This window comes from Nycticebus coucang, chromosome 13 (assembly GCF_027406575.1).
Source record: "Nycticebus coucang isolate mNycCou1 chromosome 13, mNycCou1.pri, whole genome shotgun sequence".
NCBI classification, from domain to species: Eukaryota; Metazoa; Chordata; class Mammalia; order Primates; family Lorisidae; genus Nycticebus; species Nycticebus coucang.
Window position 1 is genome coordinate 22,281,389 of NC_069792.1, and position 72,089 is coordinate 22,353,477.

A 72,089-nucleotide genomic window follows, 5' to 3' on the forward strand; every position below is an offset into this window, starting at 1 on the left:
TTCCCACCGGGCCGACGCCCAGGACCTCCCTAGGCATCTCCAGGCCCTCGCCGGGGTCCTCTGCGCGGCGCCCCTACCAGGTTCACCGGGTGCACGTAGCCGTTCTCGTAGCGGTCCTCCTGCAACAGCTGCCGCAGGTGCGCGATGTAACTGGAAGCCAGTCGGAGAGTATCCAGCTTGGAGAGTTTGGTGTCGGGGGGCACCCAGGGCAGGCTGGTCTTGAGCCTGGAGAAAGCTTTGCTCAGCACGCGCATCCTGGCGCGCTCGCGGGCGTTGGCCGCGTTCCGCTGGGACTGCTTGCACTCCGCCGCCGAGCCCTTGGGCGGGAGGAGCTTCTTGCCTCCACTGCCCGCGCCGCCACCTGCGCCCACGCCCCCAGCGGCGCGGGGCCGTTTCCTCTTGCAGCCTCCCGCACTGCCGGCTGCGCCCAGAGCGCACCGCTCGTCTTCGCCGTCGGGGTCCTCCTCCTCCGCAGAGGAGTTGTCACTGGGCGAGACATAGCTGCGCTCCGTGCCGCGGAGGGGCGGCCTCTTGGAGGCGGGGACCGGGTACTCCCGCTGCAGCCCCCGCAGCTCCATCTCCTCCGGGTCGCTCACCGAACCCGTGGACATCTGGTGGTTCTCCGCGCCCACGCGTGTCCACTTTCCTCCGCCCTAGCCAGCCTCGCCGTCTCCGCTTTCCGCTCCTTGGCGGAGGCGGAGGGAACCGGGACCTCCGAGGAGGACCGCAGACCTGAGCCGAGAGGCGCGGAGACCGGAATTCGAGGTGGGCGGTGAGAGCGAGCACGCCCCGCCGCCGACCCCGCAGAGCGCGGCCCAGAAGTTGATGCCCCAGCCCCAGCTCTGCGCGCACAACCCTGAGCTGCGCCTTCTGACCAGACTATTTATCTGTAGTCCTTGGAACAAACCACCCTGGGCAAAGAAGAGGGGGTTAGAAAGGGGGACAGAGGTGGGGCGGGGGCGTGGAAAGGGTGGGGACCGCTTTTCTGCCTGCAGAGGAGTGGTTGGTGGGGGCAGGGGCCCGGGACGCCTACGCAAAGCTGAGAATTGGGCACTGAGGCCCAACCGACCTTCAGGATGTTAGTTAGGGCATAAGTGTGGATCTGAGAGGGAGGGGGAAGAGCTCTTTCTCACCCACCCTGCTTTCACCCTCCACCCCATTCCCTAAGTCCCCCAACCCTACTCATCTTAGAGGTGGTGAAGATTGCCAGACTCCTAGAGACACCAGGATCCCGACTTCTGCTTCTCTCCCAGTCTTCTTCGAAGAACTCAGTTCATCACTCATGATGTGTGATTGGCTATCCAGGGCTTGCCCAAGGAAAGAGAAAAAGTCAAACAAGCAAACGCTCCAGAATGCACAACAGACGCCTCTCATTTTCCTTCTTCCTTCCTTTAAGGTAGTGTTATGATTTACAAACCACTTCTGTCTGCAGTACTTTGTTTCACCGTCAAATACAATCTGTAATTTAAACGTTATTATTTATACCTTGTAGAACTTGAAGCTGAGTTTGTAGATAGACCCAAACTCACCAGACTGGTAAGTAGAAAGAAGATTCAAAATCCATGTTTAGAAATCCTGACCCATCAGTATTCTAGTCTGCTGGACGCCTCCTGGCCACACCGCAGGATGATGTATCTGGTGTTTTCCACTGTGTCGACAGTTCATGGTTTTGTTTTTAATAACACAATTGGATCTTGCCCTAATGCTTTGAGTATAAGATAGAGAATTCAGTGCTATTGTGGGTTGTGTACTGAAGGGGAAAATCCTGGCTGTAGAATGCTAGTTAGTCCAAGTAAAAAAAAAAACAAACAAACAAACAAAAACAAAAAAACAGCACCAGAATTAGCAGGTCCCATTCCAACCCAAACTAAAATATGCTGCTCCTACTCCAAAGGAAACTAGAAGGCCCTTGGAACTCCTGGTCAGAGGATACCATACTTCCTCACGTAAATTGACCTCAATGGCCAGGTACTGAGTGCCCACTGTGTGGCAGTCTCTGTACTTGGGAATAGCCCATTGAGAAATAGACCCCCTATGATACTGAAATATGGTTGCTCTGTTTTACAGAGAGGAAACTGAGTCTTCCCACCCAGTTTAGGTGTTAACTTGACCTTTCCACAAAAATCCACAGGCTCCTTAGCTGAGCAAGGTGCAAGGGGACCAGTGTGCAGTCAGCCCAGGGCAGAGCTGGCAGAAGCTGCTGGGTCCGCCCTGCTGTGACGGTTCCTAGGGCAGAACAAATGCCCCTGCTCAGTGCCTGAAGTGCTGCGACAGGTGGCTGGCCGGGCTGACTTCATCACTCAGGCATCATTCCACCTTCATCTCCCAGGACAAGCCTCCCTCATGGGGGATGTTTCACACAGCCCCTCCTGCGCTCACTCCCATACACAAAGATTTTCTTGTACATTTTTGTCTTTGGGGTGGGGGTGGGGTGGGGATGGGCTTATTCTGGGACAAGTTGAGTAAAAAAGATCTTTTGCTCTCCATTCCCTCTGGGCAGAGAAAATGCAGGGAGCATTATTTAACAGAGCATGGAAATCTTTCTTGAACTTGAATTTGACTGTAGGAGTGCTTTGCCAGGCCAAGGAGGAGACAAGGGGGAGCTAAAGGATGTGGGGGGCGGGGGTGGGATCCAGGTTAGCTTTTTGCATCGCCTATCGCCTATTGATGACTTGAAGCTATCAGTATAAGCACATAGTCTCACACATTAGGCGCAGGCATATAGGTTTTTAAAATCTGAATTGTTTATACAGGTGCAGAACAAAGTCTTTAGAAAAGATTAATGGTGGGAAGGGCGCTAGATTTCTCTAAACACTCGCAAAAACTGTACCCAGCCTTAGCTCTAAGGGGGTCATGGCCAGTTTCTTTATTTCTTGAAGGAACTGCCTGATCTCAACAATTGGGATTTTTTTTTCATAGCACTTGCCCCTCTCCTTTTCTGCTTTCTCTTTCTTCCTCCTTTCTCCTTCCCTCTCTCTCCTTCCCTCTCTCTCCTTCCCCCATCCTTCTCTCTCTCCCTGTTCTCTTTGAGAACGTCAGCTATTTTCTGTGGTTTTTTTTTTTTTGCTTCATTATTTTTCTTTCTTTCATTCTCATTTTCTCTCCATTTCTTTGTAGTTACATATTTTTTACTCATTTTTTTCAAATTTCAGACTTATAATGAAGATTAGGAAATTTATCTTGTATAGAGTTCATTTTAGCATATAACTGTAGCTTGCTTCAGCATGTTTGTAATACCTGACCTTTGTCACCTCTTTACACTTTCAAAGCATCTTTTCCTTCTCCTGGGATAGTTACAACCTCCCCTGGAGATGAACAGGGTAAATGTAACTATCTCTTTTGAAAACCCAGGTTTCTCCCCATTGTTTTGAGAAGTAGCTACACACTGCAAGTGAATAAGAAATATTTTATTTTTGTATTTAAAGAAGCACATTGAAATTAGCACCTATTTGCACGTGTTTCAGAAACATAGATTTGTAACAGGTATTTACCGTTTATTGTGTACGTTGATGACCTTCAAATTCTTTAGCAAGTTTTTTTTGTAAATATGCAGTGTGGATGGGTGTAGTTAAGGTAATATTATAAAAGAAACATTAATCCTTTTAATAATATCATTCTGGCTTTCCTGCTTACAGGATGTATGACTTTTGTCTATTTACTTTTTTTTTTTTTTTGAGCCTTCATTTCCTAATCTATAAAGTGGATTTATCTTTTTGTGAGGAGGAGAAAATATATGAAGAATTGGTGGGGTCGGAGCCTGGTACAGGGGAGAAGATTAGTAAATCCAGTTATTATTATCAGTGGTAATTGCCCTGCCCCACATTACCCAGCTAGTAAGTGTCACAGCCAGGGGCTGGCCTGGTTTTTGAACTCCAGGGCTTGCTGTGGGTTTTAGGTGCCACCAGAATGTTTCATTTGCTTTTACTTCCGGCATCTAGGGTTTGAAGCCCCCATTACACAACAGTTTTCATGGTTCCCATAAGGGACCTCACTGAGGGAAAAATGGATGGGACTTCAATAGAAACAGACTTTTCTTCCCCCCAGTTCTCTCCCCAGAGAGTCGCAGCCCTTCTCTAATCCTTACTTTGTGGTTTGGAGCCAAGGGAATAAAACACCTATGCCAGAGTTACTGGAAGTATTAAAGGAGATTGTGGTGCATGTGAAAGCAGCATTTTCAAGTGGAACACAGAAAGGTGTTTCATAGATGAAAATATTTAAAAATGCAGTTTTTTTCTTTAAAGGGACAGTGCTGTGGGATGATAATTACAGACCATAGGAAAAGGCTGTTCATTGCCACTTTTCTCCTCCAGCTGTGTAATAAGTGCTGGGTGAGAGAATCTAGTGTTGGACAGCTCAGGTGGGCTCGGGATTTAGGAGAGCAAGGGCTTCCTCTGTCCTTTGGCAAGGCCGTGACAAAGCCCTGTCGTGAGCAGGCACTTAAGAAACAGTGGTGGAAATGTTTTTATTTGGCTAGAGCCCTCCCCACAGCACCTTCTTGGTGGTGTCCCTTACCTAAACTATCCTGTTGCCTGGAGTGCTGCCTATCCCTGTGAGCGATTGCCTGTACCTTTGATTTAGAGAAACAAAGAACCCAGATCAGCATAGGCCAATAAGAAAACCATTGGCCACATAAGGCCTCTCCAGCATGTGAGCCTTGAAATGCAGTGAGCTGTGTGTTGTAATGTAAAATGCACTCCGGGGTAGTGCAGATTTAATATGAATAAAATAATGTAAAACATCTCATTAATATTTTAAAATATTAATTATATGTCGAGCAATAAAAACACTTTGGATATATTAGGTTGAATGAAATGTTATGAAAAATAATGTTACTTTTTCAAATTATTGTCATATGCTTACTAAAAACTTAGAATTACATATGTAGGTCCTATTACATTTCTGTGGGACAATTAAAGGCCTGATCTCATGGGCTAATTATGCAATTGTGCATTGAACATCTATCCTTTGTTGTGGTGAGGTGTTGGGGAGACCAACTCCTGCCCACTTGGGGAGCACATTCTTGGAAACAAGCTGGACAGAGTGGAAGGCACAAATTCCATCGCATTTGGTCTCCCCTCTCCTTGTCATTGGGCCTACATCTCACCATGTGTACCCAACCTTGTAAAACCCTCCACACCCCAGGTCATGCTGAGAAATGTTTCCCTTTGGGATTTCCAGAGCCCTTTGCCACAGAGACCTTCTAACCAGGAGGCATTTGGCTTGATTCTCCACGGCTGGATGGGGCACCCTGAAGCCAGGCATCCAGTGGCCAATTTGGGGGCCTTTTTAGGCAACTGTAGGGTGAGAGTATGACATCCAGTTCAGGAAGATGAAGGCTCTTGGGTCAGTCATATCATGTGGTATGCAAATCTTGTTATTTGCTGGTCATGTGGGGTCACAAGTAGGCCATAAGGTTAGGTCTAGATAGTTCAAGGTCAGTGATCTCTTATCTACATAACGGATGTGTGAGCCCTGCTCCAGGTCCAGAGTAGCCTCTGTCCTGGTGTCACCCAGGATGTCCCCACTCTCTAGATGGTGGAAAAAAGGGAACTCCGTTCACCTGGGCTCCCCTGGGAACTAGGTTGGGCACCTGTAGGAACAGTTGGAATCCACAAAGGGAGTCTTTTGTCATCCGTGATACAACTGCCTCTCTGATGCTGGTTTATTTATCCAAGAACAGCAGCAAGATTGCAGATATGGAGGGTTAACTGCCCCGTGAACTCCAATTTCCAGCTGTAATTCTCTGCGTCTTCTGCAAAATGACTACTTAGCTTAATAGAGAAGCCTAGCAGCTTTCAGAAAGAAAAGGCCTTGTAGTAAAGGCTTCTGTAGGAGGCCTACTCACAAAATCCCAGACCTCAACAATATTGGAGAATTCTAACCGAGCTCTAATCTGGGTTAGAGCTGTGGCTCTGGGTCTGAGAATAATTTTACTTCTTTTTTTTTTTTTTTTTTTTTTTAACACCCTGGAGGCAGCCTTTCACTCTTAGGCAGAAGCTAAGAAAGTTCTGTATCATGGGATTTCCCCCTTTTAAGTACTTTTGATTTTATTGGCACTACTTGGAAGTGTGAAAATAACTCTGTTACAGAAACAGCCCTTAAAATTGTAGCATACAGCTCTTGTTTCCAGCATGTGGTTCCAAGCCTTATTTATTGTGGAGTTAATCTAGGAGAGAAGTGTCACTCTACCACATGGCATGTATTAGACAGAACCCCTTTGCTGTGTGCATTAAGAGACTTTTGCATTTTATCAGGTAAGAGGCCTCAGGCCACTTGCTTACCCTCTTGAAGCTTGTATCTCTGTGTACAGCCCTTGGATGTTGCCAGAGTTGAACTTAAGGATGCCTGCGTACAGACCCCCGTGGGAAATGTAGAGCATTGCATCAGGTCAGTTATTACATTACTGCAATTTCTCTCTCTTCCTGTCCCCTCTCCCAGTAGTAGCTTTGCTCGGAGTATTCTCCTTTTAGCAGTTTCCCACCCCCCCACCCCAGGGCACATCCCCTATACTAACTAAATGCCTCTTGGCGCCAGAAGGAAGTTCTCATGTAATAGATACTCTGTTGTGTCAGAGAACAAGGATTCTGTACTCTTTGTCAACCAGTTCGTCTGTGAAAGAGAAGTCTAGCTTATTTACATATGGCCTTTGTTTCCCAAGTCCCCAACCCATCTGACCTCCAATTCTAAAATAAGGTCTAAGATGATCAGAACAGAACAGGGAGGGACTTTGGGAAATGAGCTTAGTTTTTCTTCCTCCCCCCCTTGGTTTATTTGTGCTGCTCTTCTGAAATAGCAGAAATAAACAAACAAGAAAATAAACCAAGAACACCCTGCAACATTCTTTGTCAGGTTTCAGTCTCAAAGGAGAACTCCTAGAGAATGCTGGAAACATAACTCCTTAAGGTACTCTCATACCGGTTTCATCATTCACCCCCATTCCTTCTTAGATTGCCACCTTTAGTCAACTTCCTTTAGGAAAGATAGGGCAAACTTAAAATAGATAAGAAAAAGCAAGACTAAACTGTAAGCTCAATGAAGGCCTCTGTGTCTTGTTCATGTGAATGGGTATCCCTAGTGTCTAGCTAGCAGCACATGAAAGCAACTACCTATGTGTTTAATGATTTGAAATTATTCACTAGTACATGAACACCAACTAATCTTCGCCCATAATTAATGGGGAACAGGCACTCAACTAATTCATTGCCCTTCATTTAAGAAACTTGGTTTATTCCTCTGTATGCTCCCCCACTATCAGCACTTACAGGGATCCTATTACATTTCTTATTAACTGATGGACTTCTAAAGAATATTTCTGTTTTCAAACGTAGCTTCTATATCTCTCTACTTGTCATACACTGTGCTTGCCACAACCCCCACAGTTATTCTGAATAACTTAAGAATTACATTTATTATAAATATCCCAGAAGCACTGTTTTCTCCTTATGACTGTGAAATAGTGCTTTAAATACCATTCGTCGCTTTTTTTTTTTCCTGATTGAAAATATTCGGAATTTTGGTAAAAGTTCCAGGGATCATTGACCTACAGAGCAGAAATTAAAAAGAGAAAATGGCCAAGGGTAGAGGCCTCTAAAAGCCCACACATTTAATAGGTGAACAGAGAAGGGGAATTCAGAGAAAGGCAGTAATCAGAGAGGAAAACCAAGAGACTAGTATTATTGAAAGCAAAGGAGTAGTTTCAGGAAATAATGGGTGGGGACTTTCAGTTGAGATGGTCTGGTGAGACCATGTCTTGATGCTTTCCCATGTGCTCCAAGCACATATCAATGAGAGCTAAAATGTAAACAAGAATGGAAAGGATATAGCTATGATCAAAAGCAAGGAAATTGTTTCTGTGGTCCAGGAGTGGAACAGAAAGTGAATGTTGAGTGGGGCTGAAACTCCTGCCTAATCCCATGAGCTTGCTCGCACGGGAGCATCTAGGAGTTGAGTTCCTTTGCAGATAAAGGAACAAAGTGATCACATGGGCAGAAGGAGCCTCACCTGGGTAGCTACTTAAATTAGGATTCTGGAGTAGGTAAGGAAGCGAAGGAAGCAAGCCCATCCAGGCAAAGATTTGGGGTTTGTGATGGGGTCGGTTTCCATTAATTTTTTTCTCTTCATTGTGGGTCACATGTTCCTGCCTGATAACTTTCGGTTGGATGCTAGACATTGTGAATTTTGCCTGTTGGATGCTGGATATTTTTGTATTTCTATAGTTATTATTGATCTCTCTTCCTGGGATATAGTTAAGTTACTTGGAAATAATGATCCTTTTGGGTCTTCAATTTAAGATGTGTAGAAGGAATCAGAGCAGGGCTCATTTTAGGGGTAATTTTCCTCTCATTACTGAGGCAAGACTCTTCTGAGCACTTAATCCAATGCCCTGTGAACAGGAAATTTTCCAGTCTGGCTGGAGCAGGTATTATTCCTGGCTCTGTGTAAGGACCTCACTGTGTTCCCTTTCATCTTTTTTAGTGGTTCTTCCTTCAGCATCTGATAGTTGCCTCACATACTTATGCTGCTTGGCTGAATACTCCGCGGGGACCCTCTGCAGATCTCCAGATTCTCCCTCTGTTCACCTCTCTTCTCTGGCACCTTATCCTGGACTCTCTAGCTGCTTTGGTAGCCCCAGTCTCTCAGTGTCTGTTTTCTCAACTCAGGGAGTTTAGTTTGTTTGGCTGTTCCTGGACTGCCCTTTTCTGCTCTCCAGCCTGGAAACAGTCATGGCAGTAGCTGGGACAATTGTAGGGTTTACCTGATTTGTTTCACATTTATCACTGTCTTCTGTCCTTTGTTGTTTTATGTCAAATATTTTAAGAGCAATTGCTTTATGTATTTCGTCTACTTCATGTTTTTTTTCAGGTGGAGGGGTAAGTCTCCCCTGTTACTCATTCTTGACCATAAGTGGAATTCTTTGGAATGGCACCTTAATAGGAAACTTTTTGTTTCTTTGTTTTGTTTTTTTTCTTAACAGTGAGAGTTGCTTAAACATGCTTTTATTTTGAGAAAATTACACTGCAGAAGAAGAAGAGATTAAATATATTTAAAATATAGGGAAGAAACTAAAGATATCAAAATATGGGGACAATATTAAAGATAAGGAAGTAGTGATAGACCCAAATCCCATAGGAGGTGGAAGGAAATGAGTTCAGTTTGTTCTGAAATGAGAAGAAAATACATAGTGTGGGATGTCACTGTAGGTCAGTAGAGATTTATAATGGCAAATTAAAGAAGTTAGCTCCTGATGGTCCTTGTTTTCTCGGTGGAATATAAATTAAGGTTATCTACTTACAATGGATGGGTGGGCCAGAGCTATCAGGATCAACAGCAATGGGAAATTTGGGGAATAATTATTTAAGAGGTTATTAGAAGGCTCTGAATAGGGGTAATTCTAAACTTCAGTATCCCCTACATTTTACATACAAAGGTATTGAGTGTGCTATAGGTGAAGTCCCTTGCTGAAAGTTAAAAAGGTAGTTGAAGGGGATCTGGGATGTCCAGAATGAGAGGCTAGCACTCCGGCTACCATATCCTGCCAGTGGGTGGTTAATTTTATGTCAGCTTGACTAGATAGTTGTGCAGACATTATTCCAGATATTTCTGTGGAAGGCTTTTTAATATGAGATTAACGTTTTAGTCACCAAACTTCGAGTAAAACACATTGTTCTCTGTTCTATTGGTGGGCCTCATCCCATCAGTTGAAGTTCAGTCAGAAAAAGACTGAGCTTCGAGGAAGAGATAGAATTCTGCCAGCAGACTGCCCTCAGACAGAACTGCAGCTCTTCTCTGCATCTCCAGCTTGCCAGTGTACTCTGCAGAATTTAGACTTGCCTCCATAATCCTGTAAGCCACTTCCTTAAAAAAAATCTCCTTCTCCCTCCCTTACCCCTTCTCTCTCATTCTCTCTCTCAAACACACATGCACACATTTTTACATCCTATTCATTGTGTTTCTCTAGAGCCCCTGACTAATGCAATGCTCTGGACAGAGAATGTTAAATCCTAGAGAATTTAGTAAGCAGGAGAAAGTGCAATGCCAGGCACTCTGTGCTTAAGTCAAGAGTACTCAAATTACATAAAGGGTGGGGAACTCCTAATTCTTAAAATTTAGTACTCAGTTTTTTATTATTTTAAAGAACTGTTTTTGAGATAGTCTTTCTTTGTCCCTCAGGTTAAAGTGCAATGACCTTAGCCTACCTCACAGCAATCTCAAACTCCTAGGTTCAAGCAATCCTCCCGCCTCAGCCTCCTGAGTACCTGGGTCTACAGGCACCCACTGCAGTGCCTGGCTCATTTTTCTATCTTTTTTGTTATTATCATTATTTTGAGATAGAGTCTCACCCTCCATCCCCTAGATAGAGTGCTGTGGTATCACTATAACTCACAGCAACCTCAATCCCTTAGGCTTAAGCCATCCTCTTGCCTCAACCTCCCAAGTAGCTGGGACTACAGGCACCTGCCATGACGCCAGGCTGGTTTTTCTATTTTGTTATTTTATTTTATTTTTTTAACATTATTCAAATTAATATGAGGGTACAATATTTAGGTTACATTGTTCTTACTTACATTGTTCTTACATTGTTCTAACTTACATTGTTCTGACATTGTTCTTACTTCCAGGGTAAAGTTCCTCATTTGTAGAATATAACACACAGGGGTTGTGTTATAAAATTTATCTATCTTTATTAGAGAACAGGTGTTACTTTGCTCAGGCTGGTCTTGAACTCATGACCTCAAGTGGTCCTCCCACTCCACCATCCCTAGAGTGCCAGGATTATAGGTGTGAGCCACCATACCCAGCCCAAAATTTAGTACTCACTTTAGAAGTCAAGGAAAATGAGTCTGGCCAGGAAGGAAAATGCCACAAGTAACTATAAGAGATGAAAACATTGACTTTTGATGTTTACTTTTAATATTATGTTATGTGGTTAAAAATACTAATTTTAAGAAACATTTTTCTACATACTGCTTGAATGTATATAACCACTGCATCTTTTTTTAGTTCAAATATAATTCCCATACAATAAAATTTATGTTTTAAAATGTTCAATTAAAAAAATTTTTTAAAATTCAATGAAGTGGTTTCTAAGTATATTCAAAAGTTGCACAATGATTACCACTATGTATTCCCAGACATTTGTATCACCCCCAAACCAAATCCCATCACTATTAGCAGTGACTCCCTATTTCCTCTTCTGCAACCCATTGGAAAGCACTAATTTTTCTGTCTCTGTAGATTTGTCCAGTCTGGGAATACTACACAATATGAAATCATATAATTCCACTTAAACGCCTTCCATATACTCAGCCATGAACCTTTCATGCCTAGTTTTTTCTATAGGCATAATGTTTTTTCTGGGTTCATCCATGTTTTAACATACGTTAGTACATTATTTGTATATGACTGAATGATATCCCATTGTATGCATATATCAAATTTTATTTATCCATTCATCAATTTATGGACATTTGGAATGTTTTAAATCTTTGGTTATTATGAATAATACTGCTGTGAATATTTGTGTACAAGTCATTGTGTAAACATAAGTTTTCAAGTATCTTGGGTATATACCTAGGATTGGAAATGTTAGATCATATAGTAACTCTATGGTTAACTTTTTGAGACTCCATCACATTGTTTCCCAAAGTGGCCATACCATAACATTCTTAGCAGCAATGTAGGAAGATTTCAATTTCTCTGCAACCTTACCAACACTGTTATTACCTTTTGTTTTGATTATAATTATCAGACTGGTGTGAAGTGATATTTCATTATGTTTTTCATTTGCATTTCCCTAATGACTAATAATATTCAACATCTTTTTATGTACTTGTTTTGGACATTTCTTTGTATATTTAAGTTCTGTTGTAGATCAGCCTGGGTGACGTAGCAAGACCCTGTCTCTAAAAAATAAATTTAGCTGGGCATTATGGCATGTACTTGCGTTCTCAGCTACTTGAAAGGCTGAGTTGGGGGGGATCACTTTAGCCCAGGAGTTTAAGATTCAAGGTTACAGGAGCTATGATCATACCATTGCAGTCCAGCCTGGGAAACATAAGATTCTGTCTCTAAAAATTTTAAAAATTTAAAAACAAACAACAACAACAACAACAACAACAGCCACAAAAAACTCCTTGGAATTCCTTTGTCTATTTTTCAATGAGATTTTTTTGTCTTTTTGTTGTTGAGTTGTGAATGTCTTTCATTATCCTGAATGCTAGACCCTTATTAGACAGGTGATTTGCAAATATTTCACCCCCATTCTATGGGTTGTCTTTCTGGTTATTTGATAGTGTCTTTGAAGCAAAAAAGTTTTAATTTTGATGAAGTAAAATTTATTTATTTTTTCATAGGTTGCTTAGGCTTTGGGTCTCATGTCTGTGAAACCATTGTCTAATTCATTATTGAAATATTTACCCCTCAGTAAGAAAATAGTGACTAATTCTCACATAAATTGGATTCGATTTTGACTAAAGTACATTATTTAAACATTAATTTTTACTTCAACTTGTTAGTATGGTGTTTAGGATACAGGATATTGCATCCTCATTTATAAGTGAATTATGTTTGTAATTTCCCCTTTAGAGTAATATATTTTTTCCAATTTTAATATTAGGTGTATCCAGATTAAATAGAATGATTTTGAAGTATTTCTTCTTTTTCTATTGTCTATAAGATTTGACATGATCTGTTTTTTTGAAATTATCTTTTATTTTTATTTATAAATATTAGTTGTCTATTCTTTGATACTTTGGGAAAAAATAATAAGAAGAAGTTAATTGATGACTCCCTACTGAACCTCAGAGTCAAGCATCCTGTAATAGACATACTCTTATTTGACAATGTGAACGTTACTTTCTTTGCATTACTGTTATTATTATTGGTTAATACTTTGTTGTAGCAATCGTCTGATTTCTTTTCTGAATGTCTTTGTCTTCCTTCATTCTTTGCGAGGTTTTTGTTTCTGGTCCCTATCTTAAACATTGTTATTGTTAAATTTTAAGCCTTTTTAATTTTGCGAAGGCAAAAAGTGGAAGCCTAATGAACACATGTATATGTGAAAAGAAAAAAAAGAAAAAAGAAATATTTACCCCTATGCTTTCTTCTAGAAAAGTTTTATAATTTTAGCTTTTATATCTAGGTCTGTGTCAATTCGGGGTATATTTATGTGTATGGTGTGAGGTAGGAACCCAGCTTCATGCTTTTGCATGTGAATGTCCACTTTTTGCAGGACCATTTGTTGAATAGACTGTCCTTCTCTATTGGATTGTTTTGGTTCTCTCACAAATATATGGACTGTCAATGTTATTCCATTGATCTGTGTGTCTATTCTTGTGCCCTGCATCCTTGATTACTGTACCTTTGTAGAAAATTTTGAAATTGGGAATCTTTTCCAAGGTTGTTTTAGCTATTCTGTGTCCCTTGAATTTCTATGTGAATTTTATGATTAGTTGTCAATTTTTCAAAAATTAGTTGTCAATTTCTCAAAAACCCCATCTGGGATTTTGATAGGAATTGTATTGAATCTGTAGGTAAGCTTGGGAGGATATTGTCATTTTAATAATAATAAGTTTTCTGATCCATGAACATGGAATGTCTTTCCTCTCATTTAGTTATTCTCTAATATCTTTCAAAACTGCTTTGTATATTTTAGAGTATAACTTTTGCACTTCATTTGTTACATTTATTCCTAAATATTTTATTTTTATGAATGCTATGGTATGGAATGCTATGGAATTATTTTCTTAATTTCCTTTTTGCATTGTTCATCACTAGTATATGGAAATACAATTGATTTTTTTGCATACTAATCTTGTACAGTGTAACCTTTCTGAACTAATGTGTTAGTTCCAATAGGTTTTTAATGAATTCCTTAGGATTGTCTCTGAAAGTAATATCTTTAAATAGAAATAGTTTTACTTCTTCCTCGAATTGGGATGACTTTTAGACTTTTATATCCTTTTCCTGCCTGATTTCTGCAGCTAGAACTCTAGTACAATGTTGAATAGAAAGAGCATAAGTGTTTTTCCTTCTTTACTTCCTGATCTTAGGGGGAAAAGATTTTTTCACCAGTAAGTTTCATGTTAGCTGTGGGTTTTTGTAGATATCTTTTGTCAGATTGAGAAAGTTTCATTCAATTCCTAGTTTGCTTAAGGTTTTCATCATGAAGGAGTCTTGAATTTTGCGACTTTTTTTCTGCATCTATTGATACAATCATGTTGTTTTAATCCTTTATGCTATTGAAATAGTATATTACATTAATTGCCCTTTGGATGTTAAACTAATCTTGCATTCCTGGAATAAATCTCTCAAATGGTCATGATACACAGTCCTTTTTATATTTTGCTAAATTTACTTTATTAGTATTTTATGAAGGGTATTTATATTTACAAGAGGTACTGGCTTTCTTTTCTTGTGATATCTCGGTCTTGTTTTGGTATTAAGGTTATATTGGAGTTGTAGAATGAGTTGGAGAGTGTTCCCTCTACTTGTGTTTTTTGAAAAAGTTTGTGAAGGATTGTGTTAATTGCTCTTTGAATTTTTAACAGAATTCTCCACTGCATTCATGGACTTTTCTCTGTGAGAAATTTTTTGATTATGAATTCAGAAATTTTATTTCTTCCTGAGTCAGTTTTAGTAGTTTGTGTCTTTGTCTAATTTGTCCATTTTATCTACGTTACCTTATTTATTGTAATACTATTATTACATGGTATCCCCCATATCCTTTTTATTTCTGCAAACTTAGTAGTAATGTTCCCTCTCTAATTTCTGATTTTAGTAATTTAGTAAAAGAGCCCTATGTCTTTTCATTTTGGTTAGTCTAGCTAAAGGTTTGTTAAATTTGTTTATTTTTTCAAAGAACCAACTTTTATTATATTTGAAAATTTTTCTTTGTTTTTAATTTTTGTGTTCTCTATTTAAATTTTTTTTCCATTGTAATCATTATTTTCTTCCTCAGCTTACATTTGGTGTATTTTACTCTTATTTTTCTAGTTTTTTAAGGTGAAAGGCTGGTTACAAATGTGAAGTCTATTTCTTTTATAGTTCTTCCCTTTTAAAATAATTTATCTCACACTTATTATCCACACATCATGTTATTTCAAACATTGACATATAAGTCCCTAATGAGATAAAGCAAGAACAAAAGCATTTATTTATCTTTTAAAAACAGATACACCATCATTTACACTCTTCAAATGTTATTGCTCTTTAACTTTCTTTAACTTTCATAATTTGATAATGCATTTATAAAATAATCTGCAGACTAGTTTTAACAGATTAAAACTTTTACTCAGACATGATGATCATAAATTGTTTATGAGCTATGATTTTTAAAAAAAATTATTATAAAATACTCACAAAATCTATAATCTTAACCTTTTTTAAGTGTACAATTTAATGGCATTAAATACATGCATAATGTTGTACAACCATCACCACCATCTACCTCCATAATTCTTTTCATCTTATAAAACTGATATTCTATAATCAATAAACGATAATTACCTCTTCCTCCCTTCCCCAACCCTTAGCAAACACCATGATATGTCTCTATGATTTGTCTCAGAGAATCATACAGTATTTGTTTCTTTGTGACTGGTTTTTTCACTTAGCATAATGTCTTCATGTTCATGCACATTGCAGCATGTATCAGAATATCCTTTATTTTTTAAGACTGAACAACATTCCATTGCTTGGATATTTCACATTTTCCTTGTCCATTCATCTGTTGAGGGACACTTGGATTGCGTCCACATTTTAGCTATTGTGAATAGTACTGTTTTGAACATGGATGTACAATTAGCCCTTTAAGACCCCTTTTTCACTTCTTTGGGTAAACACTTAGGAATAGAATTGCTACAATCATATGATAATAATATTTTTAATTTTTTGAAGAACTGCTATACCATTTTCCACAGTACTGCATCATTTCACATTCTCACCAATAGTGTATAAGAGTTCTAATTCCTGGGTGGCACCTGTGGCTCAGTGAGTAGGGCACCAGCCCCATATACTGAGGGTGGTGGGTTCAAACCCAGCCCCAGCTGAACGGCAACCAAAAAATAGCTGGGCATTGTGGTGGGCACCTGTAGTCCCAGCTGCTCGGGAGGCTGAGGCAGGAGAATTGCAGAAGCCCAAGAGCTAGAGGTTGCTGTGAGTCCTGTGACATCGTGGCACTCTACTGAAGGTGGTAAAGTGAGACTCTGTCTCTACAAAAAAAAAAAAAAAAAAAAGAGTTCTATTTCCTCCACAACCTTGCCAATGTTATTTTCTTTCTTTCTTTCTTCTTCTTCTTCTTCTTCTTTTTTTTTTTAAATATACTGGCCATCTTAATTGGTAAGAGATGGTATCTCATCATAGTCTTTATTTGAACTTATGAATGATTGGTGATATTGAATATATTTTCATGTCCTTACTGGCTGTTTGAATATCCTCTTCTATTCAAGTTCTATGCCCATTTTTGATTTGGTTGGCTGTTTTATTCTTATATAGGAGTTCTATATATATCCTGAATATCAATCCTTTATTAGATGGATGATTCAAAAATATTTTCTCTCTGTGTACGGGTTTTATTTTTACCCTGTCAATAGTGTCTTGTAATGCATATAATTTTTAAACTTTCATGAAGTCAAATTAGTCTATTTTTTTTCTCTTCTTGCCGTTGCCTTTGTTGTCATAACCTAGAAATCACTCCCAGATCTAATGTTGCAAAGCTTTTGTCCTATGATTTCTTCTAAGAGTTTTATATTTTTAGGTCTTACATTTAAGCCTTGGATCCATTTTGAGTTAATGTTTGTATATGGTGTTTATTAAGTGTAGTAATGCAACATCATTATTTTGCAGGTAGCTATCCAATTGATATCCTTGTTTAAAATATGGTCCTTCCTCCATAGAATTGTCTTGACACCCTTGTCAAAATTATTTGATCATACATGTGCAGGTTTATTTCTCGGCTCTCTATTGTATTTCATTGGCGTATGTGTTTTTTTTTATACCAGTGCCATGCTGTTTTGATTACTGTAGGCTTTGTAATAAGTTCTGAAGTCAGAGAGTAGGCTCCATCCACCTTTGTTCTTTTTCAATGTTATTTTGGCTATTCAAGGTCCCTTGAGATTCCATATGAATTTTAGAATAGGCTTTTCTATTTTTGCAAGAAAAATCATTGGGATTTTGATAGTAATTAATTGCATTGAGTCTTTAGATTGCTTTGGGAAATATTGCCATCATAACAATACAGTAGAACATCTATAGTCCCTTGACCACCCAAGGGTCTATAACAAACCAGTCAACATATGTAAGTGGTAACATAAGGAACTAGGCCTATTCTTCTGATATATACATGCAATACATATCTAGTCTATGAAACTTAGGTCAACTTAAGGAAGCAGGAAGGTGGTCAACTACAGAGATTCTACTGTATTAAATTTTCTAATCTATCAATAGGAGCTATATTTCAATTTTTTATGTCTTCCTTAATTTCTTCCAACAATATTTTATAATTTTCATTGTATGAGTCTATCTCCCCCTTGGTTAAGTTAATTTCCAGTTATTTTATTATTCTGGATAATACTGTAAATGGATATGGTCATTTTTAGCTCTTTTAGTGACTGTATGCAAGGTACATGATTTTCTATCCTTTTCTTTCAAACTATTTGTGTCTTTGAATTTGAAGTATTCTTTGTAAGATAGAATATGTTAGATTATGTTTTTTAATCCACTTTGCCAATCTGTCTTAAATAGAGAGTTTAATCTGTTTACATATAATGTAATTACCAGTGAATTAGAATTTATGCCTGTCATTTTACGATTCATTTTCTGTATATCATGTCTTTTATTTTTCTATTATGTTCATATTTTGTATTAAATTATTATTTCAAGTGTACCATTCTAATTCTCTTGTCATTTTCTTTTATTAAGTATTTTTCAGTATTTTTTATTATTGGTTACCCTAGGAATAACAGTTAATATCTTAATTATATAACTGTATTTCAGATTAATTCCAACTTAGTTTCAATATTATACAAAAATTTTGGTGCCATAGAACTCTTCCTTTCCTCTTCTTTGTTCTGTTATTATCACACAAGTTACATCTTTATACATTGTAACTCATCAGCACAGACTTAAATTTATTGCTTTATATAGCTGTCTTTTATATCCAATATGAGGAAATAGAGTTAGTAAAAAATCAAAACCAAAAACACTTACCATCTTTTATATTTATGTATGTTGATTTTCTTTACTAGTTCTCTTTTACTTTTAATCTGGACTTAGGTTGAGAGTTACTGTAAAGTGTTTTTTTCTTTTTTAGACTGAAATATTCCCTTTACGTTATCTTGTAGGGCAGGTTTACTGTTTACAAATTCTCCTAACTTTTTTAAGTTTTAATATGAAAATGTTTTAATTTTCTTTAATGTTTGAAGGATATGTTTGCTGGGTATATAATACTTCCTTTCAACAATTTGAATGTTATCCCACTGTCTCATGACTTCCATGCTTTGATTAAAAATCAGTTGTTAATCTTATTGAGGATTTCTTTTAGGGAGGAATTATTTCTCCCTTGTTACCTTGAAGACTCCTTCTTTGTCTTCTTCTTTGATTTCCATGTGTCTCAGTGTAGACATCTGAGTTTATCCTACCATAATTTGTTGAGCTTCTGGAATGTATGGATTTATGTTCTTCATAAAATTTGGGCAAGTTTCAACTATTATTTCCTTATACATTCTACCCCTTTCTCTGTCTCCTTTTCTTTTGGGATTCCCATAATGCCTATGATATTCTTGATTGTATCCTACAAGTTTCTGAGTCTCTTCATAATCCTTCATTCATTTTTATTTAAGTTCTTAAGATTGAATACTTTCAATTCCTCTATCTTCATGTTTGCTGATTCTTCTGCATGTTGAAATCTGCTACTGAAAATTCTTTAGTGTAATTTTCAGCTAAGTCATTGTATTTTTGAACTTTCGAATTTCTGTTAGGTTCTTTATTATAATTTATGATTTATATCTCTTTATTAACATTCCTATTCATACTTTCCCTTCATTCTTTCTCTAAATGTTGTCTGAACATATTTAAACCAGGTAATTTAAACTATTTTTCTAGCAATTTCAATGTTTGGCCTTCCCTAGGGATAGTTTCCTATTAGTTGACCCATACTCCCTAACCCATATATGGGCCATGCTTTCTGGTGTTTTGCATGTTTTTTGTAGAATTATTGTATTATATTAAAATAATGTACTGTGTCAACTCTGAAAATCAGATTCTCTTTCTTCTCTAAGATTTGCTGTTGCTTGTTTTTGTTTGCTAAACTAATTCTGTAAGGTCTATATTCTATTACAGTTGTGGACACCTGAGTTTCTACTTAGTTATCTTGGTAGTCAGCTGATAATTGGAGAGAGATTTCCTTAAGTGCCTGGAACAAGTAAGTCTCCCAGTGTTCAATAAGGGTGTGTCTGTGTATTTTAAGGCACAGCTTTAATATTTAGCCAGTTTACAATTCTGCCTTAGCCTTCACTTTGTCCTTGCATACAACCTTGACATAAGCCAGAGTTGAGAGTTTAGGGCCTTCAGCTCTTTCCTAAGCATGTGCACAGCCTGGTGCTGTGTGAAGCCCTACACATGCTTGTGGCTTTCTTAATTCCTAGGAGGATATTACAGCTTTTCAGAGACCCCATGGAAATATCATTTCCCAGGTTTGACCTTTAAAATTTTAGGAATTCTAGGAAGATGGCCTACTGGGAGCAACCCTTGGAAGAGGCTCCTGAGCAGAGGAAGAAAACTGGATGGAATCGGATTCTATGAAACTAAAGACAGTGAGCTGAGCCGAGAAAGAAGTTCCGCAAGCTGTAACTCCAAGGAAGAACATTCAAGAAAACAAATTACAGGTACAAAGCCTATCGACTAGAGGATGGGAGACCCCTGCCCCAAGCAGGGGGCCTGCTGAAGGCTGTCTGTGAATGAGCAGGGAACAAAAGACCTCTCATTTTACCTTGCTCCAGAGAGCTGCTAAACTCCAGGTCTCTTTCTCCAAGGAGGTCCCACTTAAGAACCTAGACACCACCCCTCTAGGCATAAAATTGAACAACATATTTTCCCCCACAACTCCAAATGCCCAGTCCATCCATTCCCCTCACATGGTGGTCTGAAGTTCTGCCCCCAGCAGAGCACAGAGTGTTTGATCTTGTCCTGAGAGATCTGGGCATAGTGTGGATCGCCAACCATCAGCACAGAATCTGTGACTAACGGGGAAGGAAGAGGGTGTGGGAAGAAAGGGACACTCAGTAGGAGGAGGAGCAGTCTCCTGGTTATGACTATGCCTGGCCAGTGGTAGTGTTGACCCTTGGTTCAGGCTGTATTTGGCGGGACAGGGTGCAGAACCCCTGACTCTGATAGCACCCATAGCGGGAGAGCGGTTGCCCCATGTGGACTGAGTTTGGCAGACAGGGCTGGTCCCTAACCCTTGCTGGGCCTGCGAGCAGAGGCTTGATGGGCATGGATTGCAACCTGACAGCAAGGGCTTGGGCCCCTGATTCCAACAGAACCCTTGAGCAGTGGCTTACTGGGTATGAACCAAGACCTGAGGGCTAGGGTGTGGTCCACTATCTCCAGTGGGGCTGGTGAGCAGAGGCTTACCAGGTGAGGACAGACCTGCGGGAGGAGTGTAGTGCCTTGACTCTAACAGAGCCAGCAAACAGGCTTGCCAGGCAATGGACTAAGACTGGCAGGTGGGGGCGTGGTCCCCTGACTCCAACTGGTCTGGCAAGCAGAGGCTAGCTGTGTGTAGACTGAGACTGGTGGGTGGCCTGTGAGCAGAGAAGTAGACAACAGTGTGGACTGAGTCTGGTGGGTGGGAGTGTGGATCCCCGGCTCCAATTGTGCTGTTGTTGGAAAACCTTGAATCCTTCTCTGTTGGACAGGATTTGCACTGCCTGAGACAATTTGGTTGGAACCTGTGTCTGTGGCTGTCCACTCAGGGACATTCTGAGATTGACATTTGAAGTTCTGTAGCAGAAGAGAAGTGAAGGGTTGGGGCTGGGCACAGCAGCTGTTTGTATCTCTTCACAGTTGAGATTTAAACCTAATACTGTGGTTTCTTAGGATAGGGTAGAGGTTGGCTGATATCAAAACAAAGCTAGCTTGCACTATCTCACCAAGTAGGTCCTCAGAGTCTCTGGCTAAAACTCTGAAAGGGGTCTTTGTAAGGTTGTAGGAGATAAGCCACAATGACAAAGTCTAGCGCTTTGGTAAGGGGCTGTCTCTACCTCTTGGGAACCCCAATTCAATCTCAGTGTACCAGTTCTAATAACCAAACGTTGGTCTGGACCCAACAGAAGAACTCTGGCAACATGAATAACCAGAGTAGATCAACCCCCTCAAGAAATGACAAAGGAGATACAACTGAAGATGCCATTCATGGACAAATGGCAGCAATGTCAGAAATTGAATTCAGAATATGGATTGCAAATAAGATAGAATGAAAGAAAAGATAGAAATTGAATTCCAAAGAGTAGTTCTAAAGTTGCTCAAGAAATTAATTCAAAGCCCAAGTCACCAAAGATATGTACATAATGAGAAAAGAGATAGCAGAGCTCAAGGAAATGAAAAAGTCAGTCGAGGAGCTCCAAAATACAGTAGAATCCCTCAGTAACAGAGTTGACCGGGCAGAAGAAAGGATCTATGAAATTGAAGACAAAGCTTTTGAACATTCCCAAACAGTCAAAGAGGCAGACAAATGAAGAACAAAAACTGATCATTCCCTGAGAGAGTTGTAGGATCACTCTAAAAGATCAACCAATCATCTTATAGGAATTCCCAAAGGAGAAGCAGATGGCCCTAAAGGTACAGATGCTCTACTCAAAGATATTTTGGAGGAGAATTTCCCAAGCATTGCAAGAGATACATTACTTAAGATAGCAGACATTTTCAGAGCCCCAGCAAGACTCAATCCAAATAAAGCATCTTCTAGACACATTGTGATTAACTTTGCCAAAGTTAAGATGAAGAAGAAAATTCTGTAAGCAGCCAGACATAAAAGCATCACCCACAAAGAGAGAAACATCAGAATGACTGCAGATCTCTCAGTCAAAATGTTTCAAACCAGAAGAAGATGGTCATTGACCTTCAGTCTCCTAAAACAAAACAACTTCCAGCCTAGGATCCTGTATCCAGCTAAGTGAGTTTCATTTGTGATGGAGAAACCAAATACTTTAATGACATAGACCTGGTGAAGAAATTCGCCATAACTAAACCAGCTATCCAGGATATTCTCAGCCCCGTCCTCACAACGACCAGAGCAATGCTCTACCTCCAAAGTAAATGCACCCAGAAATTCTTGAACAAAACCCAACTTCTACAAGTTGGTGAAAGGATTAAAAATGTCCACTGGACATCTGAAAATCATGACACCCAAAACACAACCAGGCTTATCAATTCTCTCAATTAATGTGAATGGTTTAAATTGTCCTCTTAAGAGGCACAGGCTGGCTGACCAGATACATAAACTCAGACTGGATATCTGCTGTATATAAAGAATCTCACCTTACCTTAAAGGATAAAAATAGACTCAGGATGAAGGGACGGACTTGTATAGTACAGGCAAATGGAAACCAGAAAAAAAAGCAGGGGTTGCAATTTTAGTAGCAGATACAATTGGCTTCACACCAACAAAGATAAAGAAAGATAAGGAAGGTCACTACATGTTTGTCGAGGGAGTCACTACATGTTTGTCAATGGAAACACCCAACATGAAGAGATTTTGAGAATTAACACTTATGCACCCTACCAGAATGCTCCTCAATTCATAAAGCAGACCCTAATGGATATGAACAACTTGATATCTTCCTACACTATAATAGTTGGAGATTTTAACACCCCTTTGACAGTTTTGGATAGATCCTCCAGGAAGAAACTAAACAAAGAAATATTAGACTTAAACCTGACCCTAGAACAAATGGACTTTATTGATGTCTACAGAACATTTCACCCTAATAAAACTGAATATACATTCTTCTCATCAGCCTATGGGTCATCCTCCAAAATAGATCATATCCTAGGATACAGATCTAACCTGAGCAAATTTAAAAGTATAGAAATTATTCCTTGTATGCTCACGGACCACCATGCAATAAAAGTTGAACTCAACAGCAATGGGAATCTTCATAGTCAAACAAAGTCATGGAAGCTAAATAATCTTAGGCTGAATGATAGCTGGGTCAAAGATGAGATTAAGGAGGAAATCACCAAATTTTCAAACAAAATGATAATGACACATTATTAAAACCTGTGGGATACTGCAAAGGCAGTCGTAAGAGAGAAATTTATAGCATTGGAAGCCTTCATCAAGAAAACAGAAAGGGAAGAAGCCGACAACTTAATGGATCATCTCAAGCAACTGGAAAAGGAAGAACAGTGCAACTCCAAAGAAAAGAAATAACCAAAATTAGGGCAGAATTAAATGAAATTGTAAACAAAAGAATCATTCAGAAGATCAATGAAACAAAAAGTTGATTTTTTGAAAAGATTAACAAAATTGATAAACCTTTGGCCAACCTAACCAGAAATAGAAAAGTAAAATCTCTGATATCCTCTATCAGAAGTGATAAAGGAGAAATAACAACAGACACTTCAGAAATTCAAAAAATCCTCAATAATTACTACAAAAATCTCTATTCCCAGAAATATGAAAATCCAAAGGAAATCAACCAATACCTGGAAGCACGCCACCTTCCTAGACTCAACCAGAAAGAATTAGAAATCTTGGGTAGACCTATATCAACCACTGAAATAGCATCAACAATACCAAATCTCCCAAAAAGGAAAAGTCCAGGACCAGATGGCTCGGCTTCACATCCAAATTCTATCAAACCTTTCATGAGGAGCTAGTACCTATATTTACAACATTTTCCAAAGCATAGAAAAAGAAGGAATACTTCCCAACACTTTCTACGAAGCAAATATCACCCTGATACCCAAACCAGGAAAGGATCCAACAAAGAAAGAAAATTATAGACCCATATCATTAATGAATATTGATGCAAAAATATTCAATAAGATCTTAGCAAACAGAATTTAACACATCCAAAAAAAATTATACACCATGATCAAGTTGGTTTTATTCTGGGTTACAGGGTTGGTTCAACATTTGCAAATCTATAAATAGAATACATCACATTGATAAAATAGAAAAACAAAGACCATATGATTCTCTGAATTGATGCAGAAAAAGCCTTTGATAATATCCAGCATCCTTTCGTGATCAGAATTCTTAAGAAAATAGGCATAGAAGGGACATTTCTTAAACTAGTAGAGGCCATCTGTAGCAAACCCACAGCCAATATCATATTGAACGGTATAAAATTGAAAACATTTTCACTCAGATTAGGAATGAGGCAAGGATGCCCACTGTCTCCATTGCTATTCAACATAGTAATGGAAGTCTTAGCCATCACAGGCAAGGGAAGGTGATCAAGGGTATCCAAATAAGGTCAGAAGAGATCAAACTCTCACTCTTCACTAATGATATGATCTTATACCTGGAAAATCCCAGGGACTCAACTTCAAAACTCTTAGAAGTGATCGAGGAATACAGCAGCATCTCTCAGGATACAAAATCAATACATACAAATCAGTAGCTTTTATATATGCCAACAATAGTCAAGCTGAAAATATAGTCAAAGATTCTATTCCTTTTACAGTAGTGCCAAAGAAGATGAAATATCTGGGAATTTACCTAACAAAGGATGTGAAAGATCTCTAGAAGGAGAACTATGAAACTCTGAGAAAAGAAATAGATGAAGATGTTAACAAATGGAAAAACATACCATGCTTATGGCTGGGAAGAATCAACATTGTTAAAATGTTCTTCCTACCCAAAGCAATCTACAAATTTAATGCAATCCCTATTAAAGCATCATTGTCATACTTTAGAGAACTTGAAAAAAATAGTACTTCATTTTATATGGAATCAGAAAAAACCTTGAATAGCAAATATATTACTCAGAAATAAGAACAAATCAGGAGGTATCACATTACCAGACTTCAGGCTATACTATAAATCTGTAGTGATCAAAACAGCATGATACTGGCACAAAAACAGAGTGGTAGATTTATGGAACAGAATAGAGAACCAAGAGATGAATCCAGCTACTAATTGTCATTTGATCTTTGACAAGCCTATCAAAAATATTCAGTGGGGGAAAGACTCCCTATTTAACAAATGGTGCTGGGTGAACTGGCTGGCAACCTGTAGAAGACTGAAACTGGACCCCCACTTTTCACCATTAACAACAATTGATTCTCACTAGATAAAAGATTTAAACTTAAGACATGAAACTATAAAAATACTAGAAGAAAGTTCAGGGAAGACACTTGAAGAAGTTGGCCTGGGAGAATATTTTATGAGGGGAACCTCTGGGCAATTGAAGCAACACCAAAAATGCATTACTGGGTTCTGATCAAACTAAAAAGCTTTTGTACAGCCAAGAGCACAGTAAGTAAAGCAAACAGACAACCTTCAGAATGGGAGAAGATTTTTGCAGGTTATGCTTCTGACAAAGGTCTGATAACTAGAATCTATAGAGAACTCAAACTAATCAATAAGAAAAGAATAAATAACTCCATTTCTATGTGAGCAAGAGACTTGAACAGAAATTTCTCTGATGAAGACAGGCACATGGCCTACAAACACATGAAAAAATGCTCATCATCCTAAATCATCAGAGAAATGCAAATCAAAACCACTTTGAGATATAATCTAACTCCAGTAAGATTAGCGCACATCACAAAATCCCAAAACTACAGATGTTGGCGTGGATGTGGAGAGAAGGGAATGCTTTTACACTGCTAGTGGGAATGCAAGCTAATACGACCTTTTTGGAAAGAAGTTTGGAGAACACTCAAGGAACTAAAAGTAAACTTACTGTTTGATCCTTCAATTCCTCTACTAGGTATATACCCAGATGATCAAAAATCATTTTACAACAAAGACATTTGCACCAGAATGTTTATTGCAGCCCAATTCATAATAGCCAAGTCATGGAAAAAGCCCAGGTGCCCATCAACCTATGAATGGATTAACAAATTGTGGTCTATGCAGCCATAAAAAAAGATGGAGACTTCACATCTTTTATGTTTACCTAGATTGAGCTGGAACATATTCTTCCTAGTAAAGTATCTCAAGAATGGGGAAAAAAAGTATCCAATGTACACAATACTACTATGAAATCAATATATAACCACCTACACACTCATATGAATGCCAAAACATAACCATAGTCCAGAAAGTAGAAGGGAACAGAAGAGAGAGGAGAGGGGAGGGGGGATAAGGGACCTCACCTAATGTGCATGATGCAATGGTACGTTTCAAAACTATGATGAAATGAGTGTAATTGTGATGGATGTGTTACTTAGTTCAATGTAAGCATTTCACATTGTATATCGAAGCAGTACCCTGAACCTCATAAATGCATAAGTGTACAACGTTATGATTTAATAAAAAAAACAAAAAAAATAAAGTTTCATTTATCCCATTGCTTTACCCAACCTTAGGCAGATGCGAAGTTAAACCATTGCTTGCAATTGTTTTTGACAGATATCTCCAGGGAAAAAACTTCTTGCTCTGAGGGAGCTCTGAGGTTAAATAGACACAGCTTTATGGTATATCTTCAGGAAATTAATACACTAGTCACATAATGATGACTGTCTTGAAATGAAGGATCTTCATCCCATTAGCTGCCTCCAGTAGCTACTGGGCTGCTGGTTTTCATTGTGATTATGAGCTGTCAGTTTTCTTTTCTTTTTTTTTTTAATTTAATTTAATTTAATTTTTTTATTAAATCATAGCTGTGTACATTAATGCGATCATGGGGCACCATACACGGGTTTTATAGACCGTTTGACACATTTTCATCACACTGGTTAACATAGCTTTCCTGGCATTTTCTTAGTTATTGTGTTAAGACATTTGCATTCTACATTTACTAAGTTTCACATATACCCTTGTAAGATGGTAATCCCACCAATCGCCCTCCCTCTGCCCACCTTCCCCCTCCCTCCCCTCCCTTTCTCCCTTCCGCCTATTCTTAGGTTACATCTGGGTTATAGCTTTCATGTGAAAGCCATAAATTAGTTTCATAGTAGGGCTGAGTACATTGGATACTTTTTCTTCCATTCTTGAGATACTTTACTAAGAAGAATATGTTCCAGCTCCATCCATGTAAACATGAAAGAGGTAAAGTCTCCATCTTTCTTTAAGGCTGCATAATATTCCATGGTGTACATATACCATAGTTTATTAATCCATTCATGGATTGATGGGCACTTGGGCTTTTTCCAGAGTTGTCAGTTTTCAAGGCTACTGTGGAGCTGGAAAGGAGGAAAGTTAACCACAGAGGTCACTGTTCTTACTGAGATTCAGCTGTTTTTCTTGAAAAATATTATTCATATTGCAGAGAGGTCTTTGGTTAATTTCTAGAATTTTGAAAATATTGATTCTGACAATTATTGTGAGTTTTCTCATTGCTTTTATGGAGACAGGAATTTTTGGAAGTTCTATGCCATTTTTGCTGTTGTCATCCTCTCGCACTAAATCTTGATATATCTTTTATGAAATGTGAGGTCTGAGTAGAAAGGCAATAAATTAAGTGCTGATTCTCTTATTCATGTGTAGGAAGGATGTTAAGAGGTTCCACGTATGTCAAGGAGTTTCATATTCCATCTTTTCTGAAGTTTCCAAGTTCCATTGGTGGAAACATCAGGGCAGAGGGAAGGAACAAGTGAGCAGCTAAACTACTGAAATTCAGCAAGATAATATTCACATTGTTTATCTACTACATCTTCCTAGGTAAACCACATTCCCATGCAGATATATTCTTTTTTTTTTTTTTATTGTTGGGGATTCATTGAGGGTACAATAAGCCAGTTACACTGATTGCAATTGTTAGGTAAAGTCCCTCTTGCAATCATGTCTTGCCCCCATAAAGTGTGACACACACACTATCTCTCCATCTTCCTCATTAGCTTCTTTGTGGCTAATCTTTCCATGGCAGAGGCTGAATCATTACCTTGAGAGAATCTGGCTTAGGGAAGGCCCTGTCTGAAAGGCTTTTTTTCCCATACGCAAAAAGGAACTCTGCTTAGAGGGAAGGGTGAGTTTAACTATTTGTATCCAAGATGATGACATGTTGTTATTCTGTAATCCTTCTGTAAAACTGTTTCTAGCTGAATAAAAATAAATAGAATATATTTCATTTCATTCCTTTATTCTTATTTCTTTTTTAATTGTTAAGTATTTATTTATTTACTTTTATTTTTTATTAAATCATAGCTGTGTACATTAATGTGATCATGGGGCACCATACCCTAGTTTCATAGACCGTTTAACACATTTTCATCACACAATTTCTTTAGTGGTTTCAACATACAAGCACAAGTCTCCCACTGTGACCAAGTAGGAATAGTCATTTTAGCACATATTTATCAGTTGATAAATTCTGTGATGGATCTAGTTAATTTAATTCTTTAAGCGATGACATTATAAGCACTCACTATGGACTGGGCATGTGATTAAATTTTTGCTGCTATTCTCCCAGAATTCCAGAACTCTCTCATTCCTTCTATATCCTGGTTGTGAACCAGGAACTAAGAAATTATTAATAGCTTTATTTTTATTGGCACTTCATTTGTCTATAAACACAGAACAAAGTGATCATTGTTCCTCTCTCTCTCTGACTTTTTCTTTTTTGATTTCTCTCTCACACACAGTGAAGGGGAAAAACTATCTATAGAACCAAGGAATGTTAGGTGAAATTCTTTTTCTTTTCTTTATTTCTATTTTTATTATTTTTGTAGCCCTCACCACTTCCTAGTATGAGATATAGGGCACACACAAAATAGGCATCAGTTATTTCTTCCTCCTCTTCACTATCTTTACTCCTTTTGAAGAAATATGTTCGTATACTAATTTAAAATACTGAGATTGTGAATGAAAGTTTTCTTTTGAAATATTTGACCTCTACCTAAAATACGTTAAGCTATCATTTTCAAAAATATTTAATCAATTTACTTCACAGAGTTTAGAATTTTTTGGTTTAGTATTGGAGGTATAGATTGCCAAGGTTTGCCTATTTACTGTGTCACCTTGTTTGCACATGAGCAGACGTGTATTCTCCATGTGATGTGAAGCTCCCAGTTAATGTGGGGGAGGGTGGGAACCCTGACAGCTGCCCAGAACGGCTGCTTGGGTGGACGGCTGGATGCAGGTGCACAGCCTCTCTCAATTTGGCAGGCTTTAAGGCATGCATTATCTCTAGTGATATCTGATATCCTGTCCAGTGAGGTCCTTAAAAACAACAGAAGCAGCACAGTTATACATATTCACCAAGGCATATAGCACCACAGTCTTCACTCAGATCTACTTGTATAAAGCATCACACATCAAGACCACCCTGAGCAAAAGCAAGAACCTGTCTCTACTAAAAAATAAAAAAAAACTAGCTGGGATGTGTTTGTGATCTTTATGATCGTAATGCTACAGCAGCTTAGAAATTAAATCGTGCACCTGACATTATAGTAATTTGCTAGTTGCATGGTTTTCTTTGTGCCTATACTCTGTATGTTACCTAGGGATTAAAGATTAAAGCTCTTAAGTTTTCAGAAAAAATTTTTTTTTTTTTTTTGCCAGAAGAGTACAAAGGATAGCTGGTAACTGCTGGATGAATCTTCCTTTCCCTTTTTGTGTTTTTTTTTTTTTTTTTTTGAGACAGACTTTTACTCTATTACTCTGTGTTTAAGTGCTGTGGCATTGGAGCTCCCGGCAACCTCAAACTCTTGGGCTCAATCAATCCTACTCAATTCTGAGTAGCTGGGACTAAAGGCGACTGCCACAACATCCAGCTAGGTTTTTTTTTTTTTGGTAGAGACAGGGTCTTGCTTTTGCTCAGGGTGGTCTTGAACTGGTGATCCACTTGCCTCGGCCTTCTGGAGTGTTAGGATTACAGGTGTGAGCCACCGTGCCTGGAAGGGATGAATTTTCCTTCTGGTTACATTTTGAAGCTGGAGAATGTCAGTGTACCTCTGATTTTGAGATTCTGTCCCCAGTGTTCATTGATTTGAGGCTCATCTCATTCTGCCACTAACTAGACCATGAATAAGTCACTTGACTTTTCTGAATCCCCACTTCTTTGGCTTTAATTGAATTATAGTCTCTTCCTTGGAAGTTATCACAAGATGATTTAGAGAAAGAAATGATAAAATTGCATGTTAAAGTACTTTGGAAATGACTGGTAAAGATATCCAAGAGCTAAAACTTAACCTCTCCTCCCTGCCACATTCTAACCTATAAAGCAGCATTACCAGTTAAGTGGGGGCTAAGAGTATCAACTTTCTGGCAAAGATGTAGCCAATAGAAGAATTTAGGCATCCGAGAAACATAGATAGAAGAATGTGGTTTAGATTTGAGGCCAAAAATGGGTCCCTCCCTCCTAGACCAAATAAAACCTCTGTATCTGCAAAGTCAGTTGACTGTGCCATGTAACCTTCCTGTCCATCTACTGCAAATTCAAGGACAATTTCTGGGAGGCAGGAGGAACTGGAACATAGAATAGTAAGCCTCTCCACTGAGTGGAGCAGGCCCTTGCAAGGTGGATCAGTGCTCAGAGGTAGGCAGTGCAAAGGCTGCACCAGGGTAGGAGAGAGGTCTTGGTGCAAGGGCACCAGAACATCAAAAAGACCGAGAGGTCACAACGAAGTAAGCAGCACCCTGTGATCCTATCAAGTAGTGAGGCTGTCACCAGATTATCACCTGCCCCTCAAACCAGAGAGGGGACAGCAGAGTGGATGTAGAGGAGATGATCATAATTTTGTAAATATAAAATTATATTGTAAAATTCTGTATATATTAAATTATACCTATGATTTAGATAAGGTAAAATCAAGTCACAAGCATGATTTAAATTGAGTAAAGAAGAAGTCCATGTTTCTTTCTCACCGTGCTTTGAAGCCTCATTTACTTCTGTGTAGTATTTACCCTCCAGTTATTATGATGGAAACAGTACCTGAGGGTCTATCGGGAACTGTCACTGTCAGTAAAGGTGGAGCTGACCTACTTCCAAGGATAGTGGGTGGGCACCCTTTTATTAGTCCTCCTGGAAATGAAAACTCCCTTTACTGGAGAGTTTGTAGCTGAGATGGTATGAGATAGACTGAGGGCCGTGGTTGGCCATGTTGTCATCGTGAGGAATGAGTTGGCTAGGGAACAGAGCCAGCCCAGAGTAAAGTGATGCTAAACCACACCAGTCTGTTATCAGCTTTGGACAGTGGCCCACCTTGTTTCTGTTTGAAGTGGAATTTGTGAATAGTTCCACAGTTTGACAGTATTTTTTAATGTTGGCTTAACAGCCCATCATGTCAAAGAAGACCAAGAGAACACTGAAGGAAGAAAACAGATTTTTTTTTTTAATGAGCATTGTGAGTTGCAATATTACCTTGTTTCTGCTAAAGATAAGATGATTTGCTTGCTTCATTATACGGTAATATCAACATTAAAGAAATTACATGCTCATCAGCATTATAACACTTACAAGAACCAAAAATATTTTAAATTAGAGGGAGAGATATGAAAGGTTGTATTATAGAGATCAAAAGATGAAAAGAAAATGCAAAGATAATTCTTTCAGGAAACAATAATACCTGGAAACAATGCCACACAAACAAATTAGAAAGTAGCTTATATACTCAGGAAAAAGGCAAAGCCATTCAGTGATGTAGAAATTGTCGAAGTTGTAAGATGCTTAGACCCCTATAACATTCCAAAGTACAAACAGTTGCCTCCTTCAAGGGGAACCATAACTGAATGGCAGCTTGAATTCGCCTTCTGCTTAACAGAACAACTTGATGCAATACTTCACACAAAAAGAAATTTGGATGAATAACTTTGGATGAATGACTTTGGATGAATCAACTGAAACTACCAACTCAGCACAGGTTTTATACTTCATACAGGTCATAATAGATTTTCTTTGCTAGGAAGAGTTATTCCTTTTGGGCACTCTTGTGAACAGAACATGGGGAATAGATATCTTCAACAACTTTCAAGACAAATGTCATGAAGTTGGACTGAATTTGGTAAATTTAGTGAATGTATGTACAGATGATCCACCTTCCATGACAGGAAAGTATAAAATGTTTATTGTATGGATTAAAAAAAGTACTAACAAATCCAGATACTCTCATTTTTTCTTCATTGTATCTTCCATCAGTAAAATCTCTGTGCTAGTGATACTATTTTAAGTGACGCTTTGCAACGAGTTGTAAGTATAATTAACTATATGTGAGCAACTAACTATATGTGAGCAACGTAACAGAATCATCAATTTTGTAACATGTTGAAGTTGAAGGATGAGGTATTTGGTGTGGATTTACCGTATTATTCTAAAGTGTAGTGGCTATTGGGGGAGACAGGTGTTAGCCAAAATTTTATCTCTATGAGAACAAGTAAGTTAAATTTTATGAAGAACAGAATCAATGATGTAGATTATTGAAAGAGGATTTCTATACTAATGCAATATTTTTGTGTGATATCATGTCAAATCAAAATGACTTGAATATTTCTTTGTAGGGTAAAACTAAGTCTGTATATTACATGTAGCAAAAAAAAATCCAAGCATTTTGAAAAATTATATCTTTTTTCAGAACATTTCTTCTTTAAAAGACAATTTCTTTTTTTTTTTTTTTATTGTTGGGGATTCATTGAGGGTACAATAAGCCAGGTTACACTGATTGCAATTGTTAGGTAAAGTCCCTCTTGCAATCATGTCTTGCCCCCATAAAGTGTGACACACACCAAGGCCCCACCCCCCACCCTCTGTCCCTCTTTCTGCTTTTCCTCCCCCCCATAACCTTAATTGTCATTAATTGTCCTCATATCAAAATTGAGTACATAGGATTCATGCTTCTCCATTCTTGTGATGCGTTACTAAGAATAATGTCTTCTGCTTCCATCCAGGTTAATACGAAGGATGTAAAGTCTCCATTTTTTTAATGGACATTTTCTCAGGTTAGCAAAGGTCATTGATAAGCAGGATTTATTTGGTTCATTTGAAGAATAGGCAGCTGCTATAGACCTATTGGAGAATACAAGGAAAGTTTCACTGACTTTAGGAATCAGACATCACACTGCAAATTAGCATTAGCATTTCTAGTTGATGTCACCAAGGCACCTAAAGAACTACAGATGGAGTTGATTGAGCTCTCAGTAAATGATATTTTAAAGTCATTGTTTGATGTTAAAAAAGATCCAATTGAAATATGGAAAAATGAAAAAAAGGTAGATTATTTGAAAGAGGAAAAAAAAAGAAATATGGAAAAATGTAGTAGAGTACCTATGCTTTTGGCCACATGCCCCCCAAATGCTATCTTGCTTTTCATTCACTTATTGCTGGAAACCTAACCCAAATTAAGACACCTATAAGGTCACAGATAATTGATACCCATCTAGAGGATCAGTTGAAACCGTGTACCTCCATTCTCAACCAAACACAGTGGAACCTCCGTAGTTGGCCACCTTCCTACACTGACCACCTTCTCACATTGACCTAATTTTCATAGACCAGTCTTGCAACACATGTTCGTATGAGCATAGTAGGCCTATATCCTAATGCTGACCCCCTCCATATGTTGACTAGTTTGTTACAGTCTCTTGGGTGGTCAACATATAGAGGTTCTACTGTATTCAAATACTTTCCAACAAAAAGCAGAAACAACACTCATTAAAAGGTTTTTTTTTTTAAATTTTTGGGACTCATTGGGAATACAAAGAATTATGTTACACTGATTGCATTTGTTAAAGTCCCTCTTGTAATTGTGTCTGGCACCCAACACGTGGGCTGTACACCGTGATCCCCCATTCCCCTCCTGATCCCTTCTCCCTGCTCCTTCATTCCCCTATCCCACCCCATTGTATTAGCTCATCTACTGACTTCATACTACAGCACATCGGATTCTTGCTTCTCCATTCTTTTTTTAATCATTATTATTTTTTATTAAACCATAGCTGTGGACATTAATGCAATCATGGGGTACCATGCGCTGGTTTTGTATACAATTAGGGTAATTGGTTGGACCACACCTACAGTGCATCTCACAAGGGTACACATGAAACTTACTAAATGTAGGATATAAATGTCTTAAAACAATAACTAAGAAAAAGCCAGAAAGGCTATGTTAACCAGTGTGATGAAAAAAAAAAAATATATATATATATATATTTTCTTCTCCATTCTTGTGATGCTTTACTAAAAAGAGTGTGTTCCACCTCCATCCAGGTTAATACAAAATATATAAAGTTTCCATCTTTTTTAATGGCTGAGTAGAGGCATTAACATTTGGAACCGAATACAAAACCATGAGATGAAACTAACATCTTACAGCCACCTGATATCTGATAAACCAAACAAGAATGTACAGTGGGGAAAAGAATCTCTATTCAATAAATGGTGTTGGGAGAACTGGATAACCACATGTAAAAAAACTGAACCTGGACCCACCTCTCACCACTTACAAAACCCAACTCAAGATGGATAAAAAATTTAAATTTAAGGAATGAAACAATAAAAATCCTCAAAAAAAGTGTGGAAAAATCACTTGAAGATACAGGCCTGGGCAAAGATTTTTATGAAGAAGATTTCCGTGGCAATTGCAACAACAAAAAAATAAACAAATGAGACTTAATTAAAAGGTTATTTTTTAAATTAACAAATAGTTTTAATTTTTTTCAAATTATTAAGTACACAGTAGTTAGATGTTTTTTACAAAGTAGCATAAATTTTTAAGTATATCTAATTGAAGTTTCTAGACTGTGTCCTTATTTGATTCCAGCTAAATTACTGTGGCCTTCCAACATGAAAAGATTCTCCACCCCTGGATTAGACAAACCTGTCTAGGAAGGGCTTCGTTGTTCCTTTGCTGGGATTACTTAGCCCAGTTTAGGAAAGGGGGGGATAATAAAAGCTTTCTCTTAGAGTTTTGAGAATCACGTGGAATAATCTGTATGACGCACCCTAGACATATTATGTAAGTTTCCTTTGTTCAAGAGTAGAGTCCCTCTCAATTGTAATGAATTACTAAATGTGCTGAGATTTTGTCTCCATTTGTTAACCGTCACCGTATGGAGGCATTTTGGGTGGTCAGAAGGAAATTCATGAACTCTAGCTGCCTCTTCCCTGTTCCAGAGATAACATTTTTGCTGTGAATAATTTTCAGATTGTTCCAAATGCTATCAATCTGCCTGGGGTCAGAATCATTTACTTGTAGAGGAATATTGTCATCAAAAAGTAATATAGCCAACATCTTTCTGTAAGACTGCAGTTCTCTTTCAGAATGGGGTTTCTCAGTTCACTATTGCCCTTGCCGCGGACTAAACACAGATAAATCCAGTTGAGAGTTCCACAATCCATCTGTGTTGAAATCTCAGCAATTACGTTTGTGAAGTCTCTTCCTCTTGAGCCATAAGCCCTCCTCCATGTCCTTGTACTCATAATAAATTGGCAGTACATGCTAGCTGCTTGGAATGAAAATAAATTGTATGGTCCTAACATAATGGGAAAAACAAGAGACGTGCACAATACTCAGAATTACTAGACTCTGGAAACCATTATTGTTACATCCACAGCCAAGTCTGACAGTTTGCACTTGGCATATGAATTCCTACATGCTACTGCTGAAAATTATATGCAAGTGGTGTTGTTAATAAATTATCAGTTTTCTGTAGTATAAAGCTTGATATTCTGTTCAGTGTTTTGGATAAACTTGGTAAAAATTGTCCCGAATAGTGGTACATGGATCTTGTCATCATTTTTTCAGTTGTTTGAGAAAATTAGTATCTTTTATATGTTTCTGAAAGTTTTGTAAAATTGTCATCCTTTTATTTTCTTTGATTGTCTCTTAAGGTATTTATGTTTTTACTTCTTTAAGTTATCTCATGTTGCAATACTGAGGCAATCTGGAATGTGGGTTGCAAATTCTGCCTTGAGCAGCTGGCCAGCTGGGAGCCCTGCTCAGATACCAGGCTCTGCTATGGGAAAATACAATCCATCTCCCCAGTGACGACCGCTATAGATTCGATATGTTTAAAGGAAAAACCTGTATATTTTAATGGTAGCTATTGAGATCCCATCTGGTAAAGATGTTTCAACTCAAATATTTGCATGAAACAAGAGAAAGAAAGACAATAAATTATTAATTTAAAAATTTATGGTAATACCGATTTGATCCACAATAGATTAATCAAGGTATTACAAATCTCATTGTCTTCAGATTTTACGATTAATTTAGGTGAAATTAAGAAGGCATGTATTAGGCAGAACATAACACTAATTTACTCACTGATATGTTAATATTTTATTTTTGTGATAATTCAGGCATTAAACTATTATAAATTTCTAGAAAGGAAAAAAATTAGATTTTGTTTTATCTCATTAAGTGATCATTATCAAGCCATTTAGACCAGGCGTCCTCAAACTGCGGCCCGCGGGCCACATGAAGCAGTGTGAATTGTATTTGTTCCCATTTTGTTTTTTACTTCAAAATAAGATATGTGCAGTGTGCATAGGAATTTGTTTATAGTGTTTTTTTTAAACTATAGTCTGGCCCTCCAACGGTCTGAGGGACAGTGAATTGGTCCCCTGTTTAAAAAGTTTGAGGACGCCTGATTTAGACTGTGTTTACTCCAGTGGTGTATGGATACGGTAAGGCCTCCACTTATTCTCTTAACAGAAATATTCCTTGGGTAATATTTGTACTGTGCCATGAATTCCTCCAAAATACACAAATTGCTTCCCCAAATTCAAGTAAATGTGCTAAATCAATTTCATGTAATACACACAATAAAACGGTTTCCCTTCATAATTACCTTAAAGTAACACAATTATTAAATGTCGTGTAATGAGTCCTCTGAACTAAAATAGCTCCCTCTAATTCGACTTTGTCAACTTTCCATGTATTTTCTTTGTGTGAGTACATTTTATCAGAGAGACATAATAAATATTTATACACTAATGGAAAAATAGTCATACTGAACCAAATAAAGCAAGGAAAGGAAAGAATTAACAGAGAAATTCCATGGATTTTGTGGATGAGACAGCATATATAATATTATACCTCACATTATCATAACTCACATAGCCTTCTTACTTTTTTAACGAGTGACAATAGTAAATCTGGAAAACATCTGCCTTGAAAAAGAACACTAACTGCTTACAACTTAAAAAATCTTGCTTGGCTATCACTGAGTAGCAGCCATGCATATCACATTGTGGTATGAGTTGTCTTGGTTGCAAGAAACGAATATTCTCATGTTTGATTTGAAATTGTCTAGGACAGGATCCCAGCATAAGTCAAATCATTGTGAAGCCACAGTTGGAATAAAGACATGATTTACTATTAGCAGATCTTCAACAGTGCTACTCAATTCCCGCAATTCATTTTGACCTGATGAAGGAAGTTTAGTAAATTATTTCATGATATTGTGCCACTTAAAAAAAAAAATCTGCAATATAAAAAAAAAAAAAGAAAATAACCACTCATTTGTACAGCTGACCTTTTAAATCGGCAATAATGTTTTGGCTACAAAATTAAAATATATTTCTTAAATCTCCTTATCACCATATGGGCAGCTATGGTCAGAATTCACTTATCAACACTTCCGCCTTTGTTTCTATCAGGAATAAGTACAATTTCCTTTTCCTCTCATTAGCAATTGATAGGCATTTAAAAGATGAACAAATGACCCTTTAGAGGAAAGGAACAAGAAACAATTCCTGTATCAATTTTTGTCTAACTTCAATCTCCCTAATTTATCCAAGTAGGTCTGAAAGTTAAAAATAGCTGTTCATTCATATTTGTTTCTCTTTAAAGTGGAAGGTCAGATCATTGTAGATAAACTGCTCTTGCAGTTGCATTACGTGGTCTCATCATATGAACACTATATTTTTAATTTCTAAACTGTTACAAAAGCATGGAGTTTGGAAAAATGTTAATAATTTCTTTCCCAGCTTGGAAAATAAATTTGGTCATGGAAAAGAATTTGTTTCTGGACTATCTCAGATATTTGTCATCATTTTAGATTTTTTTATTTTTTCGTTTGGGTAGTGATGCATTATGATTCCAAAGTGCGAAATTTTTCATTCAAGAGTGACTTTATCCAAGACATTATCTAATAGAACAGCTGGTACCCTTGTTCAGATCGACCCTGAACCATAAAAAAGTTTGCAGTCCCTGCAGACTTTTGACTTGTCTTTGTTATAAAGAGAGCTGGATCTGAATGATTTATTTTGACCATTTAGCTCATCTATTGTTATGTTTGATGAAATAATAATTCACCTAAGCTGAAGATAGAGTTTTTCCATATACCAGCTGGGTTTTAAATTACACATTTGGTTTAACCTCATTTTTTAACTATCCAAATGCTTTCAAATTGTGTGGCTCACATTTTATTTACATCTGTGTTTTTAGATAATTCTGTTTAGCTCAAAGCATGAACAGATTTGAGTTTTTAATCTCATTAGTTCCAGAAGACACATCTAGCAGTGTACAAAAGGGACTGAGCCAAATTTGATGGTAGCTTGTGAATATTTTTCATTCTGAACGGAATCATATAATGTTTATAGTTGTATTTTGCACGCAGGTACATTGTGGGAGAGTAACTCACCAGTGAAAATCATTCAGGTTCTTTGCTTCAAGTCTTTTAGTCACATAGTAAGAAATTAACAATGCCGTATTTGTTTTCTTTTTAATATTTCTCATATTTCTTACTCTCATACTGTAGGAATGCATCCTAATCCAAGGACACATTCTCATACATTCATTAATCCTTGTGCTCCAAAATGATTCACATGAAAACTCAAAATCAGATGGTTTCATGTGTTCCAACTTAGCTTTTGCTAAAACAGGCGTCATCCTTGAACTTGTCATCTGCTGAAGTATTGAATTCCCTATTTCACTCAATTACATGATCTTAAGAATGTGGCCATTTGCCATTTCTGTCTCAACTTTGAACACGTGTTTTCACATCCAACTGTTCAATTTTAGGGATCCCTCAATAATAAACGACCTGCCAGAGGAAAGAGTAACTCATTTAATGAGCTACCTAAATAATACATAAAAATGCTGTTTACATTTGAAAATAAAGTATTAATGAAATCGTTTTGGCAATAACAAGTTTTAACTCTTGAAAGCATGCTACTATAGTATCTCAGATACAATTTTTTGTTTAAAGAGTAAACTTTTTTAGCTGTAATAAATTTTTGCTTATTTATTAAAGTTGTAATTGAGGTGACATTTTTATAGAAAATCAGTCAGCATATTATTCTAATTTAAAACAGGATCCCAATGTGAAATATTGTTACTGCACAAATTTATTTTCATGTTTGTATATTGTGGTGCTATTATGCTTCTGAAAATAAAATAGACAGATGTTAGTTTCAGATACTTTTAATTAAATGATGAAATGAAATTAGACACATTTTTGTCTCCTCTGTTAGACTAAAAAGTCACTGGTTTGGCAGATAGTAGGGGCCCATTAAATGTTGCTGAACTGATGTGAATATTTTCTTAAACCATATAACCTTTGACTAAACAATAAAATATAAGTTTATACCTACATTTTAAGCATAGCTTTTTTGCTTTTCAGATCATTTTCATGTAGTCCTATCATCTGATACTTTTGCTGTGATTGGTGTAATAATTCTTTTTTTTTTTTTTTTTTGAGACAGAGTTTTACTATGTCACCCTTGGTAGGGTGCTATGGCATCCCAGCTCATAGCAACCTCAAACTCTGGGCTCAAGCGATTCTCTTGCTTCACCCTTCCAAGTAGCTGGGACTACAGGCATCCACCATAACGCCTGACTATTTTTGTTGCAGGTGTCATTGTTGTTTAGCTGGCCCGGGGCCAGGTTGGAACCCACCAACTTGGGTGTATGTGGCTGGTGCCGTGACCACTGTGCTATAGGCGCCAAGCCTGGTGTAATAATTCTTATTAGTACCTTTTCCTTGCTTGAATTCACACTCCTGGTTAAGTTAATTACATAGCAGGAACTGGAAACTAGTTTTTTTGTTTTTTTTTTTAACTTATAGGCCTTTTAACGTACACTTTTCATTCTTTTATGAGATATGTTATACAGGTGGGTCAGATTGCCTCTTTGTAGAAAAAGACTTCTGATTTCAGCTTGAAGATGAAGAGAGCTGAAAAGACTATCACACCCACCCTAAAGAAACTGACAAGGTAAAAATTAAACACTTTTCTTGAACCCAGGAAAGAACTGGGGTTGCAGGGCAAACACTACCCTGAAATCTGGGGAGAGACAGGCGCTTGCAAAGAAGTGGCCAAACTCCACATAAGCCAATAAGAAAACTCAGCTAAAAAATTGTAATCAACTTCTGAAGGCTGGGTGTAACTGTGAAGTCCCTGGGAGCTGCAGACATATGTGTGTGTAGAGGCTCACATCCTCTTGCAGGATATTTCTGTAAGAACTCAATCAGGCACTCTCAGGGAAAACTAGGAAGAGGCCTAGAAAAACTTGCCCCATGACACTGGCTGGAGCAGGAGATCAAAAGCCACTGCAGTAACCCTGCCAGACTCATCTTCTGTATCATCTCAAAGGAACAGAAACTGTATTATGCAGGGAGAAGGGAACAAAGTACAGAAGGAGGGCCCTGAGGGATGAGTGGGAATATGTGCTAGTCCCAGCTTCGCCTCTGGAGAAGGAGCAGGGGTACCCAAGACTCAGGTTCACAATGTCTGCCTAAATCATAGCTTAATAAGAACATCATAGAACACCTCCTTCCTCTACTCCCCCGCCTCCATCACTCTGCAAATGTCGAATAAAATTGAGAGTGGAATAGAGCTTGGAGGGCTGCAAGAGATAGATTCTCTATTGCACAAAGGCACTGGTGGGGAAGCCCAAACTAAGCAGGAAGCAAACTTCAACCCTGTCTCTTCACCCTGTGGATCGTTGGCTTCATCGTGCAGGAAGTTTTTTTTTTTTTTATTTTGTATGGTTCCATTTATTTTTGTTTTTATTGCCTGTGCTTTTGAGTTTTTACCCATAAAATCTTTGCCTAGACAAATGTCCTGGTGTGTTTATGTTTTATCCTAGTAATTTAATAGCTTTGAGGTTTATGTTTAATACTTTTCATACACCTCGAGTTGATTTTTGTATATAGTGAGAGACAGGGGTCTATAAATAGCCAATTTTTCTAGCACCATTTATTGAAGGGTGTATCTTTCCCCCATATATATCTTTGGTGGTTTTGTTGAAAATCAGCTGGCTGTAAATATGTAGATTTATTTTCAGTCTCTCTGTTCTGTTTCGTTGGCCTATATGTCTGTTTTTATACCAATGCCATGCTGCTTTGGTTACTATAGCTATGTAGAATAGCTTGTGGCAGGTGTTCTGATCCTGTTGTCAGTCCCTCTGTTTGTGTGCATATATGCCGAGTGACTGATGGAGAAGGGTGATCCTAACTCCCCAGGTAGTCAGGCCACGGTGGGCAGTTCTCAGGCTGCCCCAGTGATGTGCATGAGTACAGGCTATGGTGAGTGGGGCAAAGACATCTTCAGGTGTCCAGATTGCATGCTTGGGCACCAGCAGTGGCAGGCATTTTGGGCCTATTGTTCAGCCCCGCTTATGGTGTGCATGTGTGCCTATGGCAATCAACAGGATGGGGAAGCATGCATACTCCTGGCTGGTGTGCTCAGGTGGCAGTAGCCCTCCAGGTGCAGGCATGTACACATCATCCGTGCTGCTGGACAGGCGGGGCTGCTGTCAGTGGTCCAGCCTCAGCGGGTGCCGATCAGGCTCTGCAGAGCACATGTTTTGGCTCCTTTTCTCCTCAGTGTGCTACACCATCTATTCTCCAGAGTGCATGTCAGGGACCCGCCACCTCACTGGGCCCAATTTGCATCATGTTTCTGCAGCCCTCTGGTAGACTCAGGGATGTCAGCAGGACTCGACAGATGTGAAGAGGCAGAAGCTATTGAGCCTCAGGTAGGATGCAGTTTGATGGGATCTGGGCTCTCAAAATGGCACTGTGATGCAGCTTCTTGGGTCTGAGGTGGTGCGTGTGACCCAACATAAGCTCTGTCTCTGGGGCAATGCCATTGCATGGACTCCAGGCAGCTTCCTATATTAGCCACAAGACGGGCAAGTGTCTTGGTTTCTCCTGGCTAGGTATGCAGTAATCCTCGATGGGAAAAAGGACCACTAGGGGAGTTTCTCATGGATTCACTGCACTTGGGAACCTCTTCAAGCTCTTAGCCAACCCTGTCCAGACTGGCTGCCTTGCTTCCCTCTTCTTATAGGCCTCCAGTGTTTACTGTCATTTCTCTGATGAATTCCAGTGTTTTTTCTTATATGCTTTCTTCAAAGTGTGATTAGATTATTCATTCACAATTTTGGTTCTTCATTGTGGAGGAGGTAAGTTTGGGGTGTCTCTAGTCAGCCACCTTGAACCCTTTGATATTTAAAGTCTTTAGTGGTAAAGGCAGACAGTATGCTTTATCAGGCAGACCCTTTGAGCAGAGATATGGAGACCATAAAAATAAAATCCTAGAGGGGATAAATCAGTAACAGACACGAAGAATGACTTCAGTAGTTTCATCACTAGATTTGAATTTGAAGGAGTTTAAGACAGAGACTATGAGCTTGAAAATGAGGATAGATCAATAGAAATTACCCAAAGGAAAACAAGGAAAAAAAATCCTGTAGTGATCAAAAACAGAATACAGCATCCAAGAACTGTAGGCCATATCAAATGACCTAACATATGCATAAATGGAATTCCTGGAGAACAAAGCGAGGAGGGTGCAGAAAAAATATTTGAAGAAATAATGAGTAACGAATTTTCCCAAACCCAGCACTTACATCTTTGAAACTTCTAAAAACTCTCAAAGACTGAGAGAAAACCTCAAAGCCAGCTAGGGGGTGGGGCAGGGGAATGATATATTATGTAAAAGTAATAAGGATCAGAATTGTATCAAACTTCTCATTAGAAACCATGTAAATAAGAAGACAATGGCATAATGTCTTTAAAGTGTTGAAAGAAAAAAAAAACCTTTACTACTATGCAGTGAAAATATATTGGAAATATTTGAAAGTGAAGCAGAAATAAAGATTTTCTTAGAAATACAAACATCGAACTAATTCATCACAGTGACTTAGTCTATAAGAAATGTTAAAGTTCTTTAACAGAGAATTAAATAAATACAGTCATAAATTTGCATTTTTATAAAGAATGAAAAACAAAATCAAAATGGAATATTTTGTCTTACTTTTCATTATTGTAAAAGTTCATTGACTACTTAAAAGCAAAAATGATAAGTTGTTCATACTATTATAAAATACAGTATAAAATAGAGAATAAACGCAAACAACAATAATGGAATAATACGAGGAATGAGAGTGTTAAACTGTGCGTTAAGTGGCATAATATTATTTGGAGGTAGCCTTGTTCACCATTACAAAGTTAAATGTTCAGAAAGAGGAATATAAATCTCTTTGAGGAGGACAGCATCACCACCGTGATCTACACGCCCTGCTCCTAACTCACCCACGGGTTGTTCTTGCTGACGAACAAGTTATTCAGGAAGTCGTATTTAAAAGCCAAGGTTTTTAAGGAGACTAGAAACATACCAGTGGAACCAGAAATGGCTTTTCACTGCATTAGCATTACTGTATTCAGCTGCGATGTAAAATCCCTAGGCAAGACACGTGCCACTAGAAGGAAAAGAAAAACCTCAAAGTGATGCTTACCAAGACTTTCAGAATCATTATGAGAGAAATCCCTAGTAGTGAAGGTTCTAATACTTAGGGCTGCTTGCAGATGAGAATCCATCAGACTTGCACAGTCTTTATGCAGTTACTCGGATTACTTCCATCCATATGGAGCCAGGAGTAAAGGCTAAAGTCACCATTGCAGATGATTAAATCGATGATTATGATAAATTGATTATCAGTTACAAAATAGAGAAATAGAGGTGTAAATAATAAGTAACTAGACGTGATAAAATGGAATCGCATCATGGTCAACTAAATTCAGAGAAGGCAAAAAGTGAGAAAAGCAGCAAACAAGAGCAAATGGAATAAGTAGAAACCAGCCAGCAAGATAGTGAATTTTAGCGCAACCATAACAATGATGTAATCAAACACATCAGTCCAAAAGCAAAGATTACTAGATTGTATATAGAAATAAGACTCAGTTACATGGTGTCTATAAGAGAAGCACTTCACGTATAAAGACATGGTTAGGTTAAAAGTAAAAGTATGAATAAAGGTACACCATTCCAACACTACCCCCTACACACACAGAAGAAAATCTGGAGTAGCTACCCTAAATTCAGTCAAATGGACTCCAGAATGATAAATATTGTAGAAATAAAATGAGGCATTCCATAACAATGGTTATATCCTCTAAGTAGACATTACAGTCCTAAAGGTGTATGAATTTACTTGTAGAATTTCAAAATATATGAGGCAAAAACTGACAAATTTATAATTATCCATTGGTTATTTCAACACTTCCTTGTAGGTATTGATATAGAAAGTAGGCAAACAAAATCTGTAAGGCTACAAATGATTTAAGCAGGACTATAAACCAGCTTAACCTAATTGACACTTATTACTCCGTCAAAGAACTTCAGAATACATGTGTTCTTCTCAAATGACCATGGACTCTTCACAAAGACAGAACACATTCTGGGCTACGAAACAAATTTGAAAGAATAGACATCATACCAAATATGTTCTCAAATCATTACGGAATTATACTATAAATAAAAAAATGGTATCTTGAATATTCGCAGAGATTGAAAGTTAAACAATACATTTCTAAATAAACTAATTAAAATAGGGGAAAAGATTTTATTTTATTTTATTTTATTTTATTTTTTGTAGAGACAGAGTCTCACTTTATGGCCCTCGGTAGAGTGCCATGGCCTCACACAGCTCACAGCAACCTCCAACTCCTGGGCTTAAGCAATTCTCTTGCCTCAGCCTCCTGAGTAGCTGGGACTACAGGCGCCCGGCACAATGCCCAGCTATTTTTTGGTTGCAGTTTGGCCGGGGCTGGGTTTGAACCCATCACCCTCGGTATATGGGGCCGGCGCCTTACCGACTGAGCCACAGGCGCCGCCCAGGGGAAAAGATTTTAACAGTCACTTCACCAAAGAAAACATGTAGATGAAAACAGACATATGAAAAGATGCTCAATCTTATTTATGACATCAGGGAAATTAAACAACAATGAGACACCACTATACATCCATAGGAATAGCTGAAAACAAACAAATATCAGTTAAAAAAATACAAATTGAAAATACCAATTTCTGTCAAGATAGTATAGCAAAAGGAACTCTAATGACTTATGTACAGTGCACTTTGGAAGACAGTTTGAGTTTCTTTCAAAGTCAAACATACTCTTATCGTATTATCTTACAATCATATTGCCAGGCATTTATCCAACTAATTAAAAAACATGTCTACAAAAGTCCCACACACTAGTGTTTATAGCAACATTGTTTATAATCACCCCAAACTGGAAGCAACCAAGATACTCTTCAATAAGTAAATGGATAAAAAACTGTTTATATCCATACAATTTTATTAAACAATAAAAAAATGAACTATTAAGCCATGAAAAGACCTAAAGTTCCCTTAAATACATGTTGGTATGTTAAAGAAGCCAGTCTGAAAAGGCTGAAAAAGTAAGATTATAATTATATGAAATTTTGGAAAAGTAAAAGCTATAGTGGAAGTACAAGGATAAGTGTTTCCTAAGTGTGCAGGGTGAGGTGAAGGATGGATAGGTGACGTGCAGTGACTAGGCAGTAAAATTATTCTATACTCCACTGTAATGGTGGCTATAGGACCTTATGCACTTGTCAAAACCATAGAACTACAGTGCAAAGAATGATGTATGCAGTGTCACAAAAAATCTTATAGGAAGTTGGAGGATCCCAGGATGGAATAAACAATGGGACAAAAGAATCCAACTACATTACACTGTATTACAAATACATGGAACAACCCTAGGAAGAGTGTATGTGTGGAGCGGGGGAAGGCACTGACTGATAGGTAATGCTGAAAATGAGTAGAGTCTCTAAGACTGTCTCCTAGTTGATGATGTTGTTTCTGTGGAGGTATGGTTTAATAGCTCTGATACCACTGTACATGCATACTGGAATTGAGCAGTAAGTAAAGAGATGGCAATGGTGGGAGATAGGTTTGTCATTGTTGGAGGGGGAGCTTAGAGCTGAACAAGGGGAGAGGCTAGAATAATGTAGTAATAGATAAGAATTGAAGACATCATTGTGAAGTCATGTTTCACTTAATACAGATGATCATATATAGAAAGATCTTATAGCTACACTTATACTCAGGTCAGTATACCGACACATATTTCCTTCCTCTGTTAGCTGAGGGCCTGAACCAGTAAAACTTCAGTAGTAACAAGTGTACCTAGTACCCAGATTTTTGTTTCTATAACTGTACCTAGTACCCAGATCTTTCATTCTCAATGAAACAGAATCAGGGCTTCTTAGAGAACAGCTGATTCTGGGCCTGAGGCAGGCAATATACAAGATGAGCTGGGAGCATATTCATCCTATGGTACTATAAACTAAAAAAACTATAAAACTGACAATAATGTGTCTATTAGACACTGGAATAGATGTATTCCAAAATATAAAATATCCATGAGTCCACACTGATATAAATGATTTAGTAAATAAATAAATGGGGAAGAATAGATAAATCTCCTATGTAGAATTCCAAATAATTTATGTAGATGTTTCCTCTTTAAGGAGGTAGTGAATAACTTCTCATTGTTTCAGTGTGAGCTTTGCATAGGGTGAGCTTTGGACTTTTTCCTAAAGTGTACAATATGGAAAGGAGGCATCAGAATAACTTTACTATTGAGATGCCTGATAAACACTACCTCAGCCCAGTGATCAAGATTGACATCAATAGTAATAGGTCATGTCTATGGCATATAACCTTAATATGATGTGATAAATATTGTACTTTACCTCTATTGACTTCCTTCCAAAATATACTAACCCTAGACTAATTGTGAGAAAAACCATCAGAGAAATAACAAATGGTGGAACATTTTCATAGGATACCTGACAAGTACTTCGTAAAACGTCAAGGTCATTGAAGACACAGCAAGTATGAGAAACTGTCACAGCACGGAAAAATCTAAGGAGGTATGATTACTAAGTGTAATACAAGTATGGTAGACCGGGAGTACTAGGTGGGATTCCACAATAGAAAAAGAACCCTAAGGAAACACAAAGAAAGCATGTGTCTCAGTTAATAATTATACATCAATAGTGGTTCATTAATTGTAACAAATGTACCACACTGATATGTTAATAGGGGAAACTAAGTGTGAGGTATATGGGAACTCCTTGTACCATTTGTATAATGTTTTTTTGTAAATCTAAAACTAATCTAATACACCTACCAGGTTCATCCCCAATCTGTGAATAAAACATAATCTCAATAAAAGGTTCTTGTAAAGATAATTTACAATAATTTAAATGATTTAATTTAAATATGTTGATAATTTTAAAACTAATTTTTTCCACCCAGGCGAGCAAACCCACGTGGCCTATGTGATACCCAGGCCCAGCATCTTTATGCTGGCAGCTAATCTCAGAGATAGAGAAGCAGCTGATAGAAACACAGGAACCAGATAAATCAGAAGATCCAGACCCAAGAAAGTTTTCAACAAAAAAATTAGCTGAAGCCTTTCATCTCATTGGAGCAGGATTTTCCCTAAGCTTAAAAAGCAAGATCCTAACATTGAGCTGTATCCAGAGCTTTTCTGTGCAGTTAGTGAGAATATCGGCTGCTACAAAGCCACTCATAATGAAAAAAAGAAAAAGGCTGTGTACACAACTCTAGATACCTCTTGAAAGAAACTGACTTCAGTGGTAAGTTCCCCTTCTCCATCAACAGAATCAAATCTTGATTGCCCAGCACCCTCTCCAACCTCTCCAGCACCATCTCTATCATCGTCCAATTGATGTCAACCTATCTCTGTCTCAGAAATGCCCCTTACAGTAAGCAAGATATGGAAGCAACATTAGGTGAGTGTTAACCTTTAAGATCCTTTCTTGAAATTTCTTATCTCCTATCTAAAATGCTTGTATGCATTTGTTTTCTGTTCTGTTTGAATTAAAAGAAAGAGCACAATAGTTTCTGAAACTTACCATTTAAGTACAGGGGTATTATTATTACAGTATTACACCGTATCATTATTACCACATAAGAGCCATTATAATATTGTTATTATTATTATCGTATATGCACTGTTCATCAAGGATCCAAGTTACACGCAAAGCCCACCTAAAGACATTCTTAGGAATATATCTCATCTATAAATCAGGGACCTCATGTATTTAATTTTATTTTGAGCATTATTTTTCATTTCAGTTTCTAAATGTCCCTTGTTAGTAGACAAACTGCAATTGGTTAGCTGGGCACGGAGGATTACTTGAGCCTAGGAGATTATAGAGAGACATGATTTTACCCCTCTGCTTCAGCCTGGGCAAAAAAGCAAGACACTGTCACAGAAACAATTAAAAAAATTTTATTTATTTATTTATTTTTATTAAACCATAGCTGTATACATTAGTATGATCGTGGGGCACCATACATTTGGTTCATAGATCGTTTGACACATTTTCATCACATTAGTTAACATAGCTTTTGTAGCATTTTCTTAGTTATTTTGCTAAGACCTTTACATTCCACATTTACTAGGATTCACATATACCCTTTGAATGAAAAAAATGTAATGAAGAAAGGCAATTGATTTTTATGTCTTGATCTTATAACCTGAAACTTTGCAGAACTCATTCGCTTGTTCTAAGAGATTTTTGTAGATTCTTTAGGATTTTCTACATAGACAATAGTGTCATCTGCTCATAGAATTGGCTTGTCCCTCTTTTCCGATATGCATGGCTTCCTTCTCACTTTGTCTAATGAAGTGGTTAGACTTCTGCTCTGGTGCATAAAGGTGGGCAGACATCCTGGCATGTCTAATGGGTAAAGTTTTCAGTTTTTCAACATAAGTATGATGATAGATGTAGACTTTTTTTTGTGTGTGGATGTTCTTTATCAAATTGAAGAAGTTCCTCCTATTCCTATTTTTTTCCCCTGAAAGTTTTTTTACACATGAATGGGCATAAAGATTTGCTCAATTCTTTTTATGCTTCAAATGATACATGTTTTTCTTCTTTAGTTTGTTGATGTATTGCAGTGTTTTTCAATCTTTTTTATCTCATGACACACTTGAACCTATAGCTAAACTTGTGTGGCACACTTAAATTATGTTGATCAAAAAAAAAAAGTAAAAAAAGAGAATATGCTTACTGTGCTTTGAAGGTTTTTCAAAAATAATTTAATTAATGATCTTTAAAAATTATCATGTCATACCCAAGATTCTTTCACGGCACATGGGTTGAAAAATCACTGATTTAGAGGATTACATTAATTGATTTTTGAATGTTGAACCACCTTGGTATACCCAGAATAAATCTCATGTGGTCATGATATATAATTCTTTTTATGCGTTATTGGATTTTGTTTGCTAATTTTTTAAAGAAATTATGCATCTAAATTTATGAGACATTAATCTGTAGCTTTCTTTTCTCCTGCTGTCTTTGAGGTAGGCCTTAATAAGTTTAGAAGCATTCTGGAAAATGTGTAATAGACTTCTCTAGTGAAACCATTCCAGCTTGGGATTTTTTTTTGGGAGGGGGAGGAGGAATTTTAAGTATAAACAGATTTATTTTATGGTTGCTTGTGGTATCTGAGAAATTTGTTCTTTTCAAGTAGGTTATCACATTTATGAGAATAAAGTTGTTCACAGTATTTTCTTTTTTAATGACTGTAGGATCTGTAGTGATCTCCCCATATTTTATTCCTAATAGTGGCATCTTATCTTTTTTTTTCTCAGTCTTACTGGAAATTTATCTATTTTACTGATTTCTATCCCCAAATATCAGCTTTTTCTTTCATTAATATTCTCTCTTTTTAGTTTCTTTGATTTTCTGTTCTTCTTATCTTATTTCCTCTCTTCTGTTTGCTTTGGATTTACTTTGTTCTTCTTTTCCTAAATTCTTGATGTAGAAACTTACGTTACTGATTTGAGACTTTTGCTCATTTTGGATATGCATATGTAGAGCTACAGAGTCTCTCTCAGTCCTGCTTTATGCGTCCCACCTGTTTTTCTACGTTGTCGAGGTTTTATTTTACTTTCATTGAGTACAATATATTTTTAAATTTCTTTTGAGATTCCCTCCCTGATCTGTGGATTAGATAGATGAGTTAATTTTCATGTATTTAAAAAGTTTTTTCCTGATATTTTGATTTCTAGTTGATTTCATTATAGTCAGAGAAAATATTCTATATGATTAAAATTCTTTTAAATTTCTTGAAGTTTGTTTTATGACCCAAGATATGATCTATTTTGGTGAAGGTTCCCTGGGCATTTGAAAATAAACCCTATTTTCTTCGGTTTTTCTGTGGATATTTTCTATATATTAATTAGATCCTGTTGATATTTTTTGTTAAGATATATGCTGCTGATTTTTCTGTCTGGTTATTCTGCCCATTGTGTCAAGGGATTATTGACTTTTGAATTATAATTATAGATTTGTCTCATTATCCTCTTAGCTCTATGTTTCTGCTTCATGTATTTTGGAGTTCTGTTGTTTGGTGTGTAAACAGAGGGTGTCCCCAAAGTGGCTCCTAAGGTTGCCATACATAGGGAAAAAGGGAAACTGTAACTCAATGTATCTTTCTTTACAAATTTCACTGTAAAATTTTACAAAGAGGTGGTAAACATATACAGAATATTTTGTACAATTTGTAATGTAAATTTTGTAAAGAAAGGTACATTGAGCTACAATTTCCCATTTTCCCAATGTGTGGTAGCCTTGGGGGTGACTTCTGGGACATGCTGTATTTAGAATCCTAGTATTTTTGCAGCCTTGTTCATTAATCTTTTTATCATTTTGTAGTATCCTTTTTTTTTGTCTCAAGTAACTTTGTTTTGAAATCTACTTTATCAGATATTATTATAGTCATTTATTTTTTTCTTTAAAAATTAATGTTTTCATGGTATATCTTTCCCATGTTTTACTTACCACCTGCCAATGTCATCAAATTTGGATTTCTTATAAGTACCATATGGTTGGATTGTTTAATTCATTTTGACAAGTCTCTGTTTTGATGTATTAGCTCATTTGCACTTAAGCTAATTACTAATATTTTAGTGCTTAATTAAGGCTACCATTTATTTTATTATTTGTTTCCCCAGCTCCTGGATTCTTACCCTCTACTTCTCTTGCCTTCCTGTGGCTTATTTGAATATTTTCCCCAAATTCCATGGTTTTTTAATTTTTTTTATAGTTTTAATATTGGGCACTCAGGCTATGGTACAATATATGATATAATCTGCTGGTACCAATACTTTACTATTTTGAGAGAAATGTGGGAACTTCACTTTTGTTTAGATCCACCTACTTTCCCCATTTTTAAAGATCAGTGTGGCATGGCACCTGTAGCTCAGCAGCTAGGGCACCAGCCACATACACTGGGGCTGGTGGGTTCGAAGCCAGCCCCGGGCCTGCCAAACAACAATGACAACTACAACAAAAAAATAGCCGGGTGTTGTGGCAGGCACCTGTAGTCCCAGCTACTTGGGAAGCTGAGGCAAGAGAATTGCTTAAACCCAAGACTGAGGTTGCTGTGGGCTGTGATGCCCCAGCATTCTACTGAGGGAGACCTAGTGAGACTGTCTCAAAAAAAAAAAAAAAAAGATCAGTGTCTTGAGCAGGGGTCCTCAAACTACGGCCCGCAGAGGACATTTATCTGGCCTGCTGGGTGTTACTGCCACAGCTGCCTGTCCTGCTTAGCAGCCGACTCGTCCTGGCTGCAGTGCACATGTGTGGAATGTGTGCCAACTCTCTGACTCCGCTCCTTCTCTCTGTCTCTCCCCACCCCTCCTTCTCTCTGTCTCTCCCCACCCCTCCTTCTCTCTGTCTCTCCCCACCAGGTGTTTTTGCCGTCCTGCTTAGCAGCCCACTCATCCTGGCCAACAGTGAGCATGTGTGGAATGTGCCCCACACTCTCCGACTCAACCTCCTATTCTCTGACTCCCCTCCTTCTCACTGTCTCTCAACTCCTCCTCTCAGTCTCTGGTGTAATCAGAGGAGTCACCAGGTTGCCTGTGCAGAGCCTGCTGCTGCCTAAGGACCGAGGTAAGAACAAGTTAGGATTTATTTTTTTTTGAAGTTAGGAGATCTATTTTTTTTTTTTATTTTGCAGTTAGTAGGGCCTTTTTTTTTGTGGTTAAGGGGGGCCTTTTTTTTCTGAAGTTAGGAGGTCTTTTTTTTTTGTAGATGGGGGTGCCTTTTTTTTTTTTTCTGTTTTGATCTTGTGCCTATTCAAGTCATTTGTTTCTTTTGTTTTATTATTATTATTACTTTTTGTTAAATCATAATTTTGTACATTGATGCATTTATGGGGTTCAGGGTACTGCTTTGATATATAATATTAAATGCTTACATTGAACTAAGTAACACACCCATCACAATTATACTCATTTCTGAATAGTTTTGAAATGTACCATTGCATCATGAACATTAAAAGGGGGTGCCTTTTTTTTAAAGTTAGAAGAGCCTCTTTTTTATAAGTTGGTTTGTTGGTTGGGGGGTGATTTCTAGGGGGGTTGCATCATAGTGATAATGCAAATAGTGCTCAGTGGTAATGCAAATTGTTAGTGCTCAGGGGTAATGCAAATGGTGAGAGCTCAGAGGTAATGCAAATAGTCAGTGCTCAGTGGTAATGATAATTGTAAGTGCTCAGTGTTAATGCAAATTCTTAGTGCTCAGTATTAATGCAAATTGTCATCAGTGTTATCGCAAATGGTCAGTGGTCAGTGTTAATGCAAATGGTCAGTGCTTAGTGTTATTGCATGGGGGCCCTAAACTGGTAATCTGCTTAGGGGTCCATGGGAACTTAATCCGGCTCTGCAGATAGCTGAGGAGTAGGAAACCCAATTTAATTGACAGTAAGTGCATTTATATTCTGATTGTTATTCAGTTGTGTATGATGTATGTTGGGTGCTGTGTAAGCCCCGGTTCACACTGTTGCGATCTCTGAGCAGTGTGAGTTCAGCCATACAAACATATGGCTGAACTCACATTAGATTAGGAAGAAAAAAGGCATACGTGCCTTCTTTTTTCCTGCAGTGGAATCTTCTCACCCATGCGATCAGATTCCTGTGTGAGTTCACAGATCGCAGTGTGGTTCACACAGGGTAGTGTGAACTGGAAAGGTGGTGGAGGAACCTGCTCTGTAATCGTGCCTGTTCCCGCAATGCACCAGTGTGAGCCTGAGGTAAAAGCGGAGTTCCACCATATGGGCACTGGTGAGGCTGAAATCATGTGGACTGGCAAGGCTGCCTTGATGGACACTGATCAGACTACATTGATGGGCACTGATCAGACTGCATTGATGGACACTGATCAGACTGCATTGATGGGCAGTGCAGTCTATATGTCTCTGTGTGGGTAAAGTTATTGCTGGTATACTGTTTTTGGAGCTCTGTATATATATATTGGTATTTTACTAATAGCAATTTGGAATCCCTGAGAAACAACGATATCAAGAAAGAGAAAAATTGACTTGGAGTATAGGATATTCAAAGAACAGTGGACTTATGATTACTTTTTCATGCAGTACAAGGAAAGAGCTGTGTGTTTGATATGCCAGAATATAGTGTCTGTGTTCAAAGAATACAATTTGCATGGACACTATCAAACTCAACATAAAGATAAATACGATTGGTTGGTTGGAGAAGTGAGAAAAGATAAAATATTAAAACTGAAATATACATTAACAACTCAGAAAAATACTTTTGTGAAGCAGAAACAGTTAAATACTTTATCACTGTGAGCAAGTTTTCAAGTTGACAAGCTAACAGCGTGCACTGGCAGACCATTCATGGAGGGAGAATTTGTTAAAGAATGCCTTCTTTCTGTTGCCAAAGAGATGTGTCCAGAGAAGGCCGATTTATTTAGTACAGTGAGTCTTTCAGGACCCTCAATTACATGAAGGATTGAAGAAATGGGAGACAATTTGCATCAACATTTGCAAAACTCCGCAAAAACTTTCCTATTTTTCCTTGGCACTCAACAAAAGTAATGATGTTTGTGATTCTGCACAACTTCTAATTTTTATTCATGGGACAAATGACTATTTCAAGGTCACAAAAGAGCTTGCTGCACTGCAAAGCATCAAAGGAACAACTACAGGAGAAGATAGCTATGAAAAGGTTTGCCAAACTGTGAATAGTTTGGAGCTGGACTGGGCAAAACTAGCCAGTGTGACAACTGATGGTGCTCCTAGCATGGTGGGGCCTAAGAAAGGAGTAATTGCTCACATTAACCAAGAGATGGACAAACATAACCATTCTCATCCAATAGCCATACACTGGTTCATCCACTAACAAGCGCTGTATAGTAAATCACTGAAGTGGGACTCTGTTATGAAAACTGTGGTATCTTGTGTTAACTTCATTAGAGGTAATGCACTAAACCACAGACAATTTCAGGAATTTCTGTCTGAGCTAAATGTTGCCTGTGAAGATGTTCCATACCACACAGAAGTCCATTGGCTGAGTCGAGGGAGAGCTTTGAAACATTTCTATGACTTCCACAGATTACAGCTTTTCTGCTTTCAAAAAACAAAGTAACAGAGCTCAATAACGCAGAATGGAAATGGCACCTTGCCTTTCTGACAGATGTAACAGAGCTACTCAACAGTTTCAATGATATGCAATCACATGTGAAAGCATTTGAAGTAAAATTAGGCCTCCTCATCAAACAAGTGAAGGAGGAAAATTTCTGCCATCTCTCCACAACTCAAAATCTGTTAGCGGAAAATCCATTGGTTGCATTCCCAAATAAAATGTGTGGATTCACTGGAAAAGTTGCAAAAGGAGTTCCAATTTAGATTTAAAGAGCTTCATCTCCATGAACAGGACATACAGCTTTTCCGTAACCCATTTTCTATTGACATTGAAAATGTGGATATGATTTACCAAATGGAACTGGCTGAACTGCAGAATTGTGACTCTCTGAAAGACGCATTCAAGTCAAGCAGCCTTCTTAATTTCTATGTATCTATCCCCTCTGAGACATATCCTAATCTCAGGAACCATGCACTCAAAATGGCAACCATCTTTGGCAGCACTTATGTCTGTGAATAGACTTTTTCCAGAATGAAAAAACATCTGAAATCTCCAACCAGATCTAGACTAACTGATGCACACTTGCGTCACTTGTTATAATTAGCAGTGACAAATATGGAACCAGACATTGACCATCTCATTAGCCAAAAGTAGGCCCATAGTTCCCATTGAAATACTGGTAAGTTTGTTGATTTAACTTTACGTGTTCTTCATTTTAAATATTGTATTTGTTCCCATTTTTTTTTTAACTTCAAAATAAGATATGCGCAGTGTGCATAGGAATTTGTTCATAGTTTTTTTTTTTAAACTGTTGGCCCTCCAACAGTCTGAGGGACAGTGAACTGGCCCTTTGTTTAAAAAGTTTGAGGACCCCTGGTCTTGAGTATCAAATAGTAAGTAGTAATATAATTTTTGTTTCAGTTATCACATGATTTATAAAACTCACAAGGATTAAAATAATCTATTGCATTTTTTTATATTTATGTTGTATTTATATTTTTTGTCTTTCTGCTATTTATTTCCTAATGCTTCAAGATTTTTTCTATTATTTCCTTTCTGTTGGAAGAAATTTCTTTAGCCAAGCTTTAAGGTTAGGTCTGCTCAAGACACTCTTTTTGATTTCCTTTAAGAATATTTTCATTTCCCTACCATTCCTAAAGGAAAGTTTAATTGGATGTAGAATCTGCATTTAACAGTTCTTTTATCTTAGCACTTGAAAAATATTCCTTCTTATGTTCAAGGTTTCAGTTTAGAAATTCACTGTTATTCAAATTGATGTTCTCTTACAGGTAACATAAGATGTCTTTGTGGCTGCTTTCAAGAGATTTTGTTTTCTGTTGTATTCAAAAGTTTAACTATGATGTGTCTCAGTATAAATTCTTTAGGCTCAACCTGTTTGGAATTGCTCAGCGTTTTGAGTCTGAAAGTTTGTATGTTGTGCACGATTTGGGAAGTTTTCGGGTATTATTTCTTCAAATGTTCTTTTATTACCATTCTCTTTCTCCTTTTCTTCTGGGACTCCAGTGATATGAATTTGGAATGGTTCTTATTGCCCCACATGTCCCTGAGGCTCTCCCAAGCCTCTGTTGTTCAGATCAGGTCAATCCTATTGTCTGTTTTCAAGTTACTGAGTCTGTTTTAGATCATCTCCAATATTGTGACATTCAAAATTTTGACTTTTAAAAAATTACTGTTAATTGTATTTTTATTTCTATACTTTTCATTTGGTATTTTATAACTTCTATTTCTTTGCTAAAATTCTTATATTTTTGTTTCAAGAGAAGCTATAATTGATTGTTAAAGAATGATGACAGTTGCTTTAACATCATTGCCAAGTAATTCCAACATTAGATCCATCTTGGTATTGACATCAGTTGTCTTTTCTCATTGGAATTATAATTATCTGTGTTCTTAGTATATGTCTGATGTTCTAGTGTACCCTGGACACTTTATCTATTAGGTTAGGAAACCCTGGTTCTTGTTTAAATCTTTTATTTTCTTGGGCAATCACTCTATTTAGGCTTAGCACGCAAGTCTGCTTCTTCTTTTGTGGGCTGTGATTCCACTGGCAATTTGATTTTCAGACTATTTATAGTGTTTTTTGTCTGATTGGCTTTACTGGGGCTCTCACTGGTCTCTGTTGTGCCTATGGAGATGTCAGAGGCTTCTCCAGACAAGGTGTCCAGGTGTCTGTCTGTGGAAAAGGGGGTATCATGGGATACCCTTACTGGTGCCCTTCCCCCAGGGTCCCCCAGCTTTTCAGGTGTCTCTCTCTGGATTTGCAGAGACAAAGAGGCTTCCCTGACTGGACCACCTATGATTCTGTTCCCTTTTATGGCTTGATCTGTCTGTCCTGGTATCTCTGAGTATCTTCTTAGACCAGTGGGGACAAAGAGGATTCCTGAACCATGCTGCTTACTATGGCTGAGTCTCTCTTTGTGTATCTGCTTGCCATCTCAACATCTCAAAGGAAAAGGGTAATTATAGACCAAGTGGTAAAGGAGTGTGCTTTCCCAGGCTGCTAACTTTTGAAAAATCTCCCAACCAATCCCCCTTGCAAGTAGTGTTTGGATTACTGATGCTGTTGGAGGAATTTCCATTTCACCTAAAGGGGAAATGAACCCACTTTACTTGGCTATCTTCTTTGCTGCATTATGGGTTAGAAAATACAGAGTCTAGGTTGCCTGCTTTCCTTAGGTAGGGAAAGCAAAGTGTTCAGCTGCCGTACTCACTGGTCATGGGGTCCCAAACCACTATACCTTTGACTCACCATCTTTCAGAGTTCTTTGGTTGCCACTTGAGTCATTTCTAGTCTTTATAGCTGTGATTAACACAGAAGGACAAGGAAAAATGGGCGTTTGCTATTTTGTATAAATAAGAAGTCCTTTGTTTCTTTTTGACTTTACTTATTTCTAAGCAATATGTCACTTTCCCAAATTTGCCTCAGGGACTTCCAAGAACCCGGTTAAAGGGATGGGAAAGAGATCTGCAGACAAGAGTTTTACTGAAACTTCCTCTTCTTTATATTCACAGGGCTATAAAGTGAGAGGTATAGCAGGGAAAATAAAAACAAAAACATGAATGATCAATTTTGTTGGAGAGAAGACTCATGTCTTAGAATCAGCTATAAAAGGGGATCTGAAGTGTAATCTAAATATCAGATTATCAGGTCATTTATTATGGGGTGATACCCTGACAACTCTTCCTCCTGTGGCTCTGTTTTTCTTAGCATCATGATTCCTTTCTATCCCTGCCTTAGTTCTCCAAACATTTTTTAGGAGACTTTTAATATGTTTTTTTTTTCTCATACATTATCCAGATATCTATTGCTTACAACATAGTAGCCTGGATAATATTGTTTGCTTTTTAAAATTTAAATGGTTTTAGTCACTATTTACTCATAGTACAGTCTTTAACACATATCTCAGTGTCTGTTTATAATTGAAGGAAACATAGAACTGTAGAATGATGTAGAATAGTGCCAAATATAAAAGAAAATTTAGGTAGTTTCAGATGAACAATTATGCTTACCTGAGTAGAGACAGGTCATCAGAAGAAGATTTTTGGAGAATATGCAATTTGAATTAGGCCTTAAAAAGTAAGTAACATTTGGATAAATGCTCATTCAAATTGAGCAACCAGTTGCTGAATTTTGATTTTATGTTGATCCAAATAGACCTTTATTTCTGTATGGTATTCATTGAATGGCTTTTTTGATTTTCACAATCTAACTATTTTCCCATTTGAAATAGGCACAAAATAGATTCTGTACTCTGACACAATCCTATTACCTTAGTCTGTCTGTCCTGAAGGAGAGTGATGGTAACTGTGGTAGGGGGAGGGGAGGCCAGGGCGTGGGGAGAGACACAGTCTGACAGATTAATATTGGGTGTTCTATAAGATGATGCAAATCACTGGTTTTTAAAAAAATTGGTTTTGATTTCTTCTAAAACCATCCTGAATTTTATTCAGTTGCAAAACAATACTGAGATATCAATGTTCAAATGTTCATTTGATTATGTTGGGGAAATTGCAAGACTCCCAGGAGGCCTCTCCATCTGTGCTATGCTTATGAGTGGTATCAACTAAAGGAGCACAAAGTAGACTTGTAAAGAACTTCTTCATGTGCTATAGACATAATTTTGCATGTTTGTTAGAATGACTGAAGCCAGAGAATGGATTCCTACATGGACTATTATGACCTCACTCAGTATTATATTTCACTTAACTCCAGAAATAATGGAGTCTGTATCAAGTCATAAATTATACAAGAGGGGCATAAGTGACATCTGAAATATAGCTAATAGACCAAAATACATTTTAACTGCATTAAGGAATAATTTGCAACATTGTTGAAATGAACAATATGACTCAAAAAGATGATTAATTCTGGAAATACATCCCAACATGTATTTTAAAACTGTGATGTAGATCCTTCCTATAAAAGAGTGAAAGGACATATATACACACTTTAGCAAATAGTAGAAGAACTAGCCATATTCCTAGTACCCCGTTTGAGAAATAGAATATTGCCAATACCTTTACATTCCCATATTCTTTCTCAGTTCTCCTCACTCTCACAAGAGAGTTGTCAGCTTGGATTTTGTGTCTATCGTCCATTTGCTTTGCATGATTTTATTACATACGTGTACACGATATTTTAAATTTTGTATGCTGTTGAAGCACATGTAATCTATTGTACGTGGTCTTCTGTGCTTTGCTTTTCTCTTCTCGATGTTATGTTCCAGATTTAATCGTGTTGATGCCCAAGCTGTAGTTATTCATGTTTACTTCTATGTAATGTGCAATAGGAATAATGCCCCACATATTTTTGTTCATTCTAATTGTAATAAACACATATTTCTGTGCCTACTCTTAGTAGATGCAAACACATAGAATGTGAAATCATTTAGAAATATGCTTTTTCTATATTATTTTTTTAGAGCCAGATGAGCTCAGAAGGTTTTTCTATTTTATTTATTTATTTTTTGAGACAGAGTTTCACTATGTTGCCTTTGGTAGTATGCTGTGGCATCACAGCCATGGGTGCCATGGCAATCTTAAACTCTTGGGCTTAAGCGATCCTCTTGCTTTAGCCTCCCAAGTAGCTGGGACCACAGGCTATTTTTTGTTGCAGTTGTCATTATTGTTTTAGTTGGCCTGGGCTGGGTTCGAACCCGCCAGCCTCTGTGTATGTGGCTGGTGCTGTAACTTCTGTGCTATGGGCGCTGAGCCAGATTTTCTATTTTAAATGTAAACAGAGATATGAGCATTCGTCTAGAATAGTATTTCATAAGCTTTTTGTGACTATGACCTTAGTGAGACATAAATTGGCTTCTTTCAGAAAAGTAATACTTTGATTCCAAGGGATATCCTTTGCTATTTTTTATTCCATCCCACTCCATTTCATTTTATTGACAACAATTCTGCTACGCTTAATAACCAGGATCTATACAGAACTTCAATTAACCCATAAGAAAAAAAGAAAAACAACAATCCCATACATCAATGGGGAAGAGAGATGAATAGAATCTTCTCTAAAGATGACAAATGAATGGCTAGCAAACATATGAAAAAATGCTCATCATCCCTAATTATTAGAGAAATGCAAATTAAAACCACTCTGAGATATCATCTAACCCCAGCGAGAATGGCCTATAACACAAAATCTCAAAACTGCAGATCCTGGCGTGGGTGTGGAGAGAAAGGAACACTTTTACACTGCTGGTGGGACTGCAAACTAGTACAACCTTTTTGGAAGGAAGTATGGAACCTCAAAGAACTTAACCTAGACCTCCTGTTTGATCTTGCAATCCCATTACTGGGCATCTATCCAGGAAAAAAAAAAAAACCTTTTATTATAAAGACACTTGTACTAGGCTGTTCATCACAGCCCAATTTACAATTGCTAAAATGTGGAAACAACCTAACTGTCCTTCAACCCAGGAATGGATTGGCAAGCCAAGGTATATGTATACCGTGGAATATTATCCAGCCATCAAAAATGGAGGTTTTGCAGCATTTGTACTAACCTGGATGGAGGTGGAACACATTATTCTTAGAGAAGCATCACAGGAATGGAGAAGTATGAATCCTATGTACTCAATTTTGATATGAGGACAATTAATGACAATGACACAGTGGGGCATGAGGTAAGGAAAGACCAGACAGAGAAGGAGGGAGTGGGAGAGGGAAAGGAAAGGAAGAAAAAAAAAAAGAGAAGAAAAGAAAATAGTGACTAATTCTCACATAAATTGGATTTAATTTTGACCAAAGTACATTACTTAAACATTAATTTTTAATTCAACTTGTTAATATGTTGTTTGGGATATTGCATCCTCATTTATAAGTGAAATATGTTTGCAATTTCCCCTTTATAATAATATATTCTCTCCAATTTTAATATCAGGTGTACCCAGATCAAGTAGAATGATTTTGAAGTATTTCTTCTTTTTTCTACTGTCTATAAGATTTGGCATGATCTCTTTTTTGAAATTAACTTTTACTTTTATTTATAAATATTAGTTGTCTATTTTTTGAGACTTAAAAGAAAATAATAAGAAGTTAACTGATGATTCCATACTGATTCTCAGAGTCAAAGCATTCTCTAATAGACATACTCTTATTTGACAATGTGAATGTTACTTTCTTTGCATTATTATTATTATTGCTTAATATTTCAATGTAGCAATTCTCTGATTTCTTTTCTGAATGCATTTATGTTCATTCATTCTTTATGAGGTTTTTGTTTCTAGTCCTTATTTTAAACATTGTTATTTTTATTAAATTTTAAGCCTCTTTAATTTTGTGAAGGCAAAAATGGAAACCTAATAAACACATGTATATGTAAAACAAAAACAAAAACAATTCTGCTTATGTGCCCCTATATTGATTTCTTAAGCCACTAATGGGTCATAATCAGCCAACCAGCAGTTTCTAAAACATTGCAGTGGCATCACCAATGGAATGGCTGGGTTGCAGAATAGGCACGCTGTTAGTTTTATCAGAAAGTGCTTAATTGATTATTAATCAGCTGTACTAAGTGGTTTTCCTAACAGCAGTAGCAGGCGTGTTCCTTTACTCTGCAGCTTTGCCCTTTTTGGTATTGTGAAGTTTTTCACATTCTCTAGTTTACAACATCTGTGTTTTTAATAAAAGAAAACTGAACAGAAACCCAGTTGTTAAGCTTACCATGGATAATTCAAAGTATAGTAAATTTATAGTCTAGCAATAAAAAGCACAAATTTAGATGAAAGAAGTTACAATATGGGGGGCATATCAATGAATAAGTTTTTAAAGAAAATGTTGCTTTATGCTAAATGTAGTCCCTAAATTAAGTGAACTGGAATAGATCCCAAATGGGCTTTTGGGGAGGAGTCTCAAATTATTTGTCAGGATGAAGACTCAACTACAAAAAGCATAAACCTATAACGGCCAGAAGTCTACTTTGGGCTTAATCTGAATCAATAGAAATTTTAGCAATATCAATAAGAAAATGAAAGGTGTGATTCTGTGCTTTCAGAGCTCAAGTCCAGGACATACGGAAAGAATTTCTGATGTTATCCTTCCATTGTTTCTATTTAAACTTAGGCAAAGCTTTAAATCCTCCATTTTCCCACTGTCTTCAATGAAGAATGATAGGAAGATGTTAGAATAATCCACTTCTTTCACTCTTAATTCTAAATCTTTGAGATAAATTTCTGTTGTATATGGCTCTTGCTAGCAGTAAAGTAGGGGCTTGGGAGGCAGAGGAAATTGTATTCAATGACTCGTGCCTCTAACTGGCATGTGGAAGGTTCAGGAGTGTAGAGTTTCTAAATTTCCATGCAGGCCATCCTGCAGAGGTTTGTAGCATCCCCATGCCCTCAGCCACTCCCAGTGCCGAGGCAGATTAGGAAGGCCAAGGAAGTCAGTGAAGTTATCTTCTTGTAGACAAGCAGCAAATTTATTTATGGCAGATTCATTGGCCACTTGCCAACACAGAACACTGTTCACACAGAACTGTTTGGGGAGGGGAGGCAGAGGGAGGAAGATGGAGAGGCAGAGTCCTGGGGCTGGCCTTGCTGGGACTTCCTAAGAGGAGTTTTAGAAGAGCTGTGTGAATGAAGCTAACACGGCTTAAAAGGAGATGCATCCTAACAGTAGATGGGTCTTTCTGCTGCCTGGAAAATGATATTTTACAGAATTTCAGTGACAATGTTTCATTTTGCAGAGTAGCCCGTGACACTGTAGGAGGGGAGGGGAGTGACACTGTAGGAGTTAAGACAGGCAATTTTGGGGTTTGGCCCTGTTGTTAGACAATTACAAAAACAAAAACAAATAACTTGGATTTAGAACCAGAGGGGTTTTTAGTGACATTAAGTTTCATCTCTCTTCACAGAGAGGAAATCCAAGCGTAGCTCCTTCTGCCATTCAAGTCCCAGATGACGTTCCCTTCTTTCCAAAAACAAACAGCTGATGACTCATAGGAGGACTCTCCGTGTGGTATATATCCAGCAGTTGACTTAATTAGTAGGATGTAAGCACTCTAATTTGTACAAATAATCAACACATTGAATCCCACAAAGGCATAAATGTATTCATGATCTATGTATATATGACTTAATTTAAAAAAATTAAGGTTTTAATATAATTATTTGCATATTCCAATTTTAAGGAAATACCTTCATATCAATGTGAATCTAAAGGCTGAAATAAAACAACAACAACAACAAATTTTCAAGTTCTTAGGCCTAATGCAGATTAATAGTCCATGAGTGGCACGCACTTCTCACCCACTCATCCAACACTATGCCGGGCATATACCTGCCATTTGCAAGTTTCTCTCATGTGTTATTTCACAAAAGGCCAGAAGGTACTTGACGGTGTCTTAGTGGATCCACCCAGGGCGGGAATTGCCAGGCTGCTAGAGACTTGAAACTTGAGGGCCTGCTGGCAGCAGGGCAGCTAGGCAGCCAAAGGAAACTGGAGGCATTGGGCTGGGGGTGTGGGTCACAATTCACTCAACTCTCTTGCCATCCTATCCTAAGCCAGTCCCTGTGCTCTGTATGACAACGTTCAGAGGAAGACAGCACTGGCAGTGCTGCCAGAGACTCACCGTCCCTCCCAGGATACCCACCTGAATTCTGCAGCGCAGCCGAGGTCAGGAGGTCACAAAGCCGGCTCTTGATAGAGCTTCACCTGTGGTGATGAACACTGAACGGAGGAAACGTGTTTGCACTGGTGGCTCTTTCTAATACTAACCAAAGCAACAGACCCAAGTCTGGACACAAATACAAGACAGGGAATCCCAGAATGACCTGGTTTCGAGATGATCAGATATTACCAAAGTGGATTCATTATTAAACAGAAATTGCAGGTAGAAGGTCCCTGTGGATGGGATCTCTGAAACTCTCAAAGGGATCAGCTGTAAGAAAGCACTTCCATTTGGACATTCACCACCCAGAGCCTAGCACCATATTGCTGTGGCCACACAGGACTTTCCCCTTTTCCTGTGATCCCTCTTCTTTCTATCCTTTAAAACGTAGAGATACTGGTCTGACAGATTTCACCAAGGGCGCTGAAGAATGATTTCACAGAATGCATGGGACAATAGTGATGTTTAAAAAATAATTCTCATAATTTTACCACCGTTGAGTCCAATCCCTAAATATTTACCTGTGAACACAATTAGGGGAAGGAAAAATAGCAGAGAAGATTGAATTTATTTTGCCTCTAGTGTTCAAGTTGTAGTTAGAATGATTCTGCTGTTCCAGTTAGAGTCATTCATTGTTCACTACCTATCTGAAGAAATAAAGACGTCCTGTCCAAATCCCTGCTTTGACAGATGGCTCAGACAAGTCATCATTAGTTCTTTTTTGTTGTTGTTGTTAAGTCATAGCTGTGTACATTAGTGCAATTAAGGGGTACAATGTGCTGGTTTCATATACAATCTGAAATATTCTCATCAAACATCATTAGTTGTGAGATAACACCCTATGTCAGTCATTTTAGGGTTAACCTTAAATGTGAATCAGTGATGTTACCTATTCCCTAGTCCAAGATAATCCTTGTGTTAATTTTTGTTAGTGCCTAAACTGCTTTGTTGGTGTTCTGTCCCCGTTATAATAACCTTAAGACTTCTGGCCTATTTGTGGCTATTTTAGTGGCTACATTAAATTAAAAAAATCCCGAGTGTTTGGCAACAAGTTGAAAATATTCCTAAACAATATTTTGTTTGGGAGGGAGGGGTTCATAAATCTGTTCATCAGACATCCAAGACAGCTGGTGGCTGTGCCTGAGTCCTGAAGAGCTGATAAAATAACCTACAGGCAAAAGTAAATAAATAACCTACAGGCAAACCATCAGAGAGGGAGCTTCCCTGAGGAATTGCACCTAATAAGCTCTGCAGCCTATTATGGAGACAAGCTAGCTTTCTCTCTGCCTTTCTCTGCATCCATCCATTTGATGATATTTTGCATATATTAATAGATCATGAGGAACCAGCTGATGAAACTTTCACCCTCTCTGTCCTGGTGATACCAATGGACACAGATAGTCTGGCAAAGCAAGAAGGGAAAAGAAGCAGAGGAGCCGAGGGAAAGGCAGCCAGGATCAAAACAGGTCATGGAATTCGTGTCCCCTGCCGAGATTTTAATGACATGTGTGCTCTGGGTTAAAAAAATACCAAATAAGTTCTAGCTGCCTAGGAGACTGTATCTTACTTAGCAGATGCAAAGTTATCAACCAAGGGCGTGAAGTCAAATGCTTAGGCGAAGAGGAACAGCAGAATTTCTTGGCTGCACTCAAGATTCAGTGTGTGGAGTGGGGTTCCAAAACCTGGGAAATTGGACACAGGAGTTAGTGTCTGCCAATGTGTCACCTGCTTCGTGGGGAAAAGGAATACGTACCAATAAGCACAGCAAAGTGAAAGGGTGTTGCAAGCTGAGATTGCCTTCTCAAAGTTCATATATGGGCAGACCATGAGTCAACCAACCAAATGCCCATTCCCAATTGCCTGCTTCTGCTAAGGCATCTGGGAGAGCTAAATGCCACTTTTGTAATCCCGTCTGCTGCTGGGGGCCGACAAGAGACATAGACTGCTGGAGCATTGGAGGGGGGTGGAATTGTGGAAAAGCGTTTGCTTTCCTAATAAAAACGACATGTGTGGCTTTTTTGTTCCTTCCCTGTTCTTCTATTCTTTCTGCCTTATATGGGGATGTCTTGCAAGAAGCTGGGGTTAACTCTCTTAGGAAGGAGTGAAAAGCCAACAGAACTTCTGAGTCATTGTCCTTGACATTGTTGAGGGCTAATCTGCGCACCTCTAGACATCCTGTCACAACAGAGAGATAAATCTTTATTTGTTGGGACCACACTAAAATGTTTGATACCTGATGTTGACACATTCCTTGTTATATAGTATATGTACATGCACTGTGAATTTCCTCTAGATTAAAACTTGTCCTATAATTTTGTAGTAAATACTGTCCTGCATTTCAGATATTTCTGGGTGGGCTGGACAAAGCCGCAGAGCCTATCTCTTGACAGTACCCCAGGAAACTACCTGGGGGAATTACTGAGATTGCAGTTGCTTGAAGGCATGACCTCTGGATATAATGGAGCACAATCCAAAAATGAAGTTTCTGACTCAGAGTCAAATATTTTTCCAAGTTATTTTTCCAGTATTTTGATAAATTTTGTGATTCATACATTATAATGTCGTTAGAACGTCATTTCCAGAATGCATATCGTGGAGCTTGGGTCTAGTCCGTGATCTTGGTAGTACTGAAGCTAGCAGATCCTTGAAGGTCAGTGGGAGACATTTGTGTACACATAAGAACATAGAGACCAAATTTCCTAAGGATGAGAGTGAGGGAGGGTTTTATGGGAAGTCTGGAGAATGGATTCCAAGAAAAATTGTTTTATTTATTACTTTTTCCTCTCAGTTAACATTTCTGGAACATTTTAAATAAGACAACATTATTAATTTCAAAACCAATGCGTCTCTGTTATTCTTGGTTTATTTTAGAGTCAAAGCCCCAAGTTTAGTTACCCCAGGGAAACTTTTCTTGTGAAATGTCTATCCCCATCCTCCCATATTCAGAAAGGATAAGAAACATACTGAAATATATCTAGTCTTAAGAGCTTTGTGGTTCTGTTTTCAAGCAGAATTGTTGGGGAAAAGTTGGGTGATTTGGACCATTAGCAGAGGTAGTATCCACTGAATTTTACATTTTGTCATTTTTACATTTTGCTTTTATGAAAGCAACATAAAATAGGTACTCTTCAAATGGTGGCCTTTGAAACAGGCAAAGATTTTTCCATCCAGATTAATTGTAACATTTCTTTCCTGTGTCAAATTTGGCAAGAGCTTAGAAATTGAGTTCCCCTTCATGTGGGGTATTGTGAAGGAAAACGATTCAGGAGCCAAATGAGAATTAAAGTTTGAAAGTTAAAAATTATTGGAAGTCTCTTCTTAAGCTATATGATTTCTGGTCTTTTCCCCTTATCTAAAGATTTCTTTAGACCTCTTCACATTTCAAACATAATATTTTTTCATATCCATGAAATGATTTCCTGAAGCTCCCCAGTACCCTTGAATGTGGCTTTCATGTCTGTGCAGTGGTTAGCAAGAATGTTATTAGTTACACTTCCTGAGAAGTCTGAGGGTGAACTCATATCTTAACTGGCAAAGGCTTATCAGAGGCCACCTCTGTGAGCTCTTGGATAGTGACATATGCCAAATGTCTGAATCTTTCTGTACTGTATGTTTTTAAAGGGTTCTCTAAACATATAGTAATATGAAAAATGGGAAATAGCTTCTTAGCTATACTATCTTTTCAAGACATAGTCTCCATTAATACCCCATATATATCTTTTAGTTTGGGGACTTTCTGATTTAGAGTTGATACTTTTTTTTTTTTTGGATATAACTTGTATTGGGAAACATTCCTGGAAAAAAATCTCTGATAAACCCACACACAATATTGTTGCCAGAAACAATGCTTCAATTCCAACTAGGTTTAAAAGGGAAGTCTTAACATTGGCTTATTTAGAAAACTAGAAAAAAATCATATTATCTAAGGATTTAACCAATGTGATGTAAGCGTTCCTAATTCTATATGAAATCAGCACGTTGTACCCCATAAATGCATTAATGTATACATAATCTATGTGTTTATGATTTAATTAAAAAAACTGTCAGTGACACACTGTGTAAGACACTCGGCTGAGTGCAACAATTAGTTTCTCAAAGTGGGGCAGCAGCAAGGCAAGGGGCCAGCGTCTGTGCTACATGGGGATAGTTTTACAAACAGCCATGGCTATCACTTCTGTTACCTGTTACCCTCAAGATAGACTCTGCTTTGACTTCTGTACTTCCTCCCCCCACCACCGCTTTTTTGAGACAGAGTCTCACTTTGATACCTGTGTAGAGTGCGGTGGCATCATAGCTCACAGCAATCTCAAATTCTTGGGCTCAAGAGATCCTCTTGCCTCAGCTTCCCGAGAAGCTGACAGGTGCCTGCTATCATGCCTGGCTATTTTTAGAGACAGAGTCTTGTTCTTGTTCAGGCTGGTCTTGAACTCCAGAGCTCAGGCAATCTGCCCACCTTGGCTTCCCAGAGTGCTAGGATTACAGGTGTGAGCCAGGAGCCCCGCTTCCTCTTTTTTTTGGGGGGGAGCGGGGGGACTCTTTGACTCAGAGGCAGTTGGTTTCAGAGTCTGGGATGAGATGAATAAGGTAAACATGTGGACTCCCAGGCCAGGTGCTCAGCTTCTTGACTTATGTCTACCAGGAGTCCTGACCATGATGGCAGCATTTGTGTTACATTGATTAGGCTCAGAACTGTCTAGAGAAAACACTGGTGGGAACTACAAGGACCATGTTTTTGAGGGGAGGAAAAGTTGGTAGCTGATTTTATATTGCTTTTCTATTCTATGAGTTTATGAACTAATCTGTAGTTTTGAGATATAGTTACTTCTATTTAAGAAGTTCTTATCAGCTCATTAATGCTGTATTTATAAGGATAAAGATGATAAACATTTATCTAATTATGTGCTCAATTGCAAAACACATAGGAATGTAGAAATCAAGTTGTTGATCTGATTATGTAAGTAGGAGATTGAGAATTTTAAAAACAATAGCAGGTTATGTGTTACAAGAGGATTTGTTAGGGGAATTGGGGGAGGGGGCAGTTTTGATAGAAAAATGCGAGTGCATATCACTTTCCGTCTTTGGACACTGGGGATGATCGGTTCATTTTGAGGAGCTGGGATTTAGCTGTTTTTGCCTTTGTTTGCATTGTTTTTAATGGAACATGCACTTTATTTCTGTACTTACAGACAGTCACTCACCCTAATGTGTGTTTCTTAAATCTTAATGCAAGGCCTGATAAGAAAGGTATGTTTGTACTGTGAGACAACTCTGATTAGATTTTCTGATGTTTTCTTTTGACATTGAAATATTATTGGAACGGTGGGAAAAGTAACACAGGGAAGATAGTCAGTGAGTAAAGGGTAATTATTATTAAGGCAGCTATACCGTAAACGATTGATGCTTAATTTCCCAGGGAAACTCTAGGAAGTGCTTCGTACTTCTTGGGAGAATTTCTCTGAAGAGGCGAGGAAGCTTGCGCCCTTCCACACCAGCTCCTGTCATTATTGGTTGAAGACCGCTCCCAGGGAGTGTTAATACCCTAGCACTTACATTTCAATGGTTCTAGCAACAGTTCTTGGGCACAGAGAGGAGACCCTAGCCGTCCGAAGTCAACGGAGTCAGGAGGTTCAGAAGTCGGGGTGGGGTGTTGGTACTGTCTGTTCAATGGCAGAGAGTTACTGTCAGCGGCCCAAGAATCTGCACACAAAAGCCATCTTCATACATGGGAAACATTTGAGAACTACTAATGTAGGCTACTAATCAATAAATCGTAGATTGTTGGGGGGCTGTCTAAAGCAATTCTCATTTTGTAGATAAGGATGTTAGAATCCAGAGAGTTTTTTTTTTTTTTTTTTTGTTCTTTTTTTTTTTTTTATTGTTGGGGATTCATTGAGGGTACAATAAGTCAGGTTACACTGATTGCAATTATTAGGTAAAGTCCCTCTTGCAGTCATGTCTTGCCCCCATAAAGTGTGACACACACTAAGGCCCCACCCTCCTCCCTCCATCCCTCTTTCTGCTTCCCCCCCCATAAACTTAATTGTCATTAATTGTCCTCATATCAAGATTGAGTACATAGGATTCATGCTTCTCCATTTTTGTGATGCTTTACTAAGAATAATGTCTTCCACTTCCATCCAGGTCAATACGAAGGATGTAAAGTCTCCATTTTTTTTAATAGCTGAATAGTATTCCATGGTATACATATACCACAGCTTGTTAATCCATTCCTGGGTTGGTGGGCATTTAGGCTGTTTCCACATTTTGGCAATGGTAAATTGAGCTGCCATAAACAGTCTAGTACAAGTGTCCTTATGATAAAAGGATTTTTTTCCTTCTGGGTAGATGCCCAGTAATGGGATTGCAGGATCGAATGGGAGGTCTAGGTTGAGTGCTTTGAGGTTTCTCCATACTTCCTTCCAGAAAGGTTGTACTAGTTTGCAGTCCCACCAGCAGTGTAAAAGTGTTCCCTTCTCTCCACATCCACGCCAGCATCTGCAGTTTTGAGATTTTGTGATGTGGGCCATTCTCACTGGGGTTAGATGATATCTCAGGGTTGTTTTGATTTGCATTTCTCTAATATATAGAGATGATGAACATTTTTTCATATGTTTGTTAGCCATTCGTCTGTCATCTTTAGAGAAAGTTCTATTCATGTCTCTTGCCCATTGATATAAGGGATTGTTGGCTTTTTTCATGTGGATTAATTTGAGTTCTCTATAGATCCTAGTTATCAAGCTTTTGTCTGATTGAAAATATGCAAATATCCTTTCCCATTGTGTAGGTTGTCTCTTTGCTTTGGTTATTGTGTCCTTAGCTGTACAGAAGCTTTTCAGTTTAATGAAGTCCCATTTGTTTATTTTTGATGTTGTTGCAATTGCCATGGCAGTCTTCTTCATGAAGTCTTCCCCCAGGCCAATATCTTCCAGTGTTTTTCCTATGCTTTCTTTGAGGATTTTTATTGTTTCATGCCTTAAATTTAAGTCCTTTATCCATCTTGAATCAATTTTTGTGAGTGGGGAAAGGTGTGGGTCCAGTTTCAGTCTTTTACATGTAGACATCCAGATCTCCCAACACCATTTATTGAATAGGGAGTCTTTCCCCCAAGGTAAGTTCTTGTTTGGTTTATCAAAGATTAGGTGGTTGTAAGATGTTAGTTTCATTTCTTGGTGTTCAATTCGATTCCAAGTGTCCATGTCTCTGTTTTTGTGCCAGTACCATGCTGTCTTGACCACTATGGCTTTGTAGTACAGACTAAAATCTGGTATGCTGACGCCCCCAGCTTTATTTTTGTTACTAAGAACTGCCTTAGCTATACGGGGTTTTTTCCGGTTCCATACAAAACACAGAATCATTTTTTCCAAATCTTGAAAGTACGATGTAGGTACTTTGATAGGAATGGCATTGAATAGGTAGATAGCTTTGGGAAGTATAGACATTTTAACAATGTTGATTCTTCCCATCCATGAGCATGGTATGTTCTTCCATTTGTTAATATCCTCTGCTATTTCCTTTCTGAGGATTTCATAGTTTTCTTTATAGAGGTCCTTCACCTCCTTCGTTAGGTATATTCCTAGGTATTTCATTTTCTTTGAAACTATGGCGAAGGGAGTTGTGTCCTTAATTAGCTTCTCATCTTGACTGTTATTGGTGTATACAAAGGCTACTGACTTGTGGACATTGATTTTATATCCTGAAACATTACTGTATTTTTTGATGACTTCTAGGAGTCTTGTGGTTGAGTCTTTGGGGTTCTCTAAGTATAAGATCATGTCGTCAGCAAAGAGGGAGAGTTTGACCTCCTCTGCTCCCATTTGGATTCCCTTTATTTCCTTGTCTTGCCTAATTGTATTGGCTAGAACTTCCAGCACTACGTTGAATAGTAAAGGTGACAGCGGACAACCTTGTCTGGTTCCAGTTCTAAGAGGAAAAGCTTTCAGTTTTACTCCATTCAGTAAAATATTGGCTGTGGGTTTGTCATAGATAGCTTCAATCAGTTTTAGAAATGTGCCACCTATGCCTATACTCTTCAGAGTTCTAATTAGAAAAGGATGCTGGATTTTATCAAATGCTTTTTCTGCATCTATTGAGAGGATCATGTGATCTTTATTTTTGCCTCTGTTAATATGGTGGATA

At 37.9% G+C, this 72,089-nt stretch overlaps 1 protein-coding gene and 1 long non-coding RNA gene across 4 annotated transcripts in view; one reads left to right on the top strand and one right to left on the bottom strand.

Moving 5' to 3' along the window:
* The window catches only part of MSC (musculin), a 3,913-nt gene extending 2,207 nt beyond the window's left edge, over positions 1 to 1,706 (bottom strand). For 2 of the 3 annotated variants that reach the window (XM_053559602.1, XM_053559603.1), the window contains exons 1-2: positions 1,530 to 1,706; positions 78 to 1,307 (exon numbers count right to left, since the gene is read on the bottom strand). In XM_053559602.1, the coding sequence (XP_053415577.1) occupies positions 78 to 611 (534 nt within the window). In that variant the 5' untranslated portion in view covers positions 612 to 1,307; positions 1,530 to 1,706. The remainder of the gene's footprint in view (positions 1 to 77; positions 1,308 to 1,529) is intronic. The other variant, XM_053559604.1, reaches the window with a different exon arrangement.
* Positions 1,707 to 19,726: 18,020 nt separating this feature from the next.
* Positions 19,727 to 48,128, top strand: LOC128564016 (uncharacterized). Its single transcript, XR_008373944.1, has 3 exons — positions 19,727 to 19,883; positions 40,171 to 40,271; positions 48,010 to 48,128. It is a non-coding gene; the product is annotated as an uncharacterized LOC128564016 (long non-coding RNA).
* The last annotated feature ends 23,961 nt before the right edge of the window (positions 48,129 to 72,089 follow it).